Below are 72,089 nucleotides of genomic sequence, written 5' to 3'. Positions count from 1 at the left end.
TACCGGAACTTGCAGGTCAGCATTGTAGCTTTCTCCCCCGCCATTTCCATTTAAACGGGGGAAGAGCGCAGACGCGCGCAGCGGTGCCTGAGTTAAATCTGTGCCCCCGCTGCTTTTACGACCGCATTGGTAATAGCATTGCCTCTTTATTGTGTTTCTATTCTGATATGTGACAAACTGTTTTTTAAATTTTTTTAATCATTCATAGTGCCGCACTCACCCTTGATTTCACCAGACTTCACAGCCAGCTGCCTAGACCCCGTTCCGTCATGGCTTGTGCCGATTGAACGGAGGGTCAGTCAGCAGTTCATACTTCCGGTCTACCGGAACTTGCAGGTCAGCATTGTAGCTTTCTCCCCGCCATTTCCATTTAAACGGGGGAAGGGCGCGGACGCGCTCAGCAGCGCGCTGCCGGGGCGCCAAAGGCAAGCCCATCTGCGCCCGTCCGCGCCTGACCGCCACTAGACGCCAGGACCCCTGACCTACCGGTAATCTTTTTTTCCACTCTAAAGACTGAAGAAAATCCTAGAACTGTTGAACTGTTGAGGCAATATGTCGATCCTAAAATATTCCAGAAGTGAACTCATAGAACTAAACACCCCTAACTCTGTCACGATTGATGCTCATGCAGTAGACTCTATTAAAGTTCTAGGAATCCCGTACATAGTCAGACCCACAGAAGCTGAACCTCACAGCACTAAAAATGAAAGGATGTCTCGGCAACTCAGTGCCATCTACCTCAATGCCCGCTCCATTCCTAAACATTCTGTCGAGATATGGAGTTTGTTAGCCCAAGAAGCCCCTCGAGTAGCTAGGATACAGACTAAAGGAGGCGGTTTGTTAATAGCCACCGCAAATGATCTTGATATCACCCTTTTAGAAACCCATGTTCAAAGCCACCAAGAACTTTGTTTTTTTAAGATAAATGGCCGCCAAAATGGATCCTGGAGGGGGGCTCTGATGTATCACCCCCCTGGACCCAAAGGCGACTTTTCAGACAAACTACTGGAGCTCTTAGCTCCCCATGTACTGGCATCTGACAACTTTCTCTTAATCTGAGATTTTAACAATCATGTAGATGTATTATCTGACTCCGATACAGAGAAGTTGATCTCCAATATTGTTAGAAATGGGATTTCTGGTTGGCTAGGGCTTGCGCCAAAGCCAGACAGAAACCACCACTCTAGTCAGGGCTGGGGAGTTACACGCCAAAGATAACCCCTGCTCACCCCCTTGGTAGCTTGGCACGAGCAGTCAGGCTTATCTCTGAGGCGATGTGTAAAGCGTTTGCGCGCGCACCCAGCAACAACACCCAAGGCCCACCACAAAGGAAACTCCACACAAGGTATTCTATAAAAATAGCCTTTGTATTATACACAACACATTAGATAAAAACACACACTTTACAATGTGCCAACAGGCACGGGCAGAATTTACAAGGGATTATATATACAGGGGACAGGGCCACCTGGACCACTGTCCGGAATTAGCACTCTTAGAACATAGGAAATAAAATTACTGTTGCACAAAATTACACCTAGCACACAACCAGTCACTACTGGTATCAGGTAAGTACCACCTACGCAACCCTAACCACCTTAGGAAAATATTGCGCAGGGAATCAGGACCTCACTGGCACCACCTGTACTAGGGAGAAAACAACCACCTAAGTATCACAATACCTGTAGGGGTCTAAGCACATAAACACATGATGCATAACATTCAGAGGTGTAAAGCAAAGCACATGACGCATAACCACATTCAGAGGTGCAGGAAAGGTACAATGGCGCAAAAACTCACATTAGCCACTATCTGTGGCAGTCCCTGGGCGCTCTGGCCTAGTAGGGGCAAGGACGCCCTGCGTCCAGAAAAGTCAGGGCGCGCCGGCGCAGGCTGCGCAAGCCAGAACACCGAGGCCACAACCTAAACGTTGCAGTTGCCCACTAAGTGCTGGGCAACTGGAGAGATGCTGTGGCACCACTGTGCCTGGTTAAACACAAATCTGCAACCCTTACGTGGAGCCTCTCCTGGGCTCTAAAATGAATAATGTGCCTTTCGTGGGAGCCTTCTAGGCTCTAGAACAAATGTGGCCCCGTGGGAGTCCCTCTGGACTCTCTACAAATTATGCCCTCGTTGGAGCGCACGAGCGCTCTAAAACAAATCTGCCCCCAACGATGGAGCGGCCCTCTGGCAGGCGGGGCAGGGGTAGGCAGGGGCCCCCTCTAGGTGGAGCCTCGATGGGCTCTCGCAAACCTTGCCCCGTCGTTGGAGCGCCACGCGCTCAGAAACTACACCAATGCCCCCGAGTACGTGGGAGCCTTCTAGGCTCGAGGACAACGTGCCCAGTCGTTGGAGCCTTCACGGGCTCTAAAACGAATATGCCCCCTTTGTTGGTGCGAGGCCCACTCGGGGGACGCTCTACAATATTGATGGCCCCCTTCCTCGGCGGGAGCACACCGGCAGTTTCCTCGGGATCCCCGTGGGGGGGGGGGGGGGCAGGCACTGGAAACGTGCCCCGGCTCTCTCTCACCCCCCGGGCCCCTCCTCACCTGGTCGGCGGTTGCAGGTCCGCGGGGTGGGCTCCCGTCTGCCTCCTGCTCGTGTCGTCGGGCAGCGCGGGACTCTCCTTTCCCCAGGGGAGCTCCGCTGTCCTCCGCTGGCTTCTTCCGCTCCCGGGCAGATAACCGGAACTCCCGTCACGCTGGGCCAAGCCCCGCCCACGTCAGCACCAGGACTGCCTGACTTCCTCTCTAAGCCCGGACCGGGCTGCAGCGGTGACTTTTAGGTCGCGGAAACAGTTTCACGTCGCGGGGTGGGCACCCGCGATGTAGGGGAAATAAACGGGGTGGGCACCCGCAGCGTAAATGATCAAATAAGCGGGGTGGGCACCCGCCAACGAGTGGCAATGTCCCTGGCAGGGTGGGCACCTGCCAGGAGGCTTTAAAATCCGCGAAGACGGGTCAAACGCCGGGTGGGCACCGGCTTCCCCAAATAAAGCGCTCCTAGCGCTACGGCCAAAGGAAAAGCGCTCTGGCAGCGCTGGGGGTACCATAAAAAGCGCTCCTAGCGCTATTTGCAAGATAAAAGCGCTCCCAGGCGCTTAGGGGTGCCAGTAGCCACCAAAGTCCAGCAAAGTCCTTCCCTGCATGCAGCAGGGCAGGGGTGGGGGGCAAGGCTAGGCCCAGAGCCAGCTCACTGGGCCTCCAGGCAGGGAGGTAGTCCAAGTGGCGGTCCTCTGGTCCAGCAGCAGCAGCAGCCCCCCTCAGGTAAGATCCTGGCAGAGAACAGTTTCTGTGGGGACACAGCCCCATTTTTATACAGGCAAACCCTTTGTTCTGGGTTCAGGGTGAGGGGGAAAACCAGTCGCAGCTGGTTGGGGAGCACCCTTGATGTGCTCAGCCCCTCACTCTATTCATTGGCAGGGCTAGGGTCGTCAGTCGCACCGCAGGGGGCGGGGCCAGCATTGTGTGTGGAAAACCCTGTCCTATTCAGGACCCAGGTGTACTCCTCCCACCCATCTAGCTGCTGATCTCCCCATTCACCACTGGGTGACTCATCCTGACACTGGGGAATCCCTAGCCCGTCACATGACATGACCAGCCAATCACGCGACAGACACACTGCACACCGAAGTGCCCACTTCTAGAAGTGGCACTTCCACACTAGGTACATGCACGCCGCACACATCATCGCGCAGCATTAACTCCCACGAGTCCGCACATACCAAACTCGGGCCTGCACACCCCACGCATCAGGAACTACTAGGGACACATACATTCCCCATGCATTCCTATGGGAGGGCAGGCCTATCTCACCACATGCACTCAGAGCACGCACGCACTTTACCCTGGGACACAGGGAAAGTGTGCAGAAACCAACCAATCACCACACCAAGTCACCAGTAAAAATCAAAAAAGTTCAGGGGTGAACCTGCCAGAAGGGCCAAGTCCAACACAACCCCCTTCCAGCCAAAACGCAGGGCAGCCCAATCACCACCGTGATGGACTTCCCTGCTTGGGGCGATAGAACACGGACGCGGGCCCGCAACTGCAGGGACACCCTCCGGTTCTACGCCACGGCGAACCCATGGAATTCTTCCTAACACCACTGTCTGGACCAACTGGGCTACCCCACTGGTACTCCCAAGTTGTCCGTGGCCAAGACCAGGCCCTAGGCCACCCAGGTGCCACTGGTCTTTGCCTAACCACAGAGTGGGGGGTAGTAACCCCTGGCACATAGCGGCCATTCTCCACTCTTCCTCTCTGAAAGACAGGACTAGACTGCCACTGGTTCTCCAGCCTAGGGTCTACACCCTCAGGCGGACCAGGAGTCTCAGGGAAGGCTCTCCTCCCCCTACCTCTTCTCCTAGGGTTCCTCCTCCTCTGGCGAGGGGTACACCTAGAACGCCATCCCAACCCAGGGTTTAACCCCTCAGGTTGTACCGGGGGCAGAGGTGGGCTCTCCCACCCTCTGCACCCCCTTCCAGAGCCCTGCTCCCTACCAACTGGGGCGGTACCTCTGGAAGAAGAACTGGTCGGGACGCTGGTTACAGACGTCCCACCCTTCAGGTCAGGCTGATCCCGAACCTGGCCTTCCAACCTCCGGCCTAGAACCTTTGGTGGAATAATTGCCTGGCACTCCAGGACTTCTGGGGATTTCCACTCCATCCCCCTGAGGCTATCAAAGGACACATACGTCAAGCGACTGTCTGTCTGGCGCTGATCTCCCGTCCCCTGTCCACCTGACAGTGCGCGGAGATCCCCCAGAACAGAAGTGGTGCCACCCTGGTCCCTACACGGGATCCTAGCCCAACTGGGTAGTCCCTGACCCACAGGCTCTTCCACTGGGAAACTCATCCCCCAATCACTCCTCACACTGGACTCCTGTACCCTCCCTACCGGAGCGGTACTGCCAGACTCCAGAACCACAGGAGCCCTGGTTACAGGTGCTCTAGGTCCTCTACTCACCAGGAGATCTTCCTCAAATGGGCTAACAGGACAGCCTAGGTCCCCAACTTGGTGTTCCCTCATGGAACCATCCAAGTCCTGAGGCAGGGTTTCGTACGTTAGGGGACCCTCGGTCACCCTCTCACTCCTGCTCCACTGAGCCAGGCAGTGAGCCCCTACACCCTCCTCGCTATCCTGGGACCTAGCTGGGCTACACTGAGCCTCTTCCACCACGCTGGGCTGGAAGATACCTGACCCACTACTTTTGGAGTCACTCCCTAATGACTCTAGAGAACCTCTAGCCCTTTCCCAGCGCTCTGCTTCTTCCGCAAGCTCAAGGGGCTCAGACAATCCACACCCCAACAGGTGTTGGCGCAACCCTGGCACACAACAACTGAGCAGGTGTTCTTTGAGAACCAGATTACACAGTATATCAAAATCACTTGCTGTGGAAATCCAATCAAACATTGCATCCTCACATCCATCCACAAACTCCTCCCAAGTCTGGTGAGACAGTTTCCTACTGCCCCTGAATTTCAACCTTAACTCCTCCTCCTGGGGAACAGGTACCAGACTGGGGGAACTGGGACTGGGATTTCCTACACTGGAATCTACATCGCTACTACCACTGGACTCAACCCTCCCTGGGGAGCCCAGAAAATTAAAACTGCGCGCAGGGGATAGTCTACCCTCCAGAGCTACTTTGCCTCTGGTGGAGGCCCTCTCAGCCTCCTCTACCCTCTCCCGCGCCAAGACCCACTCAGTCTCTCTCTGTTGCTTCCTGGCCTCCAGCTGCGCCATCGCCTGAGCATGCTCTAACCTGAGCTTCTCTAACGCCAGCTGGTGCTCCCTTTCTTTCCTCCTATCTTCCCACTCCTCTGGGGACAGGGAAAGGGATGAGGCGCTGCCTCCTACGCTGGACCCAGCACGGGACGCCCTACCTATGGGGTCCTCACTCTCTACTGGCGTCCAGGTATTGTCATCCTCTACCTCCTCTTCTGACTCTTCCTCTGTACAGTACCTTTCTAACTCCTGCCTCTGGCGCCAAGCTAGCTCATAGGGATCACAAGCAGGCTCCATTCTGGCGGACGTTATGGTAACAATTATACAGGGAACCTAGGGGTCTGAGTTTCACACAGGAGCACACAATTCACAAAAAGATTCAGCAAGCTCTCTGACCCAGAGAACTCACACTCACTTGCCTAGTGCCACACACCATTCATCCACACACACAACCCTCCCCTCGGACTGGTAAGGCAGTTTCTACCACCCCTGATTCCTCAACCTGACCACCACGTGACACAGGTACCAACTCTGGGCGCAGGGCGGGGGACAAATGTACAGGACACTATTACGCTGCCACCACTGGATCCCACCCTCTGGTGAATCCAGAAACACAAAATGCACTAAGGGGGATGATCTACCCTCCCGAGCTAGGGACACCTAACTCACAGTGCACAAAAACACATTTCCAAAGAAATGACAATTAAAAACAATTTTAAAACAATAATCCCTATACCATGTGATTTATCTAAATGCAGAGTTTTGTAGTGCGGCCAGTTGCCGCTGCGGTACAGCGCAAACGCAAGTCCAAATCCCACCGCTGATCACCAATGTTAGAAATGGGATTTCTGGTTGGCTAGGGCTTGCGCCAAAGCCAGACAGAAACCACCACTCTAGTCAGGGCTGGGGAGTTACACGCCAAAGATAACCCCTGCTCACCCCCTTGGTAGCTTGGCACGAGCAGTCAGGCTTATCTCTGAGGCGATGTGTAAAGCGTTTGCGCGCGCACCCAGCAACAACACCCAAGGCCCACCACAAAGGAAACTCCACACAAGGTATTCTATAAAAATAGCCTTTGTATTATACACAACACATTAGATAAAAACACACACTTTACAATGTGCCAACAGGCACGGGCAGAATTTACAAGGGATTATATATACAGGGGACAGGGCCACCTGGACCACTGTCCGGAATTAGCACTCTTAGAACATAGGAAATAAAATTACTGTTGCACAAAATTACACCTAGCACACAACCAGTCACTACTGGTATCAGGTAAGTACCACCTACGCAACCCTAACCACCTTAGGAAAATATTGCGCAGGGAATCAGGACCTCACTGGCACCACCTGTACTAGGGAGAAAACAACCACCTAAGTATCACAATACCTGTAGGGGTCTAAGCACATAAACACATGATGCATAACATTCAGAGGTGTAAAGCAAAGCACATGACGCATAACCACATTCAGAGGTGCAGGAAAGGTACAATGGCGCAAAAACTCACATTAGCCACTATCTGTGGCAGTCCCTGGGCGCTCTGGCCTAGTAGGGGCAAGGACGCCCTGCGTCCAGAAAAGTCAGGGCGCGCCGGCGCAGGCTGCGCAAGCCAGAACACCGAGGCCACAACCTAAACGTTGCAGTTGCCCACTAAGTGCTGGGCAACTGGAGAGATGCTGTGGCACCACTGTGCCTGGTTAAACACAAATCTGCAACCCTTACGTGGAGCCTCTCCTGGGCTCTAAAATGAATAATGTGCCTTTCGTGGGAGCCTTCTAGGCTCTAGAACAAATGTGGCCCCGTGGGAGTCCCTCTGGACTCTCTACAAATTATGCCCTCGTTGGAGCGCACGAGCGCTCTAAAACAAATCTGCCCCCAACGATGGAGCGGCCCTCTGGCAGGCGGGGCAGGGGTAGGCAGGGGCCCCCTCTAGGTGGAGCCTCGATGGGCTCTCGCAAACCTTGCCCCGTCGTTGGAGCGCCACGCGCTCAGAAACTACACCAATGCCCCCGAGTACGTGGGAGCCTTCTAGGCTCGAGGACAACGTGCCCAGTCGTTGGAGCCTTCACGGGCTCTAAAACGAATATGCCCCCTTTGTTGGTGCGAGGCCCACTCGGGGGACGCTCTACAATATTGATGGCCCCCTTCCTCGGCGGGAGCACACCGGCAGTTTCCTCGGGATCCCCGTGGGGGGGGGGGGGGCAGGCACTGGAAACGTGCCCCGGCTCTCTCTCACCCCCCGGGCCCCTCCTCACCTGGTCGGCGGTTGCAGGTCCGCGGGGTGGGCTCCCGTCTGCCTCCTGCTCGTGTCGTCGGGCAGCGCGGGACTCTCCTTTCCCCAGGGGAGCTCCGCTGTCCTCCGCTGGCTTCTTCCGCTCCCGGGCAGATAACCGGAACTCCCGTCACGCTGGGCCAAGCCCCGCCCACGTCAGCACCAGGACTGCCTGACTTCCTCTCTAAGCCCGGACCGGGCTGCAGCGGTGACTTTTAGGTCGCGGAAACAGTTTCACGTCGCGGGGTGGGCACCCGCGATGTAGGGGAAATAAACGGGGTGGGCACCCGCAACGTAAATGATCAAATAAGCGGGGTGGGCACCCGCCAACGAGTGGCAATGTCCCTGGCAGGGTGGGCACCTGCCAGGAGGCTTTAAAATCCGCGAAGACGGGTCAAACGCCGGGTGGGCACCGGCTTCCCCAAATAAAGCGCTCCTAGCGCTACGGCCAAAGGAAAAGCGCTCTGGCAGCGCTGGGGGTACCATAAAAAGCGCTCCTAGCGCTATTTGCAAGATAAAAGCGCTCCCAGGCGCTTAGGGGTGCCAGTAGCCACCAAAGTCCAGCAAAGTCCTTCCCTGCATGCAGCAGGGCAGGGGTGGGGGGCAAGGCTAGGCCCAGAGCCAGCTCACTGGGCCTCCAGGCAGGGAGGTAGTCCAAGTGGCGGTCCTCTGGTCCAGCAGCAGCAGCAGCCCCCCTCAGGTAAGATCCTGGCAGAGAACAGTTTCTGTGGGGACACAGCCCCATTTTTATACAGGCAAACCCTTTGTTCTGGGTTCAGGGTGAGGGGGAAAACCAGTCGCAGCTGGTTGGGGAGCACCCTTGATGTGCTCAGCCCCTCACTCTATTCATTGGCAGGGCTAGGGTCGTCAGTCGCACCGCAGGGGGCGGGGCCAGCATTGTGTGTGGAAAACCCTGTCCTATTCAGGACCCAGGTGTACTCCTCCCACCCATCTAGCTGCTGATCTCCCCATTCACCACTGGGTGACTCATCCTGACACTGGGGAATCCCTAGCCCGTCACATGACATGACCAGCCAATCACGCGACAGACACACTGCACACCGAAGTGCCCACTTCTAGAAGTGGCACTTCCACACTAGGTACATGCACGCCGCACACATCATCGCGCAGCATTCACTCCCACGAGTCCGCACATACCAAACTCGGGCCTGCACACCCCACGCATCAGGAACTACTAGGGACACATACATTCCCCATGCATTCCTATGGGAGGGCAGGCCTATCTCACCACATGCACTCAGAGCACGCACGCACTTTACCCTGGGACACAGGGAAAGTGCGCAGAAACCAACCAATCACCACACCAAGTCACCAGTAAAAATCAAAAAAGTTCAGGGGTGAACCTGCCAGAAGGGCCAAGTCCAACAAATATGAATATTTTAGGCCTCGCCCAATTGGTGCATGAACCCACACACATTGCTGGCCACACCCTTGACCTTCTTTTTACCAACCAGTCCGAGATTACTGTAACATCTCCGGTTCCATTATTGTGGTCTGATCACTATCTCTTGAAATTCTCGAATCCAATCACGTTAAAAAAAAACCCTCTGAAAATAGATTCTTCTTTGCGCAGACTGTGGCGTAAAGTCACCTTGCCCCTTCTCTTAGAGCATTTCTCCCTTGATCCAATCAGTCCTGGCACGGGTGTAAATCAGACACTATACATCCTAGAGGAGGCAATTTTAACCACGTTGGATGGAATAGCTCCCTCTGCACAGGTAAGGACCAAGGTTAGAACAGTTCCATGGTTCACAGACCAACTAAGGACCATAAAGTCCACATGTCGTATAGCAGAACGTAAATGGCGCAAGAGTAAAAACTCGGTTGACCGGGCAGTTGATAAAAAAATACACCATAGCTATATGACTGAAATTAAAGTAGTTAAAAAATTGTTTCTAACTGGCAGGATAAATAAGGCTGAAAATTCCACCAAGGAACTATACCAAATTCTGAAGGAATTCAGAACCCCAAGTAATCAGCTGTCAACACCCGATTCTCAACACTGGGCAGACACGCTTTCCAATTTTTACGAAGAAAAGATTTTAGCTATTCACCTATCTTTGTCTCTTCATAGTAACAGTTCCCATCCAGCTGATGAGCCTGGTGTCCTCATTGCTCCTCTCCACTTTCTGGACGAATTTACCAAATGCGACACTAAACAAGTCTTTAGTGCCATGCAAAAGATAAAATCTGGCTCTCCCACTGACCTGGTTTCCCTTAAGATATTTTTAATTATTGCTCCCGCGTTGCTAGATAACATTATGGATCTATTTAATAAATCACTTTTGGAGGCAGTCTTTCCCTCGACTTGGAAGATCGCCCGTGTGAAACCAATCTTGAAAAAGCCCACGGCCGACCCTAAACTCCTTTTAAGCTACCTTCCAATTTCTCTACTTCCCTATTTAGGGAAAATACTGGAATCCCTTATCAATCAACAGCTTGTTGCCCATCTGGAGAGCCACAATCTTCTGGACCCCTCACAGTCTGGGTTCAGGGCTGCGCATAGCACTGAGACAGCACTGGTCGAGGTTACAGATAACATCAGAAGGGCTCTGGACAAACATCAATCAGTTATTCTCGTCCTCCTCGACCTGTCGGCTGCATTTGACACCATCTCCCATAGTATTTTAGAACAAAGACTCTGGGAGATTGGTGTCAGAGGAAATGCCCTGAATTGGTTCAAAAGCTATCTATCGGACCGCAAAACTAATGTTCAGACTGGAGTCAGCGTGTCCTCCACAAGATCTGTTATGATGGGAGTGCCACAAGGTTCCATCCTGAGTCCTACACTCTTTAATCTGTACATGACTCCATTGGCCCCAGTGATTAGAAATTATGGATTTGATGTCATATCATATGCTGACGACACTCAAATCCTAATTACACTGGGTCCTGAACTTATTGAAACCAAGGCACGCTTTAAAAACTGCATGTCCCACATTGATAGGTGGATGAAAAGTAACCATCTCCAATTGAACGGCACCAAATCAGAAATAATGCTCTTTGGGAAAGCATCTGAACACTGGTCACCTGATTGGTGGCCATCCAATCTTGGCACCTGTCCTGCCCCCAAAGAGTTGGTCCGCAACCTGGGTTTTTACATGGACAACCAATTGTCCATGAAATCCCAAATAAACCATATTGTTAGCACATGCTTTGGAATAATGCGTACTATGCGGAGGGTTTTCAAATGGATTCCCATGGAGGCTAGAAAACCATTGATCCAGGGACTCATTACAAATCGAATGGACTATGGCAAGGCACTTTTGTTGTCCATAAATGAAAATTTATTGAATAAGCTACAAATTCTACAGAACACTGCGGCCAGAATGACCCGGAACCTTCGCATAGAACATCTTCCGCTCCATGTCTGAAAGCTTTACACTGGCTGCCGGTGAGAAAGCGTATTCTCTTTAAAGTCCTCTGTCTCACGCATAAACATATGTATGGGAAAGGCCCGCAATATTGGTCTACAAATCTTTACTGGTATAAGCCTCAGAGGACACTTAGGTCCAGCACTGTGTCACTACTCACCCCGTTCAGAGTATACACGACGAGACAAGGTGGCAGATCTTTTTCGTATCGTGCGCCGTCCTCCTGGAATAAAATGCCCATACACTTACGCTCCATCCCGGTCCACAGTTGTTTTCGGAAGAGCCTGAAGTCGTGGTTGTTTGACCAGTAACTCTTCTTCCGTCTGACCAGAGCCGCTGCAAGCGCCATGAGACTCTTCGGCGTGATATGTTTTTGCGCTATAATAGTGCCTCTGACTTGACTTGACGTGACAGGGTGGGGGTAGTAAACTCCGGCTTACAGCCGAACTGAGGTAAGTAAATAGAGAAATAAATAAAATGAATTACATTGCGATGGTTGCAACGTCAATCGGCGATGCAGCGCGCACAATGTAATTTGCTTTTATTTATTTATTTATTTACTTACCTCCGTTTGTCCATAAGCCGGAGTTTACTAGCCCCAATCACCTCACCGCCCTCAGCACTACCACGAGGAGCCGCCGCTGGTGGGTAGTTCACAGTGTTTATTACTGAATGCAAGATCTCTAGTCAATCATAGTGTTGAATGTGCATCTCTCATTGAGGAAAAAGAGATTAAGATCGCCTTCATTACTGAGTCATGGACGGAAGAAGCCTCCGGCCCAGACGTGGTGAAAGCAACACCCCCGGGCTATCTCTGCCATACGTTAAACAGACCAGCTAAGAAAGGCGGCGGCCTAGCAATAATATACCATGACTCTTTAACCGTGACTTTTAACTGTTCATCAAATTTGGAGTGCGAAGCGCTAGACTTCTGCTTTTATCTTTCCCACCATTATACTTTTAAAGGTACTCTTATTTATAGGCCTCCTGGTCCCACAAAACGGTTTATAATACAAGCCAGCAGTTGGTTGGAAAATGAGTTAAGTGCAAGTTCCTACACGACATTAGGGGATTTCAACTTCCACGTAGAAGCTGAAAATGATCCAGATACATCAAAGCTACTAGACCTAATGAGCACCATTGACATAAAGCAACTGGTCATCGGTGCCACACATAAGGCAGGGCACACACTTGATGGCATATTTTCAAATAATGAGCAGCTATCTTTTACTGACACTCTTCCGGTGGTCTGGTCGGATCACAAGGCAGTGATATTTATGTTGACACCTCCCGACCAGGGTACCAAAAAACCCGTGAAGAAACAGGTGGTTAGTCGAGCATGGAATAGGGTGAAGGCCGACGAACTATATGATTTGTTAATGTCCACCTCTCCTACCCTCCCACTCGATCTAGATGAGGCCACACTGACCTATTCTAACTGGTTAGAAGCAGTGAGTAACAAGTTGGCTCCAAAAAAAATCCTCCGTCACACCAGAGATCGACCGACGTCACCCTGGTATTCTCAAGAACTTAGAGAGAAAAAACTGTCCTGTAAGCATCTTGAAAGAATCTGGCGGAGGAAGTATGACGAAATTGCAAAAAAACAATACAAACACAGCCTGACTCAATATAAACAATTACTTTATAAAACAAAATAAGACTTCTTCACACACAAAATTAATTACGCAAAAAACTCCACCAAAGAACTATTAAAAACAGTGACAGCTCTAGCACACCCAGCCCCCTCACCCATTAAAGCGAGTCAAGAACTCTGTGATAAGATAGCTAAATCCCTCTTTGACAAGGGTAAAGCTATCTTCTCTACATTCTTAAACACCACAAATTCGACATCTTCGGCTGATACGGTGGACCCGAAGAATGTAAAAAGCACAGTGGTCCAGTTTCATAACTTCACACCTGTCACAATTTCAGACGTTAAAAAACTTCTGGAGAAAGCCAGATCATGCTCACCAATGGATCCATGCCCTCCCTCTGTACTGAAACTAGCACCAGAACCAGTCACATTTACTTTAACAACCATTATAAATGCTATGTTTGGAGAAGGCTACTTACCCAAACCATGGAAATCAGCATCTGTTCTTCCCCTGTTGAAAAAAAAAGAACTTGGATCCCAATGACTCAAATAACTTTAGACCCATATCTAGGCTTCTACTCCCCATCAAAAGTGCTGAAAAAATAATGAACATCCAACTTAATCGGTTCTTGGAAGAAGGACAGGTGCTGGACCCTACCCAGTATGGCTTCAGGGGGGGACATAGCACTGAGTTCGCTCTCCTCAAATCTTTTGAAGAAATCATGACTATACTGGATCAAGGAGGAAAAGCGGCCATGATCATGCTTGACCTCTCTGCGGCCTTCGACATGGTCCATCATGTGTTATTGATGGACCGGCTGCAAGAGATCGGAGTAAAAAGGACAGCCTGGAAACTTATCAAATCATTCCTAGCCAAAAGAGTACAGACTGTCACCCTGGGAGACTTTACTGCCAAATCCTTCTCTCTTCCTTGTGTAGTCCCCAGGGGTCATCCATAAGCCTGACTCTTTTTAATATATACGTGAAACAACTGGCCCCCTTGATTGAGTCCTTTGGGTTCTATCTTACCTCTTATGCTGACGACACCCAGCTCGTAGTGTCTCTGCTTCCAGGTGGATTACAGAAGACAGCTTCCGGGTTTCTCGACTGCATGACCGGGGTGGGCAGTTGGATGGCCCAAAACTGCCTCAAACTAAACTCCAACAAAACGGAGCTGGTTCTCTTTAGAAATGACCCAAACTTCTGGACCCCGGCATGGTGGCCAGATTCACTTGGTCCCCTTCCGACTCCTAGTAGGAAGTTAAAAAATCTAGGAGTCACAATTGGCAATACGCTTTCTTTTAAAGACCAAGTGAACGCCGTAGCCTCTGCCACATCATACACACTGAAATCATGTAAAAAGATTTTGCTTTTACTACCTAAAGACAGCCAAAAAATAGTTATTACAGCACTGGCCATGTCCAGATTGGACTACTGTAATAGCTTATACCTAAACATTCAGGAGGGGCTTATGAAAAAACTCCAACTCCTGCAGAATGCAGCCACCAGATTGATCTCTGGCGTTCCAAAATATGCCTCAATCTCGGCTGAGATTAAAAGGCTCCATTGGCTGCCTGTCAAAAAGCGAATCCTGTTTAAGGCCATGTGCGTGGTCCATAAGTCCCTTCATGGAAATGGACCTTCTCATCTGATTCAGCGCCTTCGCTGGTATATACCGAGAAGAACATTGCGGTCATCAGAAGCAAAACTAGATTTAGTTCCTATTGCGACAATGGCCAATTGGGGTGGCCGAAGTTTTCTAGTGGGAGCAGGCAAAGCTTGGAATGACCTCCCTTTACATCTCAGATGCACAACAAAACTTCTGGATTTTAGGAAGGCCTTGAAAACATGGTTATTCACGGATTAAAGATCAGTTTAACCCATCCATGCCCAGGCCACTGCAGGACATCACATACAGTGCCAGAACACCTTCTGGTAGCAGTTGCGCTCTATAAGTGCCAATAAAATTAACATTATCATTAACACCACTTTCAGCTGGGGGGGCACACGCATGTCAGACCTTGGGTGTGGTTTTACCCCAACCTTTTTGCCTTTTCCCCTCCTATTTGCTGAAAGTCTTTTTTGTAGGCCTTAGGACTTTGTGCTCTTTATCCCTGCTAACCAGTGCTACAGCGATTGTGTTCTCTCCTTTAAACATGGTAAAATTGGCTTGCATTCAATTGGCACATTTAATGTATGTATAAGATCCTGGTAAAGTGGCACTACATGTACCCAGGACATGTAAATTAAATGTTGCTAGTGGGCCTGCAGCACTTATTGTGCCACCCATTTAAGGAGCCATTTAAAGCATGTCTCAGGCCTGCAGCTACAGCATGTGTGCAGTTTTAATCTGCCAATTTCGCCTGACAAGATAAACCTCTTGCCGCCAGAATTAAACTTCAATTTTTAATACCTATGTCACCCCTAAGGTAGGCCCAAAACAGCCCGTAGGCAGGGTGCAGTGTATTCAAAAAGTTGGATATGTACTTTTAAGCTTTACATGCCCTGGTTGTGAAAAACCCATAAATTTGTTTTTCGCTACTTTGAGGCCTACCTCTTCCTTAGGAAAATGTTGGGTTTAATTGCTACATTTAATAAGTGCTAATGTTTGATTGAGAACAGGTAGAAATGTCATGTTTGTATCAAAGAATTGTAAATTAGAATGTGTTTTAATGACAAAGGTGGATTTTATGTCACAATTCTGAAAAGGCTACTTTAAGAAAGTTGGCATTTTCTTGCCCCAACCATTTGGTGCCCGCACTCTGTGCCCTGGGTCACATGACTTTGAATAGTTGAGAGTTGGCCTTTGTGGGTTCCTCCTAGACAGTGAGACAAAAAGGGGAACGGGTTTGGCAAAATGGGCATCTTACCAGGATTGGTGGGGTGGAACCACTCCCTGCCCCACTAACATTTCAAAGGGCTGCCTCCAGGATACTCTCAAGGGAACTTGGCACTAGTCTATTGCCACCCACACTATTTGAAGCCTGGGCAGGAGAAGGAAGGAACATTTCTGAACCAGATGAGGGGATAGCCCAGAAGTTCCTCCCACTTTAAAGGCTGGCACCAGGTAAAAATATTGCACCCTCAGACCAACCTTTCAGTTCACTCCTGGGCCTGCCGAGCCCACTCAGAAGGACTTCCCTATTGCTTGAAGCCTTCCTTGTACCCTCAGATGATAGCTCTGCTGCTAGAGGCTCGCCTTGCTGCTTGAACCCAGGACTACAAGAGTGACTCTAAGTTCTAGTTGGCTGGCAGATTGTTCTGACCTGCAGGGAAACAACAAGCTCCAACAACCTTGAACCCTGAACCTGGACCCTGCCTGAAGTGATCCCTACCCTCCATGTAGTGCCCTACCAGTCCTGGGTGTTTGGAAGTGGTGGCTAAGGTAAATAGAAAGCCAAAACCTGAAACTTGGGACTTGAAGAATTTCCCACTAAAAAGTGGCCTGAGAACCAAAAGGTGCATCGCCAGTCATCCTGACTTTTTTAGTAACTACCGCTTCTCCAGGGCAGCAAATCCTGTTCAGCGGCACCTCTAAGGAAGGGTATATGGCCTTGGGGGCCCGCCTTGGCTACAGTCTACAGCTTCATCCTGCTGGAGAATTTCGACTTCCAAAAAAGTGCCAAACTTCAAACATATAAATCTTCACTGCAACTTATCCAGCGGTCCCTGAGATAATATTGGGGATGGTATGATGAATTCCTGAAAACGTTATCCCAAGTCATCACATAAAAAAGCAGCATCTAGACTGACCTCACTGCCGAACCAAAACCCAATGCATTAGGAATCACTGTTGTTTCCAACCAGTGGGAGATGAATGATTCTTGCCACAACCAATAACTGAGCTCAGTGTAGTTAGTCCTTGTATTGATTACATGAACTCTGGCAAAGACCTCAAGCTGTCTGAGGTTAACATAATGTTACATTTCAAGAGGACGTCTGACCACACTACACGATTTACACAAAGTTTTTTAAGCTATGCACATGGTCGTATGCCATCTATGGCAAAGCACCATTCTCATACACACCTGTTTCACATTCATTGCATTCAGTACATTCTCCCCCCCCCCCCATCCCTCATGTAGAATGGATGGGGAAGTCCCGGTACACGTGTTATTTGAGCTACAAATCCACTGGATGGGGGGGTCAAATAGTCCATCTACGAAATACACTGATGCATGCTTATTTTCTAGACCTCTTTTCATACTTTAATAGGATCAAACTTAATTATTTTTTTAGAATTACTACAGAAGGTAGTGTCTAGCCACAGACTGGTTAGCACTGAGACGGCGTTCTTGTTGTTTCAGTAGTCCTAACTAGGATCTGGAAAGAGTATGCCTTAGTGGTGTTCAATGACGGAACTTTCCTTGGGCAATTAACATCCCCACTGCAACAAAACTTAAAACCCTGCCGATTTGGACCTCTTTGAGAATTTACAAGCTGTGTAACTTAACATTTGATTTTTTCACTTACACAGTGATCTCTGGGAAAACGAAAGTTGAACCTTCAGGTGGCTGCACATACATTCTATATTGTTCATTATATTGGCAATAAACTTGGCAATAAAATACTGCTTAATACTGCTGCAGTTCGCCATTGAATGTTACGCTAACGACTATCATATCCAATTTATGTTCCTGTTTTCTGGGCATACGAAGGACAGATGACAAGAGTATTTTCAGGCATAAGTTATTATGCTTTTTCTCGGAATAACTTGTAGTTACCGCATGTGTCACTCCAGCGTGACACACAAAGCACAGTAATATGCTTGCAGGGGAAACAACCTTTACAACGCAACTTTTACAACGTAATGCTATTACAACGCATTTTTTACAACGCAAACACTTTTACAACGCATGCATTTACAACGCATGCTGTTATATGGTAAGTACTTTTACAACGCATATACCATTACAACGCATTTTTTATAAATTTTTTAATTTAGGATGTTTGCAAAATAATTAATTAATATTTTATTATTTATATTAAATACTATAATAGATACATATGAAAGAGTAATTATTGAGTATATATTAAAAAAAAAAATTAATACTATATTATTTATATTAAATACTATAATAGAAAAATATGAAAGAGTAATTATTGAGTATTAATTATTTAATATTCAAGAAACATTTAAAAATATGAGTAGTACTTTAAAAGATTAATACTGGAGTACTTTTAAAATATGAAAGAGTATTTTAAAAAAGAAATTAAAAATGAGTAGTATTATGAGAGTTTAATACTTGAGTATTTTTTTAATAAAAATGGAAATTATATAATAAAATATAAAAAGAAAAAAAAATTACCTTTGGAGTATGTTAAAAATAATTAATTAATATTTTATAAATAATATTAAATACTATATTCTAAAAATAATTATTGTGTATAATTTTTTTAATTTCTTTTGAAATAATAAAATATATGATTAGTATTAAAAATGATTAATACTTGAGTAATTTGAGTATTATGAATAATTAATACTTGAGTATTTTTAAATAACAAAATTTAAATTAAATAAATGATAAAAAGTAATTAAAAAAAAATACTTTTGGAGTATTAAAATATGAAATATAAAAAAATGAAGAAGAAAATTATATTATATCTAAAATAATCATAGTTATTAAAAATTAATTTAAGATAATATTAATACGAAAAAAATAAGAAATAATAATATAGAACTTACTTTAAAAAAATTCCCACGCTTTTGCATTGAAGTCTATGTGCTAAATTGTCCTTCATTTATTTTGGCAGCTTAAGAATATACAACCCGCGGAACAAGAAAAGAAGGAGCGAAAAGAGAAGAAAAAGCAACTTTGAAAGGAAAAAGAAAATAGAGTCGAGGTAAGGAACACATTTAGTAAATTTACAAATTATAATTAACATTTTACATGTTTAAATAACAATTTGATAAATAAATAACAGTAAACAAATAAGGTTTATTAAATATTTCTTTATTATAAAAAACATAGAAAAAACTTTTATGTTTTATACTTTTTTATAACATAATGTACATTTATTACAAAACATATACATAATTTATTTATATTTATAAACATTTATTTACAGAAAAAGTAAAATAAATAGTCCATTATTAACATTGTTGCACGCGATGACGTCATGACGTGAACGTAGACGTAAGGCGCCATTTTGAAGAGCATCGGAGGAGGAAGCAGCAGGAAGCTGATCTGCGTCCAGGTAGGAAACTTTTTCACTTTTATTTATAGATAAAACCTTTAAAAAAGAAACATATATAGTAAAAAAAGAATAAGGAGAGGTTGCGGAATAACTTATTGATGTTTAAAATGTTTTAAAACATGTCCACATTTATGTCATTAATGTATGCCTATGTCGGGTCGCGAAAATGTATTGGTTCATTAAAAAATGTAAGTAACTGTAAAAGTAATTTAAGTTACTGTTAACAATGTTTATTTCATAACTTCGGAACCAATAATAATGATTTATATCTTCATTTAAAAAAAAAAAAATTGCGTATTCTTAATTTTTGATAAAAAAGATTGTTAGTAATTTGGTGTTTATGCAGCAATGTGCATTTTTGAAAATGGATTGACTTAGGAATTTTTGAATAGTTGTTTTTTTTGTGGATTTTAAGGGTCGTAGTTACTTATGAAGTTTTCAAATAATTTTTTACTGGCCTTTGGTTTTGGAAAAGTTGGTCGAATATCATGGAAAAGTTGATTTGGTAACATTGGTTGTTTAGAAAAAAATGAAGATTGAAAAAAAAATACAATTATTAGGAGACCCGACTTTTAAATTTGAAAACATGTTTGAAAAATAATTGTATGCCAATAGTAATTAAAGGATATTTAAATTTGAAGCAAAGCAGGAAAGTAAGAACAAAACTAATTTTAGAAAGAAAGAATGTTAGAAAGATTTTCCAGGTAGTCTAGAGCCACACACAACGTAAATTGTTGTAATATAGCCAATAGTCTCTCTGACATTTCCTTAGTTTTGACAGTTACTCGTGGGTTTAGACTACCTGCAAGTGTTTGGGCTAGTCTCAGTTTTGAAAACTTTGCTCCTTCTTCAAAGTTTCCAAAAAAGAGTAGAAATTTGGATGAGGTTTGCCAATTGTATGGTTGAAGGAGTTATGCCATCCCTCAATGGCATTGTTTGTTTTTGCTTCTCCCTCTAAACAGCTCGTGTAGCAGTTCCACCACTCCACATGGAATCGTGGCTTCCTCCTGCGACCCGATCTGCTTAGGTGCCCAATCCATGTGTCCTCGAAATAATTTAGGATGGGTGCCAATTTCTCTTCATTACTTGTATAATAAACAGATTCTATAATAGCAGTGTAGTACTCGTCCACACTATCGGGAGGAACAAAACAAAGTGCTGTTAATTTTTTTAGTTCAAACTGTAGTTTGCTATCACGAGAATATTCTGCAACTAGGGATATTTTTTGTAATTTACGCCAAAAAGCCTGGGAAAAATGGAAAAACATCCCTGAATTTGGGTATCCGTGTACGTTTTATTGATCACATTGATCATGCTCAATTCAAAATCAATTATTATTTTCCTAGGACTTTGAGATGTTTTACTTTTAATAACTGATAAAAGTTCAGAGTATGTTGCAGAAGTCTTATCAGGTAGCAAACTATATACTAAGGGAATTACATTATTGTTAATTTTGGCATGTATAGTGTAAATTTGAGTGAAAGGATGGGGTGTACTTTTAAACGTCCCATCCATCATCCAAATTTCACTATTTTCTAACTTTGCAAGGTTACGTGGGGTACTAAAAATAAGAATTCGTTTCTGAGGGTTTTCGTTGTCATGCAAAAGGAAAGGTTCATCAGAAAAAGAAATAGAAAGATCATGTGGAATTCTAATATCTGAAAAAGTATGTGGTGTAGATAATTGGATGTTACTTGCCTGCTTTTGTCTTTGAATAATTCGTCTCAAATTAGGAATTATAGGCATGTTACTAGCAACATGACTGGGGACATGCTGTGCAACCTCTCTTAAAATGGATCCTGTAGAATCATTGGAGGTGCTTGCAATAGCTTTCATTTCATTAACAGTTTCTCTTATTTCTACCTCCATTGCAGAGGCAGAGTGGTTATGTTCTGTTGTTTTCACAACTAAATTATCAAGAGTAACCGCTCTGCCACTGCAATGGGTAGTGTAGTATTGCACACACCTCCAATGATTTCTAGGAAAACTTAGGTGCCGATCACGATCCGGTAAAAAATTCCCCCGTGCGACTCGTATCGGGTCTTTTTACCGTACGAATCCTACAAATGCCGTACGAACTGGCAATCACGATTCGCATGGTAAAAAGTCCATACGACCCGCACCGGGAATCATTCCCCACACGTCCTCGGGTCGGAAAATGTGCCCGACACGTCCTCGGACGATTTACCTTACAAACGTAAAAATCCAAGTCCGACCGAGGAATCACGATCCATCCCGTGCGTCCGAGCCTACAACCGTATGGAAAAAACACCGTCCGCACCGAACACCAATAGCAACCATGGAGACATGTGCCCGCATACGCGCCCAACACTCCCCCCAGCCCCCGTACGTCCGACACGTACCCCCCGTATATGTATACCCCCACCCGTCTATGTACACCCCAGTACGTTCCAGTCGCACCCCCACCCCAGTATGTGTCGTACCCCCCGTGTACCTACACCCCAGTACGTTCGAGCCACACCCCCACCCCAGTACGTGTCACAGCCCCGTCTACCTACACCCCAGTACGTTCCAGTCGTACCCCCACCCCAGTACGTGTCGTACCACCGTCAATGTACACCCCCCCACCCCTGTACGTGTCGTACCACCGTCAATGTACACCCCCCCACCCCTGTACGTGTCGTACCACCGTCCATGTACACCCCAGTACGTTCCAGTCGTACCCCCACCCCAGTACGTGTCGTACCACCGTCAATGTACACCCCCCCACCCCTGTACGTGTCGTACCACCGTCCATGTACACCCCAGTACGTTCCAGTCGTACCCCCACCCCAGTACGTGTCGTACCACCGTCAATGTACACCCCCCCACCCCTGTACGTGTCGTACCACCGTCCATGTACACCCCAGTACGTTCCAGTCGTACCCCCACCCCAGTACGTGTCGTACCACCGTCAATGTACACCCCCCCACCCCTGTACGTGTCGTACCACCGTCCATGTACACCCCAGTACGTTCCAGTCGTACCCCCACCCCAGTACGTGTCGTACCACCGTCAATGTACACCCCCCCACCCCTGTACGTGTCGTACCACCGTCCATGTACACCCCAGTACGTTCCAGTCGTACCCCCACCCCTGTACGTGTCGTACCACCGTCAATGTACACCCCCCCACCCCTGTACGTGTCGTACCACCGTCCATGTACACCCCAGTACGTTCCAGTCGTACCCCCACCCCAGTACGTGTCGTACCACCGTCAATGTACACCCCCCCACCCCTGTACGTGTCGTACCACCGTCCATGTACACCCCAGTACGTTCCAGTCGTACCCCCACCCCAGTACGTGTCGTACCACCGTCAATGTACACCCCCCCACCCCTGTACGTGTCGTACCACCGTCCATGTACACCCCAGTACGTTCCAGTCGTACCCCCACCCCAGTACGTGTCGTACCACCGTCAATGTACACCCCCCCACCCCTGTACGTGTCGTACCACCGTCAATGTACACCCCCCCACCCCTGTACGTGTCGTACCACCGTCCATGTACACCCCAGTACGTTCCAGTCGTACCCCCACCCCAGTACGTGTCGTACCACCGTCAATGTACACCCCCCCACCCCTGTACGTGTCGTACCACCGTCCATGTACACCCCAGTACGTTCCAGTCGTACCCCCACCCCAGTACGTGTCGTACCACCGTCAATGTACACCCCCCCACCCCTGTACGTGTCGTACCACCGTCCATGTACACCCCAGTACGTTCCAGTCGTACCCCCACCCCAGTACGTGTCGTACCACCGTCAATGTACACCCCCCCACCCCTGTACGTGTCGTACCACCGTCCATGTACACCCCAGTACGTTCCAGTCGTACCCCCACCCCAGTACGTGTCGTACCACCGTCAATGTACACCCCCCCACCCCTGTACGTGTCGTACCACCGTCAATGTACACCCCCCCACCCCTGTACGTGTCGTACCACCGTCCATGTACACCCCAGTACGTTCCAGTCGTACCCCCACCCCAGTACGTGTCGTACCACCGTCAATGTACACCCCCCCACCCCTGTACGTGTCGTACCACCGTCCATGTACACCCCAGTACGTTCCAGTCGTACCCCCACCCCAGTACGTGTCGTACCACCGTCAATGTACACCCCCCCACCCCTGTACGTGTCGTACCACCGTCCATGTACACCCCAGTACGTTCCAGTCGTACCCCCACCCCAGTACGTGTCGTACCACCGTCAATGTACACCCCCCCACCCCTGTACGTGTCGTACCACCGTCCATGTACACCCCAGTACGTTCCAGTCGTACCCCCACCCCAGTACGTGTCGTACCACCGTCAATGTACACCCCCCCACCCCTGTACGTGTCGTACCACCGTCCATGTACACCCCAGTACGTTCCAGTCGTACCCCCACCCCAGTACGTGTCGTACCACCGTCAATGTACACCCCCCCACCCCTGTACGTGTCGTACCACCGTCAATGTACACCCCCCCACCCCTGTACGTGTCGTACCACCGTCCATGTACACCCCAGTACGTTCCAGTCGTACCCCCACCCCAGTACGTGTCGTACCACCGTCAATGTACACCCCCCCACCCCTGTACGTGTCGTACCACCGTCCATGTACACCCCAGTACGTTCCAGTCGTACCCCCACCCCAGTACGTGTCGTACCACCGTCAATGTACACCCCCCCACCCCTGTACGTGTCGTACCACCGTCCATGTACACCCCAGTACGTTCCAGTCGTACCCCCACCCCAGTACGTGTCGTACCACCGTCAATGTACACCCCCCCACCCCTGTACGTGTCGTACCACCGTCAATGTACACCCCCCCACCCCTGTACGTGTCGTACCACCGTCCATGTACACCCCAGTACGTTCCAGTCGTACCCCCACCCCAGTACGTGTCGTACCACCGTCTATGTACACCCCCCCACCCCTGTACGTGTCGTACCACCGTCTATGTACACCCCAGTACGTTCCAGTCGTACCCCCACCCCAGTACGTTCCTGGCGCACCCCCAACACAACCTCCTAAGTACGGAGCGCACCCCATGCCCCAACATCACAACCGCATGTACGAGTCGTACAAAGCCACACACAAGGACCAAATCGTACAACCAAATGGCCCATGTACACACCGTACACACGCTCAAAACGCACGTACACAACAAGGACAAAACAAAACAACTCAACAATACACCATTCGAAAGGCACACAGCCACTAAACATGGCCAACAACCACTAAAATAACACAATCACTGACCTGCAACTGTCAAAAACAAACAGAGGCCCAATACACCACCACTCCTTATAACACACCCACCCAAAATTCAAACACTGCCACACCCACCCATGGACCAATAAAAAGGGCCCACACACACAAACCATGAGCCTTTGCAACAGACCCACTGCTGCCAGACACCACAGAACCAGACTACAAGCGACACCACATCTTACACTTGCACACCTTCACACGACCACCCTCACAAACACCCTCTCATCACATTCACACACACACACAACCATCCACACCCCCCCCCAACATCCACACACCCCCCACACCCACACCATCCCCACCCACACCCCTCACCATGCCCACTACCAAGAATCCAAAGTTCAGTCACCGAGAGTTGGAGGTCCTTGTTGATCAAATCCTCAGAGTCGAGCCACAGATCTTTGGAACATTGGTCAGAAGCACCAGCCAGGCAGCCAAAACAGCCATGTGGCAGACCATCGTCGATGCTGTGAATGCTGTTGCGGACACCAGGAGGACCAAGCAGGATTGCCAGAACAGGTGGTACGATCTGCAGAGGAGGGTCAGAGCCAAGAGACAGGAGGAACACGACCAGGCCAACGCCACCGGAGGAGGGCCCTCCCGCAGACCCGTACAGTACCATCCCTGGGAGGAGAGGGTGATGGCCATACTGCCGGTGGAGGCAGTTGAAGGAGTAGAAGGACTCCGAGACCCGGGTGAGTACACAAACAACGCACCTCACATGGGGGGAACTGCAACCACAAACAAAATTACTAACAGGCACGCAACCACCACAAGCCATCGCATTACTCAACCACACTCCATGAGCAGGCACATGCCACTGCTGCCACCATGCCCCATGCACCCAGCTGGACAATGTCAAGTCACACGCCACAGAAGACAACAACACATGACACGGTAACCCGGATGGCGGGAGTGTGGGCACCAAGAATCACATAGTGCGACTCCAAAGCAGACAACAATGCCCTCTGCCCATATGGCCTAGGTCACAGCCAGACAAACACTGTGTCCCAACACAGGAATGACTTGCCAGCAAATGGCGGATGCCTTGCATCAACACATGGGGGTGAAGGCACCGTTTTGCACATGCCAGCAGCTAATGAACAGCCAACAGTGTGAAAGAGTGGCAGCACACACCACCACAGCAGCAGCGCACAGACACACAGCAGACAAAATGGGTGCCTGGAGATCAGAAACAAACTCACATCAACAGGCCAAGGGCCACTCAAAGATCTGCTAACAGTGTGTGCCCAGGAAGCTGGGCCAAGGTGACAGAGGGTGACACACGGAGGGAGGGAGAGGGGGACACAGAGGGAGGGAGAGGGGGACTGAGAGGGAGGGAGACACAGGAAGATGGACAGAGGGAGGAGGCTGACACACAGAGGGAGGGAGAGGGGGACACAGAGGGAGGGAGAGGGGGACTGAGAGGGAGGGAGACACAGGAAGATGGACAGAGGGAGGAGGCTGACACACAGAGGGAGGGAGAGGGGGACACAGAGGGAGGGAGACACAGGAAGATGGACAGAGGGAGGAGGCTGACACACAGAGGGAGGGAGAGGGGGACACAGAGGGAGGGAGAGGGGGACACAGAGGGAGGGAGAGGGGGACACAGAGGGAGGGAGAGGGGGACTGAGAGGGAGGGAGACACAGGAAGATGGACAGAGGGAGGAGGCTGACACACAGAGGGAGGGAGAGGGGGACAGAGAGGGAGGGAGAGGGGGACAGAGAGGGAGGGGGACACAGGAAGATGGACAGAGGGAGGAGGCTGACACACAGAGGGAGGGAGAGGGGGACAGAGAGGGAGGGAGAGGGGGACAGAGAGGGAGGGAGAGGGGGACAGAGAGGGAGGGAGACACAGGAAGATGGACAGAGGGAGGAGGCTGACACACAGAGGGAGGGAGAGGGGGACACAGAGGGAGGGAGACACAGGAAGATGGACAGAGGGAGGAGGCTGACACACAGAGGGAGGGAGAGGGGGACACAGAGGGAGGGAGAGGGGGACACAGAGGGAGGGAGAGGGGGACACAGAGGGAGGGAGAGGGGGACAGAGAGGGAGGGAGAGGGGGACAGAGAAGGAGGGAGACACAGGGAGAGCAAATCAGTCCTTTGGTGTGTGGGAATGTCTGCTCGTCAGCAGGTGGACTGCGTGCATGTAGACAAGGGTGCCCAGTGCCAGAACCCCCCCTCTTCATCATGGCAAAACGCAGGGCCATGTTACAACCTGTACACGAGCACAAGGACAGCCACCTGCATCATATGAGTGTGTGGATCCACTCCATGTGCACATGTACAGTGCTACAAGGAAGGCGCAAACGCATAGCTCGGCACACATGCACACTCCACTGCTGACTGCAGTCACACTTGACGCAGCAAGTAAGACTGTGCCACACATAGTTAAAGGGGCCAAATTGGTGCCCAAGGGACACACACATGCACAAGTGCACTGTGAGTGGAATGCAAGACAGATCCTAATTCCAAGAGGAAATGTGCCAACTTTGTAACGGATGCAACATGGATGTTGCATGGATCAAAAGTAACATTGTCTCTCTCACACACAGGTCAACGCCGTGCTGCACCCCCCAACACTGGGGGGGAACACTCACAGGACCCGGATCTGCAGGAGACCGATCCCACCGGCAGCGACCACTCTCACCACTCTGCGGACGACCCCGACCGACCTGGCCCCTCTGGTGTCCAACCACCTGCAGCACCTGCGTCAGGTACAACCGTGCCAACCACCACCCCCACTCCTGCCACATCCCAGGAGACACCCAGGATCCCTGCCCCAACACCACAATGCAGCCAGGCTCGCCAGGAGGGACACGGTGTCCCGGGCACCCAGGAGGAGGCAGGCGACAACGCCAATGCCACCCCTCAGGGGTCCCGGAGACCCGATGTGCCCACAAGGGCAGGCCAGACGCAAGTGGGCAGGGGTGGTGGGAGTGGAGAGCGGCGGAGGCGCGAGCCTGACCAGTTGGCTGGGGATCCGGTATTTTCCCATGTCCGTAACATCCTGGACTCATACCGGCAGGACACCACGGGCATGGCCCAGGTTGTGTCCGTCCTCGAGGGGATCAAGGTCCAGCAGGCCCAGCAACATGCGGAGCTAATAGCCTGTCTACAGCTACACCAACGGAGGATGGAGGACAGACAGGCTGAGCAAGTGACGGCGTCCCAGGGGATTCACGCTGAACTCCGTCGGATGGCCGACACCATGGCCGACCCTCCCTGTGCCAGAAGGCGGAGAACATCACCACCCACAGGGAGGGATCATGAGGAGGAGGAGGAAACATCCGACGGAGCATCCCAGACGTCGTCACGGCCTGCTGCTGAGGTTCCCCGCAGGAAGCCGGGTCGTCCACGGAAAGGACCGTGAGGGTGGCTGCTACATCACCATCTCCCAGGACACCTGGCCTGGCACCTGGCCCACTGGAGCAACAGCATCACAGCATCAAGAGACATTCTCTGCCACATGGCCCTGCTGGTCACTGGCTGACCAATGTTGACAAAGACTGTGGCATGGACTCTGAGGATTTCCAATGGCAAGGACACCAACTCCCCTACTGAACTTTGGATTCCCTAATCCCGGAAAGGCCCTCACTTGGCCCCCCCCCCCAATAATAAATCACACTATTAAGAGTAGATGCCTGCTGGTAGCATTATTACCTAACATGTGTCTTGTACAGTCTAAACATGCCTGAGTCATCTGTTCACTTCAACCATCCACACCCTGGGGCCTGAGTCTGGCACAGGACACATGGGTCACAGTTTTCTAGGCAAGACAGACATGGAGCACCATACACACCCGTGATGGTCAGAACCAGCTGAGGGGGTGGCCGAACAACCGTGCTGACAGACACATTGAGTACAGCAACAGTCATGCGCAGAGGTCAGGGATCCTGGCCCGTGTCCTGGGGGGCACCCAGGTACGTGTAGACAGGTGGCAGAACCATGTCCTGCAAGCTTGAGTCCGGTGGATGCAGAGAATGGGGTCATGGACAACGTTGGATGCATGGGGATGGCACATGTCACAATACCCACACAGTCATGGACATCATGCCCATTACACAGTCTCAGCACACACACACAGCTTGCATCTTGCCACTCGACACATTGACACATAGCCACAATCAGGGAATACCATGCCAGACATGCAGGATGCACCGTGCCAACACACCAGCATTGACTGAGAAGAGGCACCTTGGAGGCATAGGGACACCTTTAATAGTCATGTGTTTGGGATTGCAGAGGCAACTTGAAGTACACATGAACACATCATGTGGAGTAACATGTGGCTCCAACACTGGCACCCCCCTTCTGCAGCACAAATGCGTGATAGCCATGGAACTGGCACACAAGTGTCGGATAATAGCTAAATACCCACAGCTGCTCACGGAGAGCCTGCCATACACCATACATCCGCTGATGTGGAAGTCCCACGCCATGTCAAGACAATGTTAACCGTATGTGTCCGAGGGCAGTGTCACACACATTGATGCCTTCATCACAATCCACCATCCCATCACTGATGACTGACAACCAGGCAGCCCATCTATTCAGGTGTACCCAGCTGCATGTCGTGTCCCATGGGGATGCCACATGTCTGCAGAGGACCCAAACCCCGACCGGGGCAGTGTGCACACATCGTGAACAACTGCCACACCCAATACACCCCAGATGCATCCCTTACCCCATGGAGACTTCCAAACGTGTCCGTGCCTGTAACGCTGAGTCAGCCCACGATGCCATGTCCATGAGGAATAGCAGTGCCACAACAATGCAACCAGCAAACGGCATGCGCAGGTACCTGGGGAAGAGAGACACACAAGAAGTCAGCCACAAGAAGCACAGCCACTTGCATGTGCATGTACTCGACACATGTATGTATGACAACATGCTAGGTCACAATTATGTCTGGGGAAATACTACCATCACTGCCACCATCACTCCAGTGACACACCCACACACACCTCTGACCCACGTGCCATACATGCAGGTGGAGACACACATCACAACGCATGCCACACGGGGACCAATGCGTGCACACTCAGACCCTGGTACTCACCACTAAGCAAAGAAGTCGCGTATGAGCCGAGTCCGGATGTCCTCTTGCGGCTCCACATCCTCCACATCACTAGCCCCATTGCCAAGCCCTTCGTCCTCCACGGGTGGATGGTCCTCGTCATCTTGATCCAGGATGAGGGGCACAGCTCTTTCAACTGCCATGTTGTGCAGCATGCAGCAGACCATGAAGATCTTGCAGACCTTCGCCGGGGCATATGGGAGTGCGCCGCCGGTCTTGTGGAGGCACCGGAATCGGCTCTTCAGCATGCCAAACGTCCTCTCTATCACTCGCCTTGTCCGGCCATGGGCGGTGTTGTAGCGGAGCTGGGCCGGCGTGATGGGGTTGCGGAGAGGTGTCAGCAGCCAAGGCATGTTGGGATAGCCAGCGTCCCCTAAATGGAAAGCACATGGATATCGTTAGAACAGGCGAAGCGGTAGTGCTGCTCGGCCAAACAGAATACAGGACAGACAGACTGTACCCACCAACAACACATGCACGTTCGTTGCGCAGCTGCATCATCATATCAGGCATCCCGCTACGCCTCATGATGTAGGCATCGTGTGCTGATCCTGGAAAACGAGCACAGACATGTGAAATCACCATGTTGGACAGACACACCACAAGGGCATTGATGGAGTGGTAGTGCTTCCGATTGCGGTACGCCACCTCCCGTGCGTGTGGTGGTACCAAACCTACATGTGTCCCATCTATGGACCCAATGACATGGGGCATCCCTCCCAGGGCATAGAAACCACGTTTGACCTCAGTCATCTGTTCAGGGGTTGGGAACTTGATGAAGTCATCCAGGTGAATCAACATGGCCTCCAAGAAATCATGCAGCACACCGCTGAACATGCTCTGGGACATGCCACCAACATGAGCTATGGTATATTGGAAGGTACCCGTGGCAAGGAAATGTAGGGCAGCCATTACCTTCAGCTGGGGTGTCAGTGCCGTAGGATACCTGTGCTGCGGTTGCAGGTGTGGTGCCAGTCTCGCCGTCAGCTCCAGAATCAACGGTTGGGTGAAGCGGTAGAGCCGGATCCTGTCATTCTCCTGCATGGTGGCCAAGTCTGGAATTCTTCGGGCAACAGGAGGCGCTCTGCAGTAATTTGGAAGTGACAAGGAAGAGTGAGTGCACTACGAGAACAACGCATGTCTACTGAGCACATGTAAATCTGCCAATACACACATGCCACATAGGGAGTCAGGCATGTGCTACATGCCCAGGACACGTATGGATGCAAGGTGACACTCCTTCCAAGACCCAGCCACACACGGTGATTGAGAACCTCCCCATGCCACGCCATGGGAATAGCTGTGTCCCAGTGCAAGTGAACAGCCCGACGCAAGACAGAAGTGACATACACCCACACATCAGCAGAAGTAGGATGCCGATTGTAGAGACTGGTAGCGGAACACCGGAGCCACAGGTCACATGACATTACACTAGGCCTGCCCACACACCTTGCCATGAAGGTGCACATGTCATGACTCACCACACATTCCTTGTGAGGATGCTGACATGGCCTTGTCACGCTACTCCGTGTCCCATGCATACATGTGCACCTCACATCAGATACCACATGTGGCATGGTGTGCGGAACAGTGTGCAATGATAATCTACACACAGACACCTGTTGGTTGCTGCAACGGCTGCAGCTTTTGAGGGTGCTACAACATCAACCTGATGTAAATCCCGGACACATAAATGACATAGTCACATTGTGCACTGTGGGTAGTGACAAGTCAGGTTTCATGACCCCTGTACCGTCCATCATGGGACACTTCCGTGTGTTGGTGTCCGTGCCATGCCAGTGACGCTCACCCCAAGTGCGCAGTACGACATGCACACATGTCAAAGGAGTCAAGGGCATGCCTGGCACACATTGCACCCTCACACAGTACACCTGTACACATCTCATCATACATCTGGTGCCTCCTCCACTCAGGAGGCATGTTCCACATCACAGCCTGTCACACCTGTGCCCCACACATGTAGTAATGCACAGACGATGCCTTGATGTCCATTCCTGGACAAGTATGTCCATCCATGGACAAGTATGTCCGCCCTATTCCTACCTGTGTGTCGACTATCACCACAGTGATGTGTACAAACCGGCGTACTGCTGCTAAGAGGGCCTGTGTATGTTCCCCAATCACTGTGGGAGTGCTGCCGTATGTGTACCCATCGTGATGGCGAGCGTACAGGCATTTGTACGGTCCGTACCACAACGAGTACGCATACGCGTGCAGACCCATAGTGATAGTGAGCGTACATGCGAGTGTACGGCCCTCTCACTATGGGTCTGCACGCGTATGCGTACTCGTTGTGGTACGGACCGTACACTCGCATCTACGCTCACTATCACTATGGTTCTGCACGCGTATGCGTACACGTAGTGGTACGGACCGTACACTCGCATCTACGCTCACTATCACTATGGGTCTGCACGCGTATGCGTACACGTAGTGGTACGGACCGTACACTCGCATGTACGCTCACTATCACTACGGGTACACAGACCCATAGTGATAGTGAGCGTACAGGCATTTGTACGGTCCGTACCACAACGAGTATGCATACGCGTGCAGACCCATAGTGATAGTGAGCGTACAGGCATTTGTACGGTCCGTACCACAACGAGTACGCATACGCGTGCAGACCCATAGTGATAGTGAGCGTACATGCGAGTGTACGGCCCTCTCACTATGGGTCTGCACGCGTATGCGTACTCGTTGTGGTACGGACCGTACACTCGCATCTACGCTCACTATCACTATGGTTCTGCACGCGTATGCGTACACGTAGTGGTACGGACCGTACACTCGCATCTACGCTCACTATCACTATGGGTCTGCACGCGTATGCGTACACGTAGTGGTACGGACCGTACACTCGCATGTACGCTCACTATCACTACGGGTACACAGACCCATAGTGATAGTGAGCGTACAGGCATTTGTACGGTCCGTACCACAACGAGTACGCATACGCGTGCAGACCCATAGTGATAGTGAGCGTACAGGCATTTGTACGGTCCGTACCACAACGTGTACGCATACGCGTGCAGACCCATAGTGATAGTGAGCGTACATGCGAGTGTACGGCCCTCTCACTATGGGTCTGCACGCGTATGCGTACTCGTTGTGGTACGGACCGTACACTCGCATCTACGCTCACTATCACTATGGTTCTGCACGCGTATGCGTACACGTAGTGGTACGGACCGTACACTCGCATCTACGCTCACTATCACTATGGGTCTGCACGCGTATGCGTACACGTAGTGGTACGGACCGTACACTCGCATGTACGCTCACTATCACTACGGGTACACAGACCCATAGTGATAGTGAGCGTACAGGCATTTGTACGGTCCGTACCACTACGTGTACGCATACGCGTGCAGACCCATAGTGATTTTGAACGTAGGCATGCATGTACGGGCCGTTGCCATGCATTTGGGGTGCCCTAGGGCCCGGAAACGCACCGTACCTGTGTGTGATTCTCCTAATTACATAGGGGACAAGTATTAAGGCCTACATGCATGCTGGTTGTCATGGCGACCAGGTTCAAATTTCGATTTTGTTCTGGAAGGTGCACAGCAGAAGTCAGTTGGAATTCTTCTACTTTGTTGCAATGTGTTTGTGGGGCTGACATCATGCAGGAGAATGAAACCGATAGAGAACCCACAGACTGCTAGGTTTGAAGGGATTGGTGGAAACATAGGATGCAAATGTGAGTGACCAATCACTCTGTACTCCTGTGCATGAGACTGGGCAGAAGGCCACATATAAGGCAGCCAGGTCCCATGAGGGATTACTTGCCTGCACATCTTTGCATTTGTCGACCAAGCTGCTGCTACTGATTCCCTGGAACCATGTCAAGGGCTGTGGAGAGGACACAGCCATTCACCCTGGAGGAGAACATGGCTCTGCTGGATGTGATCCTCCCACAGTACCCCATGCTGTATGGGCGACCAGGGTATCAGGTGAGTGCATAGGCCACTGCCACAGACTGTCCCTATGTTGTGACTGTGTCTTCAGGCATTGTGACCCGGTGTGACACACATGCCATGTACTGTCGGGGGGGTACCAGGGGGGGGTGCCTGATGTCTCCCAGCAGTGCCCTGAGACAGGAGGGGTGTGTGCAGAGTCCTCCCAGCAGTGCCCTGAGACAGGAGGTGTGTGTGCAGAGTCCACCCAGCAGTGCCCTGAGACAGGAGGGGTGGGGGCCTATAACTCACAGCAGTGCCCTGAGACAGGAGGGGTGGGTGTGGAGTCCTCCCAGCAGTGCCCTGAGACAGGAGGGGTGGGGACCTATAACTCACAGCAGTGCCCTGAGACAGGAGGGGTGGGTGTGGAGTCCTTCCAGCAGTGCCCTGAGACAGGAGGGGTGGGTGTGGAGTCCTCCCAGCAGTGCCCTGAGACAGGAGGGGTGGGGACCTATAACTCACAGCAGTGCCCTGAGACAGGAGGGGTGGGTGTGGAGTCCTTCCAGCAGTGCCCTGAGACAGGAGGGGTGGGTGTGGAGTCCTCCCAGCAGTGCCCTGAGACAGGAGGGGTGGGGACCTATCACTAACAGCAGTGCCCTGAGACAGGAGGGGTGGGTGTGGAGTCCTCCCAGCAGTGCCCTGAGACAGGAGGGGTGGGTGTGATGCACAGTGTGAGCCTTGATCATTGATTGTGACATTGCCATCATTCCACCTGAGTACCCACTATGGCACGTACTGCCTTTTCCCTCACCAGAGGATGATGTCCCTATGACAGAGGTGCAATGCGTCGGCTGCATTACATGCCATGTAGTAACCAGCTATTATGTTCACATATGTCTCTCTGTGACATGTGGCTGGTGTATTGATGTGGTGTCACTTGTACTTCCTCACAGGTAGGCGCCTCTGCCAAGGAGCAGATCTGGCTGACCGCCGTCAGTGCCGTGAGGCGTGTGGATGGTCGGAGGCGGAGCCTGTCCCAGGTGAGGAAACGCTGGCAGGATATCCGGTGCTGGACGCGGAGGATTGCACGGCTCCTGCTGGGGGACTCACCTGAGAGCCACAAGAACCGCGGCCGCCGCCGTCTGACCCACCTCCACAGGCGTGTGCTGCCGGTGGTCTTTCCAGACCTGGAGAGGCGCTTACAGGCGATGCAGCAGGCGGAAGGGGGTAGGTACATGTGCGTTTGTTGTGTGTCACCGGCATTTGTAAGGGCACAGTGGCATTAATTCACTGGCAGGGTTTAAAGGTGCTGTGCCCATCCAGTTTGCCCCAGTGTAGCGCTGCGCCCCTGCCACCCTTCCCCTCCTTGCAATGTGTTCCCTGGTCTGTGTGTAGTCACTCCTTCACAAGGTAATGTAGGCTGGCGCTTTGTCCACGAGAACAATGACTGTAGCATCATGGGTGGTGGTGGTGGGTAACAGGTTGTGGGACCTTGCCTGTGAACTGTCAAGTTCACTGCATGTGGGTTCCATGTCAGTTGGCACTGATGCTGGCTCCAGACATGGGAGTTGGTCTCTCATGTGTCATGCCTTACAGCGCGCATGTCCTATGTAGTGGCCTGTGACATGATGTGCATGAGTGTGCGCTACGCATAGTGCAGGGATGGTGACGTGTGTAGCAGTCATTCCCATTCAGCCATTCAGTAGCATGTAGTTGCATGCCCAATACTGTCCCCTGGGGCACCTTATCCTCAGTGTTGTTTGTGTCATCATCAACGTGGACACTCTCACTGTCTACAGCGTAGGTTGTGCTCTGTGCCATTGTCCCCTGTCACCATGTATATAGACGTGCTATTATGTACAGGTGTCCACTGTGCAGCCTGACCTGATTGTCCCTCTTCATACTCACAGTTGCCAGTGCCTGTGTGTCTTGTTATACTCATCTGAGGATGGGCACTGGTACCTCATTATTTGTACAGGCGCACCTTTGCTGTTTTGCGTCCAATCTTGCCTTTTGCCTGCCACTGTGTTTATCACCCAGACTATGAGATGTTGGTGCCACCTGTGTCTCAGCAATTAGCATCGTGTGGGGGTTGCTTGGGGCGGGCAATGCCTATGTGTCAAATCCTGATTCCTAATTGCTGGGTCTGGACAGTGTGTGATGTTACTGGACACACACGCAAGGTGCAGTGACCGAGTTATGTTGGGCATGTTTGCAGCATTACCTATGCAGCATGTGTCTCAAGTTCATGGATATTGTCCCTGGTCATAGGTATTTTCACAAACGCTGTGTGGTGCAGAGGCAGTGCAGGATTGTCCCCAGGGCCTGGGTGCTATGTCAGACTCCGTTTCCTGTCATCAGCTATTGTCTCATGCTCTCCATGGTATTTCAGTGGCATGGTGGCTCAACCAACTGTGTTTCATGCCCTACATCGGTACCTTGTTTTGCAGATGTTAGGGATCTGCCTCTTCAGGCTATGCAATGTTGACTATGTAGATTGGACTCATGTGACAGATGTGTACAGGTGTCTGATTAATTTCTGTCTCTCCACCCTGCCCACAGCATCGTCGGGGGACACAGAGGGAGACATGGACACGGACCAGGCGGAGGGACCGAGCACCAGTGGCAGCCGTGACATCGGGGCTGGCACATCGAGTGGGACAGAGGCGGAGGATAGTGTGGCCGAGGACCTGTCGACTGGCACATCAGACTACGAAGCTGACAGGTCCGAGGAGGATGTCTCAGGGTTGGCGGAGGCTGCACCAGCAGCTGACAGTGGAACAACACCTGCCACCGCCCCCTCAGTTCCCACCAACCGCCTCCCACTTGCTCGTGTCCCTTCCCAGCGTGCCCGGTCACCGCATGTCTCCTTCCTGCCAGGCACCGCACCCCCTGCCCCTGTCTCCACTGCTGCCGCCAATGCTGAGTCTATGGACATCCAGCGGCAAATGCAGGTTGGTCAGGCTGCGATCCTGAATGTCCTCCATTCCCACGGGAAAACCCTCACCAACATCGAGGCATTCTTGGAGGGCATTCATTCTTTGCAGGCTGACCAACGCAACTTGCTGAGGTCCCTAGACTCCACACTGACTGCAGCAGTGGGTCTCCTGCAGCGCGACCTCCCCCCACCTACCCCTGCCCCATCCACACTTCCCACTTCCATGCCTGTCCCACGTACACCCAGACGTCGGCATGCACCCACCACAACAGACACAGGCACCACACCAGCAGGGAAGGTCCACCGCACTCCTCCTGACACGCACACACAGGGTGAGATAGGCACACCCACTGGGTCGGGGGGCAAACGTGTGACACGCAGCCAGAGTGGGAGTCCGCATTCCACACAATCCACTCCCTCCAAATCCCCTCCCCTCAGCTCTCCTGGCCACATCTCCCCCAAGGACTCCTTCATGGCCGCTCTGTCCCTGAGCCCCACAGTTACGCCACCACGCAAGCGGTCAAGGAAGTCCTCGGTCAGGGTGGTTGAGTCTCCCCCCCTGTCTCCACCCTCCCCCGGTGGCGCTGCAACCCATCCCTCTGAACCCCCCCCCTCCTTGGGGCCTGAGGTCACTTCGGGTGCAGGGGACTCCCTGGAGGACCTTGCTAAGGTGTGTAGTGCCATCCTGGCCTCCGCCTTTGGCCATGACACACCCCCTGTGGTTGAGTCCTCCATCCCTGCACCCACAACGCCGCCCCTTTGCCCTGATGTCCCTGCGGTGCCTGTTGCTTCCCCCCCCCCTGATGCCCTCACCAGTATGGAAGACGATGGCATTTGACTGTGCAGGCAAGGTAGGGGACACACATCCCACTGTGTCCCCCATGCAGCTGGGAATAATTGACTGCCCTATGGCCTTTGTTGACTTTGAACTGCCGTTGATCCACGGACATTGTGCTCATGCTGATTAAAGCTTTATTTTTTTTTTCATTATCACACTCCTGCTATGGTGGTATTGGTGTTGGTGGGGCTGCTACATTGTTTTGGGTGGTGTTTAAGGCTTTGGGTGTGTGGGATTTGTAGTAGTGTTCTGCTCTTTGGGGCCACCCTAGGATCTGTGTGCCATCACAAGGTGTTGGCTAACTTCCTTAGGTCATGTCAGCAGTTACTGCATGGTTCAATTGTCCCAGGGTGTATTCCTTCCTCTGTGTACCCAGTTTCTTCCCTGCAGGGTGTTCCCAATGTTTAGCGCAGAGCTGTGTCTACATGAGCTGTGTGTGTGACGGAGCCCTTCTACTTTGGCCATGCATGCATGGCCATGTCTCCACCTGCAACAATCGTGGCATCCTTGGTGATCACTGTACTTGTGTGTGGAGTCAGTTGACATGAGTTCATGGGGACATGTTCCCTTGTAGGCAGTATGGATGTGGGTAATTGTGGCATCACACACATGTGTTACACCCCTCCTGGGTGTGGACACTGCTGGGAGGACTCTGCACACACCCCTCCTGGGTCTGGACACTGCTGGGAGGACTCTGCACCCACCCCTCCTGGGTCTGGACACTGCTGGGAGGACTCTGCACACACCCCTCCTGGGTCTGGACACTGCTGGGAGGACTCTGCACACACCCCTCCTGTCTCTGGGCACTGCTGGGAGGACTCTGCACCCACCCCTCCTGGGTCTGGACACTGCTGGGAGGACTCTGCACACACCCCTCCTGTCTCTGGGCACTGCTGGGAGGACTCTGCACCCACCCCTCCTGGGTCTGGACACTGCTGGGAGGACTCTGCACCCACCCCTCCTGTCTCTGGGCACTGCTGGGAGGACTCACCACCCACCCCTCCTGTCTCAGGGCACTGCTGGGAGGACTCTGCACACACCCCTCCTGTCTCTGGGCACTGCTGGGAGGACTCACCACCCACCCCTCCTGTCTCAGGGCACTGCTGGGAGGTCTCTGCACCCACCCCTCCTGTCTCAGGGCACTGCTGGGAGGACTCCACACCCACCCCTCCTGTCTCAGGGCACTGCTGGGAGGACTCACCACCCACCCCTCCTGTCTCAGGGCACTGCTGGGAGGTCTCTGCACACACCCCTCCTGTCTCAGGGCACTGCTGGGAGGACTCCACACCCACCCCTCCTGTCTCAGGGCACTGCTGGGAGGACTCACCACCCACCCCTCCTGTCTCAGGGCACTGCTGGGAGGTCTCTGCACCCACCCCTCCTGTCTCAGGGCACTGCTGGGAGGACTCCACACCCACCCCTCCTGTCTCAGGGCACTGCTGGGAGGACTCTGCACACACCCCTCCTGTCTCTGGGCACTGCTGGGAGTGATGGGCACCCACCCCTCCTGTCTCAGGGCACTGCTGGGTGGACTCTGCACACACACCTCCGATTTCTGGATATGTGCGCTTGGCACATACACGGTGGGGTTACGCACACTGCATTAGAGGTGAGGGTACGAGTCTACTGACACTGGTGTGGTGGGGGTACGCTCCGTACGTCCGCGGGTGGGGGTACGGGTCGTACTTACACTGTTGGGCTGGGGGTACGCTCCGTGCGTCCGCGGGTGGGGGTACGGGTCGTACTTACACTGTTGGGCTGGGGGTACGCTCCGTACGTCCGCGGGTGGGGGTACGGGTCGTACTTACACTGTTGGGCTGGGGGTACGCTCCGTGCGTCCGCGGGTGGGGGTACGGGTCGTACTTACACTGTTGGGCTGGGGGTACGCTCCGTGCGTCCGCGGGTGGGGGTACGGGTCGTACTAACACTGTTGGGCTGGGGGTACGCTCCGTGCGTCCGCGGGTGGGGGTACGGGTCGTACTTACACTGTTGGGCTGGGGGTACGCTCCGTGCGTCCGCGGGTGGGGGTACGGGTCGTACTTACACTGTTGGGCTGGGGGTACGCTCCGTGCGTCCGCGGGTGGGGGTACGGGTCGTACTTACACTGTTGGGCTGGGGGTACGCTCCGTGCGTCCACGGGTGGGGGTACGGGTCGTACTTACACTGTTGGGCTGGGGGTACGCTCCGTGCGTCCGCGGGTGGGGGTACGGGTCGTACTTACACTGTTGGGCTGTGGGTACGCTCCGTGCGTCCGCGGGTGGGGGTACGGGTCGTACTTACACTGTTGGGCTGGGGGTACGCTCCGTGCGTCCGCGGGTGGGGGTACGGGTCGTACTTACACTGTTGGGCTGGGGGTACGCTCCGTACGTCCGCGGGTGGGGGTACGGGTCGTACTTACACTGTTGGGCTGGGGGTACGCTCCGTGCGTCCGCGGGTGGGGGTACGGGTCGTACTTACACTGTTGGGCTGGGGGTACGCTCCGTACGTCCGTGGGTGGGGGTACGGGTCGTACTTACACTGTTGGGCTGGGGGTACGCTCCGTGCGTCCGCGGGTGGGGGTACGGGTCGTACTTACACTGTTGGGCTGGGGGTACGCTCCGTGCGTCCGCGGGTGGGGGTACGGGTCGTACTTACACTGTTGGGCTGGGGGTACGCTCCGTGCGTCCGCGGGTGGGGGTACGGGTCGTACTTACACTGTTGGGCTGGGGGTACGCTCCGTGCGTCCGCGGGTGGGGGTACGGGTCGTACTTACACTGTTGGGCTGGGGGTACGCTCCGTGCGTCCGCGGGTGGGGGTACGGGTCGTACTTACACTGTTGGGCTGGGGGTACGCTCCGTGCGTCCGCGGGTGGGGGTACGGGTCGTACTTACACTGTTGGGCTGGGGGTACGCTCCGTGCGTCCGCGGGTGGGGGTACGGGTCGTACTTACACTGTTGGGCTGGGGGTACGCTCCGTACGTCCGCGGGTGGGGGTACGGGTCGTACTTACACTGTTGGGCTGGGGGTACGCTCCGTGCGTCCGCGGGTGGGGGTACGGGTCGTACTTACACTGTTGGGCTGGGGGTACGCTCCGTACGTCCGCGGGTGGGGGTACGGGTCGTACTTACACTGTTGGGCTGGGGGTACGCTCCGTGCGTCCGCGGGTGGGGGTACGGGTCGTACTTACACTGTTGGGCTGGGGGTACGCTCCGTGCGTCCGCGGGTGGGGGTACGGGTCGTACTTACACTGTTGGGCTGGGGGTACGCTCCGTACGTCCGCGGGTGGGGGTACGGGTCGTACTTACACTGTTGGGCTGGGGGTACGCTCCGTGCGTCTGCGGGTGGGGGTACGGGTCGTACTTACACTGTTGGGCTGGGGGTACGCTCCGTACGTCCGCGGGTGTGGGTACGGGTCGTACTTACACTGTTGGGCAGGGGGGTACGCTCCTTGCATTCGTGGGTGGGGGTTCGAGTCGTACTTACACTGTTGGCATGGGGGGTACGCTCCTTGCATACGGGGTGGGGGTAGGGTCCGTACATATCCGTCCCCACGCTATGTGATGTTTGTGCGGCCCGTACCCAGGCCTTTGCCACGTGGGTGCGATCCGTCCCGCCATTGTTGGGGTGACGTGTGTGGGCGTGGTCCGACTCGTACCCACGCTCTTCAGGCGTGGGTACGGGACGTACCTGTCTGGTTGTGTTGCCGGTTCGCGTGGTGACGGACTTCCGTTGTGGCGGTCGCTGGCTTATCAGGACACGCCCCCACCCCCTCGTGGTGACCAGGGCATGGGAGTCAGGTATGTCCAGGCCATGTGTAGTGTGTCACTCATGTGGTTGTTTTGTGGCCTGCCCTGGTCGTGCCACCCCCACCCCACCCCACTTTCCCCCCTCCCTTAGTTATTCTGACCTTCTGCGGCGTCTGCGTCGTAACCTGTAGAGGAGGTGTACTGCTATGAGGGCAGGGATGACTCGTAGGTTCGGGTCCATGTCTGTCCGTCGCGTACTGGTACTCCTTGCTCGCGTCGTCCTGTCGCGTACGGGTCCTCCTTGATCGCGTCGTCCTGTCGCGTACGGGTCCTCCTTGGTGGCGTCGTCCTGTGTGTCCGTCACGTACTGGTCCTCCTTGTTCGCGTCGCCGTCTGTCCGTCGCGTACTGGTGGTCCTTGTTCGCGTCGTCCTGATTTCCCGGCAGTTTTTGGCTGCCGCAAAATATTCACCGTGCGGGGTGACGTCGGTGCGAATCGTGATTCCTGGGTCGTGAATGGCTGGCTGCGTGCGTCCCGACGTCAGGTCGGCGCTTTCCCGGATCGCATTGGTAGGTGTTTTTTGTTCGGTCGGTCTTTTTTACGATTCGTACGGTAATGGTGTACCCGTGCGAATCGTAATTCCATGTTTGTATATTTTGACGACCGGGTACGCGTCGGACGGAGAATATGCTCCGTCCGACGGTTCGTACCCGGTTTTTGCCGGATCGTGATCGGCACCCTATTCTTTCCTTACTATATATGTATCCTCCATGGTTTAATACATTTTTTCCTTTCCTCGATTTAATGTATTTAGCTGCTTCAAAACTTGACATTATCTGAAAAGAGAAGAAAAGAAAAAGAAATTAGGATGTAAAAGTAAATACAATACCTCTAATGTTACCCCTACACCATCTAACACTTTCCCTACTGCTGCACCTTCCTGGAGTTAGAATAGTAAATTGTTAACCCTACACCATCCAACACTTTCCCTACTGCTGCACCTTCCTGGAGTTAGAATAGTAAATTGTACCCCTACACCATCCAACATTTTCCCTACTGCTGCACCTTCCTGGAGTTAGAATAGTAAATGTTACCCCTACACCATCCAACACTTTCCCTACTGCTGCACCTTCCTGGAGTTACAATAGTAATTGTTACCCCTACACCTTCCAACACTTTCCCTAGTGCTGCACCTTCCTGGAGTTAGAATAGTAAATTATACCCCTACACCATCCAACACTTTCCCTTCTGCTGCACCTTCCTGGAGTTAGAATAGTAATTGTTACCCCTACACCATCCAACACTTTCCCTAGTGCTGCACCTTCCTGGAGTTAGAATAGTAATTGTTACCCCTACACCATCCAACACTTTCCCTACTGCTGCACCTTCCTGGAGTTAGAATAGTAAATTGTACCCCTACACCATCCAACACTTTCCCTACTGCTGCACCTTCCTGGAGTTAGAATAGTAATTGTTACCCCTACACCATCCAACACTCCCTACTGCTGCACCTTCCTGGAGTTAGAATAGTAAATTGTACCCCTACACCATCCAACACTTTCCCTACTGCTGCACCTTCCTGGAGTTAGAATAGTAAATTTTACCCCTACACCATCCAACACTTTCCCTACTGCTGCACCTTCCTGGAGTTAGAATAGTAAATTATACCCCTACACCATCCAACACTTTCCCTACTGCTGCACCTTCCTGGAGTTAGAAAAATAAGTTATTTCAACTACAACCCTTTTTTTATGCATTTTGGGATCTTATTAAAAATAATAAGTAAATGGTTTGACTAACATATTGATGGTTTTATAACAGTGTTGTTTAAAATACCTTGTTTTTTTTGGATTTGTTTCCTTGGTGAGGCTTCTGCTGTGGTATTGGCCTGCTGGCTGGAGTTTTCAGTTATGTGTTGATCAGAATTTTACAACAAAGTTGCAAACAATTGTCTGGAAAAATGAAAAAAAAAATTGAAAAAACTAAACACTTTCACAACGTTGGTGACAAATGCAAATTTTGATTACATTTTTTAAATTATGACATTGTCTTTAACTATTATTACATAACAATTTTCATACTGTTGCACCATCCTGGAGTTAGAATAGTAAATTGTACCCCTACACCATCCAACACTTTCCCTACTGCTGCACCTTCCTGGAGTTAGAATAGTAAATTGTACCCCTACACCATCCAACTCTTTCCCTACTGCTGCACCTTCCAGGAGTTAGAATAGTAAATTGTTACCCCTACACCATCCAACACTTTCCCTACTGCTGCACCTTCCTGGAGTTAGAATAGTAAATTGTTACCCCTACACCATCCAACACTTTCCCTACTGCTGCACCTTCCTGGAGTTAGAATAGTCAATAGTACCCCTACACCATCCAACACTTTCCCTACTGCTGCACCTTCATGGAGTTAGAATAGTAATTGTTACCCCTACACCATCCAACACTTTCCCTACTGCTGCACCTTCCTGGAGTTAGAATAGTAAATTGTACCCCTACACCATCCAACACTTTCCCTCCTGCTGCACCTTCCTGGAGTTAGAATAGTAAATTTTACCCCTACACCATCCAACACTTTCCCTACTGCTGCACCTTCCTGGAGTTAGAATAGTAAATTATACCCCTACACCATCCAACACTTTCCCTACTGCTGCACCTTCCTGGAGTTAGAAAAATAAGTTATTTCAACTACAACCCTTTTTTTATGCATTTTGGGATCTTATTAAAAATAATAAGTAAATGGTTTGACTAACATATTGATGGTTTTATAACAGTGTTGTTTAAAAATACCTTGTTTTTTTTTTATTTGTTTCCTTGGTGAGGCTTCTGCTGTGGTATTGGCCTGCTGGCTGGAGTTTTCAGTTATGTGTTGATCAGAATTTTACAACAAAGTTGCAAACAATTGTCTGGAAAAATGAAAAAAAAAAATGAAAAAACTAAACACTTTCACAACGTTGGTGACAAATGCAAATTTTGATTACATTTTTTAAATTATGACATTGTATTTAACTATTACTACATAACAATTTTCATACTGTTGCACCATCCTGGAGTTAGAATAGTAAATTGTACCCCTACACCATCCAACACTTTCCCTACTGCTGCACCTTCCTGGAGTTAGAATAGTAAACTGTACCCCTACACCATCCAACACTTTCCCTACTGCTGCACCTTCCAGGAGTTAGAATAGTAAATTGTTACCCCTACACCATCCAACACTTTCCCTACTGCTGCACCTTCCTGGAGTTAGAATAGTAAATTGTTACCACTACACCATCCAACACTTTCCCTACTGCTGCACCTTCCTGGAGTTAGAATAGTCAATTGTACCCCTACACCATCCAACACTTTCCCTACTGCTGCACCTTCCTGGAGTTAGAATAGTAAATTGTACCCCTACACCATCCAACACTTTCCCTACTGCTGCACCTTCCTGGAGTTAGAATAGTAAATTGTACCCCTACACCATCCAACACTTTCCCTACTGCTGCACCTTCCTGGAGTTACAATAGTAATTGTTACCCCTACACCATCCAACACTTTCCCTAGTGCTGCACCTTCCTGGAGTTAGAATAGTAAATTATACCCCTACACCATCCAACACTTTCCCTACTGCTGCACCTTCCTGGAGTTAGAATAGTAATTGTTACCCCTACACCATCCAACACTTTCCCTAGTGCTGCACCTTCCTGGAGTTAGAATAGTAATTGTTACCCCTACACCATCCAACACTTTCCCTACTGCTGCACCTTCCTGGAGTTAGAATAGTAAATTGTACCCCTACACCATCCAACACTTTCCCTACTGCTGCACCTTCCTGGAGTTAGAATAGTAATTGTTACCCCTACACCATCCAACACTTTCCCTACTGCTGCACCTTCCTGGAGTTAGAATAGTAAATTGTACCCCTACACCATCCAACACTTTCCATACTGCTGCACCTTCCTGGAGTTAGAATAGTAAATTTTACCCCTACACCATCCAACACTTTCCCTACTGCTGCACCTTCCTGGAGTTAGAATAGTAAATTATACCCCTACACCATCCAACACTTTCCCTACTGCTGCACCTTCCTGGAGTTAGAAAAATAAGTTATTTCAACTACAACCCTTTTTTTATGCATTTTGGGATCTTATTAAAAATAATAAGTAAATGGTTTGACTAACACATTGATGGTTTTATAACTGTGTTGTTTAAAAATACCTTGTTTTTTTTTGGATTTGTTTCCTTGGTGAGGCTTCTGCTGTGGTATTGGCCTGCTGGCTGGAGTTTTCAGTTATGTGTTGATCAGAATTTTACAACAAAGTTGCAAAAAATTGTCTGGAAAAATGAAAATAAAATTGAAAAAACTAAACACTTTCACAACGTTGGTGACAAATGCAAATTTTGATTACATTTTTTAAATTATGACATTGTATTTAACTATTACTACATAACAATTTTCATACTGTTGCACCATCCTGGAGTTAGAATAGTAAATTGTACCCCTACACCATCCAACACTTTCCCTACTGCTGCACCTTCCTGGAGTTAGAATAGTAAATTGTACCCCTACACCATCCAACACTTTCCCTACTGCTGCACCTTCCAGGAGTTAGAATAGTAAATTGTTACCCCTACACCATCCAACACTTTCCCTACTGCTGCACCTTCCTGGAGTTAGAATAGTAAATTGTTACCCCTACACCATCCAACACTTTCCCTACTGCTGCACCTTCCTGGAGTTAGAATAGTCAATTGTACCCCTACACCATCCAACACTTTCCCTACTGCTGCACCTTCCTGGAGTTAGAATAGTAAATTGTACCCCTACACCATCCAACACTTTCCCTCCTGCTGCACCTTCCTGGAGTTAGAATAGTAATTGTTACCCCTACACCATCCAACACTTTCCCTACTGCTGCACCTTCCTGGAGTTAGAATAGTAAATTGTACCCCTACACCATCCAACACTTTCCCTCCTGCTGCACCTTCCTGGAGTTAGAATAGTAAATTTTACCCCTACACCATCCAACACTTTCCCTACTGCTGCACCTTCCTGGAGTTAGAATAGTAAATTATACCCCTACACCATCCAACACTTTCCCTACTGCTGCACCTTCCTGGAGTTAGAAAAATAAGTTATTTCAACTACAACCCTTTTTTTATGCATTTTGGGATCTTATTAAAAATAATAAGTAAATGGTTTGACTAACATATTGATGGTTTTATAACAGTGTTGTTTAAAAATACCTTGGTTTTTTTGGATTTGTTTCCTTGGTGAGGCTTCTGCTGTGGTATTGGCCTGCTGGCTGGAGTTTTCAGTTATGTGTTGATCAGAATTTTACAACAAAGTTGCAAACAATTCTCTGGAAAAATGAAAAAAAAATTGAAAAAACTAAACACTTTCACAACGTTGGTGACAAATGCAAATTTTGATTACATTTTTTAAATTATGACATTGTATTTAACTATTACTACATAACAATTTTCATACTGTTGCACCATCCTGGAGTTAGAATAGTAAATTGTACCCCTACACCATCCAACACTTTCCCTACTGCTGCACCTTCCTGGAGTTAGAATAGTAAATTGTACCCCTACACCATCCAACACTTTCCCTACTGCTGCACCTTCCAGGAGTTAGAATAGTAAATTGTTACCCTTACACCATCCAACACTTTCCCTACTGCTGCACCTTCCTGGAGTTAGAATAGTAAATTGTTACCACTACACCATCCAACACTTTCCCTACTGCTGCACCTTCCTGGAGTTAGAATAGTCAATTGTACCCCTACACCATCCAACACTTTCCCTACTGCTGCACCTTCCTGGAGTTAGAATAGTAAATTGTACCCCTACACCATCCAACACTTTCCCTACTGCTGCACCTTCCTGGAGTTAGAATAGTAAATTGTACCCCTACACCATCCAACACTTTCCCTACTGCTGCACCTTCCTGGAGTTAGAATATTAAATTGTACCCCTACACTATCCAACACTTACCCTACTTCTACACCTTCCTGTAGTTACAATAGTAATAGGTATGACTATTACATTGTTGGATTTATAACCGTGTAAATTTAAAATACCTATTTCTTTAGTTGATTCTTTTCTTGGTTTGGCTGCTGCTGTGGAATTGGACTGCTGGCTGGAAGTTTAAGTTATTTGTTTTACTGATTTTATACACAAAGTTGCAACCGATTGTCTGTGAAAATGAAAAAAAAATTTAAAAGTTAAAACAACTTTGACAACGTTGGTTTTAAAAAAAAGAAAAAGAGACAAATTGTTTGTAAATCTGATATTTTATTTCACTGTAACTACATCACATATCATATTTTCCATGGTGCTGCATCACACTTGAGATTGAATAATAATTGGTACACCAAAACATACTACACTTTCAATACATTATGAACTTAGAGTAGTAATGGATACCCCTACACCATCACTCAATTTCCCTACTGCTGCACCTTCCGGGACTTAGAATAGTAATAGTTACCCCTTTACCATCAAACGCTTTCTCTTCTGCTGTACCTAAGTGCAGTCATATTAGTTATTGTTACTCCTGCACCATCGCACAATTTCGTTTATGATGCAGCGTGATTGTTCAAAAATAATATTAACCTCTATACCATACAACACTTTTGCTAATGATAAAAATATATTTTTAAATTTAAAGAATTTAAAAAAAAAATTAAATCATTTACCTTCACAATAGCAAAGGTGAGTCGATTACGTTGAGGTGATGGAAAAATAGGGAAACGATATCTCGCTTTTGATAGAAAAACAACTTTCTGTTTTAGGAAAAAAAAGTAGATGTTTTAAGTTGGTATATCTTAAAGTTTCTTTGTTGAAAAAAAATGTAAAACTGTACATTTTATAAATTAATAAAAATATTTTTAAAGCATATTTTGTAAGGAAATAAAACATGATTTTAGAAAAAACAAGGTGTTAAAATATATTAGTGACTTACTAGTAGTTGCAAAGTAACAATGCTTCTCCAAAGGATTGCAGTGTTCTGTCAGTCGAGGTCACAGTCTAGGTGTCAGAGGGTCAGGTTTTTACGTCTGGTCCCTCTGGTAGTTGATAATCAACTGATTGCAAAATGGTGTCTTCCTGGTATTTATAAGTTTTAGTCAGTGTCACTATTAATTTTTTTTAAAACAGCGTTCGTTGTGTTTTTTAGTATATTTTATTTTGCTGTGGAAAATGATAATTTAAAAAATCATTAACAGATGTATAGTTTTCATTTGTTTGCTCCATTTTGGCATCCATTTTGGAACATGTCTTTTGCTATTGTTTTCATAGAAAGTGTTGTAGGACAAGTTTTCAAAGTGAGATGGATAAAATGGCGACTATGTGTATGTGTCTTCTGTTTTCATCAGTTTTTTTTCTGATATAATCATGATTTAAATGTATATGAACTGTTGTTAAATTTTTCGTTATTTGTGTAAAACTTTAAAATGTGTGAAAACGGATTTTTTGGGTAAATAGGAGTATTAATTTTAATACTCGAGTATTAATTTAAATACTCGCGCATACATTTTGTAATGCATTTCAGTAGATTTACGTTCAGTTTTGCTCCACATTTTAATACACTTCCCCACCCTAAAACCCCTAATTTCCCTGCATCCCGTGCCAGATTTTATTGAACTTTTTAATAAAAAATATATTTATTTTGCGTTGTAATGGTATGCGTTGTAATGGTTTTCGTTGTAAAAGCACTTTTAATTATTTTAATAAGTTTGGCGTTGTAAAAGTATTCGTTGTAAAGTATTGCGTTGTAGTAGTGTTTGCGTTGTAAAACATGCGTTGTAAAGGTAGGCGTTGTAATAGCATGCGTTGTAATGTCATACATCCTGCTTGCAGAGGCGCTATCGTCTCATGCATAAATTATGCAGACACCAATCAATTGCATACTTGTGTGTTTCCTGCTGATGTGCGTCGAAGTACGTTTCTGCATGCGTTGAGGAAGTGGGTAGGTAAATTCAGTGTTTCATATGTGAACTACCACACAATCACAACTTTTCACTTTTCACAAATAATTTGCAGTGCGTTTTCTAAACGTATATGATATCTATCTAACTGATCCTCTTTAAACAGAAGAGTGGAATGAGCATCAATACACTTCAATAAAAATAATTTCATAAAGCTCAAAAAGAAAAACAATAATATTTCTCTGATTTCCTAATGGTACATGTAGGACCTGGGGTCTCCAGGCCCTATGGGGCGGTAACGTGACACGAGCGGTCGGGCCACCAAAGGTCTGTGTGTAAAGCAACCATACAACACGCACCTCACATGTGACGAGGAACACACACAATAAGTGACACCACACTGTAGGAGTTAAGTTAATACTCAAGTTTATCCAAGCAGATCACGTTAGATGCAGTTCATGAGGTAGCAGTACATTTCATAAGCTGGTAATACCACAAATGACATTCATTATATTTCAATACTGCCTGAGGTACAATTACCCTTCACCTAGAGGTACACGCGCGCTTCACTTTCTTGTAGCGCCTTAGGGAGGTGATGATGGCGCTAGGCGTGCTAACTGGTGACGACCTCAGAACGGGGCATCTAGCATAGGGCTACTCGTAATAGATGTAATTTAGCATTTCATTATGGAACATGAATAACAGCGCGCTACTCGTAATCAATAGCACGTAGCACTTCAACATGGGCGTAAATAACAGCGCGCTACTCGTAATCAATAGCACGTGGTACTTCAATATGGAACATGAATAACAGAGCGCTACTCATAGTCACCAACACGTAGCACTTCAATATGGCACATGCATAACAGAGCGCTACTTGTAATCACCAACACGTAGCACGTCAATATGGCACATGAATAACAGAGCGCTACTCGTAATCACCAACACGTAGCACTTCAATATGGCACATGAATAACAGAGCGCTACTCATAATCACTAGCATGTAGCTCTTCGATATGGCACCTGAATAACAGAGCGCTACTCATAATCACTAGCATGTAGCTCTTGGATATGGCACCTGAATAACAGAGCGCTACTTGTAATTGTTGACATTGAGCACTTCAATCCGACACAGGAATATCAGAGCGCTACTTGTAATTGTGGGCGCTGAGTACTTAAATGTGGGGTACGACAGTCAATGCGCCTCACGGAGCTTTTAGCGGGAAGCGCCCGGGACGGGAGGAGCGAGTCTCTCGGCTCCGGTGCAGTTCGCAGGGCACCTCGCTCCAGAGCAGTCACGGGGGCACAAGGAGAGGATCCCTCGGCGGGGTCTCTCCGTCGCGCTGGCAGGGGGGAAACTCCCACGGAGAGGGGACCCGGGCTGGGGGTGCGGTGCGGTTCCCGACCAGTAGGGGGCGCACCAGGGGCAATCCCAGCCTCCGGGCTTACCTCGTTCTCGGCGTCAGCCGGCGTCCGCTCCAGCGACGATGGGGGAAACTCGGCCCCAGGCCTCGCGCACTTTCTCTCACAGCTGCGACGGCAGCGGCGGGGCCCCGGGCTTCTCACGGGCCTCGCCACTCTGCAGGGCACTTCTTCCGGCCTCCGGGCCACGGCGGTGAGCGCGCTGGCTTCCACGTCACAGGGGGGGCTCAAGTTAAGGCTGGGGACTTCGTGCTCAGCGGAGCACGCTGCCGGGGGTCCCAGGCCAGGTCAGGGAGCGCAGGGGTCACAGCGCTAATACCTGGTCGATCCCCGGTGGCTCTTCAATCTGCTTTGCATACGGCTTTAGGGGTCAGTCTGGGCACGCAGTCTCAGTGCTTGGCATATAAGTTTAAGAGTTCAATCTGGACACGCAGTCTCAGTGCTTGGCATATAAGTTTGAGAGTTCAATCTGGACACGCAGTCTCAGTGCTTGGCATATAAGTTTAAGAGTTCAATCTGGACACGCAGTCTCAGTGCTTGGCATATAAGTTCTGTTCTCAGATGTTAGATAAAGGCTTGTTGGCGCAGATGTATCTGGCGCCCTTAAGGGGTTCTGTTACGGGGGGGTAGGGATGGAGAGGGCGACTAGATCCTTCCTAGTCAGGCTGGGCAGAGAGTCTCTGGGTCCTCCTACTGCTGGGCAAGATCAGTGGGTTTCACAGGGTCCCTCACTCACTTAAGAAGCAGCACCTAAGCCCTGTCGCTCTCAGAGGCATAAGTCCCTGGCTAGGCCCTACCGCCTACACTCCTGGTGGATTCTTCCAGCTCTGCTTCACCCCAATAGCCAACTCCCCACAAAAAGTTCCCTCCCTCACTTAAGTAGCCCTAGGTCAGGTGACCTCTGGCCAAGGCGGCAAAAGAAAAACCACACCTCCCTTCTAGAAGGTTCCAGCACATTCCAGGAGCTTCCCCACTCTGCCTATGGGACAAAAAGGCGGGCTGGTGTCGCAACATTGTCGTGGGGTTCCAGCCAGCTCCTGGCAGCTAGGGTGCTACTAGAACAGGCCACTCTGCAGTAGCAGGGGCCTGTGGCAGCCATCTTGGGTGAAGGGAGCACCTGCACCTTAACACTACAAAAACGAAAAAAATTCAGGGAAAAAGGGCCAAGTCCAACATTACTCCCTTCCAGCCAAAAGCCAGGGTAGACCGATCAATGCCTTGATGGTCTTCCCTGCTTGGGACGAGAAAAGGTGGACGCAGGCCCGCAACTGCAGATTCTCTTCCACTCTGGAACCCGATGGTTCCCTCTCAATCCTCCCTGGACCAACGAAACCACCCCACTGGGGCTCCCTAGCTAGTTGTGGCCAGGACCGGCCCCCGGGCCGTCCAGATGTCACTGGCCCGTGTGGTCTCTCAGAGTGGGGGGCAGTAGCCACAGGCCTGTAGTGCCCGTTGACCACTCTCCTACTCTTCCTTGCAGTCCTAAACTGCCTCTGGTCCTTCCACCTGGGGTCCGCACCCTCAGGCTGACCAGCCTTCATGGGCGAGGCTCTCCTCCCCCTAACTCTCCTTCTGGGGTTCCTCACCCTACCCTGCGAGGCACCCTCAGACCACCACAGTCTCCTCAGTACAGGGCCTTGACCCTTCAACTGCTTTCTCAACCTAGGGTCTAAACCCTTAGGCTGAGCCGGGGCCCGAGGCAAGACCTTCCTCCCTCTGCACCCCCTCCCAGAGTTCCGCACCCTCCCACCTGGAAAGGTACTCCTGGAAGTCACTTCTGGGGGGCCACAGTTAACAGGTGCCCCACCCGCCAGGTCAGGCAACCCACGAGCCTGGCATCCCAGCCCAGGATCTGAACCCTGCAACTGGGCCAACCCCAGAACCTCAGGCGCGCTGGTTACAGTCGCCCTGGGTCCTCCTGACACTAGGGGCTCCCTTTCCTCGGGCGGCACATCGGGACAGCCTAGGCTCCCAACCTGGGGCTCCCTTGCGGAACTCTCCAGGCCCTGAGACTGCGGTTGGGGCACCTTGGGACACCTCCCCGTCTCACTCCTTCCTATGGATAGGTCGTGAGGCCCTACAACCCTCTCTCCCTGGGACCTAGCTGGGCTATCTGCCACCTCCCCCACCTCGCTGGGTTGTAAGAGCCCTGCACCACCCCCTTCAGGGTCACCCACCAATGCCTCCTCAGACACCCTGGTGATGTCATCCTGGGGTAAATAAAATTCCAGCTCCTGTGGAGCTTTCGGTATGCTGCTACCAGTGTCCTCACTGGACACATTCATCTGGAGGGCACGCAACTCCAGCTCTTTTAGCTGAAGCTCGTGCGCCATCTTCATTTCCTCCATTGCCCATTTCTTATTTTCTCTTTCCCTCTCTCTTTCATGTTCCAGTTTCGCCATTTCATTTTCTTGTTCCAATTTTGCTCATCCCTTTTCTTGTTCCAATCTGGCCAGCTCCCACTTTAACTGCCTCTCTTCCCTTCTGTCCTCATACTCCTTTGGAGACGCGCTCCTACTAGACCCTGTCCTACTACTGGCCCCAGAACGTTTCCCTGGGGGCACATTTTCAGACACATCTACGTTTAATATGTCGATCACTTCTTGGGCGCTCTCCTCCTGAGGTGCATCTGGCGCCTCCTGCCCCTCATCCCCTCTCCCTTCTGGGTGGGCCTCTACCCATGCCCTAATGGCGGTGCGGAGTTCCGGTCCTTTGGCCTTTCGCATCCCAGGCACCCCCATCCCCTGCCCGAACTCCCTTAGTTGCTTCACAGTGTACCCCTCGAGGTCAGCTAACCGGAATTCCATTCTGGCAGGTGGGGACCTAGACACTAAGGAGAAAAATTCCTAGGGGATAGGCAACAGTTCTCAGCTAACCAGGCTTCCTGTACTCTCAACCTGGACAGTGGAAATAAAAATGCAGCAATCAATGGTTTCAGAGCTCTGGAAAAATTAGGCGTTTTATTGTGGCGCCCTCCGCCTCACGGAAGGGTGCTGTATGGTCACAGGTCCTAAGGATCCCACCGCTCGCCAACAATGTAGGACCTGGGGTCTCCAGGCCCTATGGGGCGGTAACGTGACACGAGCGTTCGGGCCACCAAAGGTCTGTGTGTAAAGCAATCACACAACACGCACCTCACATGTGACGAGGAACACACACAATAAGTGACACCACACTGTAGGAGTTAAGTAAATACTCAAATTTATCCAAGCAGATCACGTTAGATGCAGTTCATGAGGTAGCAGTACATTTCATAAGCTGGTAATACCACAAATGACATTCATTATATTTCAGTACTGCCTGAGGTACAATTTCCCTTCACCTAGAGGTACACGCGCGCTTCACTTTCTTGTAGCGCCTTAGGGAGGTGACGATGGCGCTAGGCGTGCTAACTGGTGACGACCTCAGAACGGGGCATCTAGCATAGGGCTACTCGTAATAGATGTCATTTAGCATTTCATTATAGAACATGAATAACAGCGCGCTACTCGTAATCAATAGCACGTAGCACTTCAACATGGGCGTAAATAACAGCGCGCTACTCATAATCAATAGCACGTGGTACTTCAATATGGAACATGAATAACAGAGCGCTACTCGTAATCACCAACACGTAGCACGTCAATATGGCACATGAATAACAGAGCGCTACTCGTAATCACCAACACGTAGCACTTCAATATGGCACATGAATAACAGAGCGCTACTCATAATCACTAGCATGTAGCTCTTCGATATGGCACCTGAATAACAGAGCGCTACTCATAATCACTAGCATGTAGCTCTTCGATATGGCACCTGAATAACAGAGCGCTACTCATAATCACTAGCATGTAGCTCTTCGATATGGCACCTGAATAACAGAGCGCTACTTGTAATTGTTGACATTGAGCACTTCAATCCGACACAGGAATACCAGAGCGCTACTTGTAATTGTGGGCGCTGAGTACTTCAATGTGGGGTAGGACAGTCAATGCGCCTCACGGAGCTTTTAGCGGGAAGCGCCCGGGACGGGAGGAGAGAGTCTCTCGGCTCCGGTGCAGTTCGCAGGGCACCTTGCTCCAGAGCAGTCACGGGGGCACAAGGAGAGGATCCCTCGGCGGGGTCTCTCCGTCGCGCTGGCAGGGGGGAAACTCCCACGGAGAGGGGACCCGGGCTGGGGGTGCGGTGCGGTTCCCGACCAGTAGGGGGCGCACCAGGCGCAATCCCAGCCTCCGGGCTTACCTCGTTCTCGGCATCAGCCGGCGTCCGCTCCAGCGACGATGGGGAAAACTCGGCCCCAGGCCTCGCGCACTTTCTCTCACAGCTGCGACGGCAGCGGCGGGGCACCGGGCTTCTCACGGGCCTCGCCACTCTGCAGGGCACTTCTTCCGGCCTCCGGGCCGCGGCGGTTAGCGCGCTGGCTTCCACGTCACAGGGGGGGCTCAAGTTAAGGTTGGGGACTTCGCGCTCAGCGGAGCACGCTGCCGGGGGTCCCAGGCCAGGTCAGGGAGTGCAGGGGTCACAGCGCTAATACCTGGTCGATCCCCGGTGGCTCTTCAATCTGCTTTGCATACGGCTTCAGGGGTCAGTCTGGGCACGCAGTCTCAGTGCTTGGCATATAAGTTTAAGAGTTCAATCTGGACACGCAGTCTCAGTGCTTGGCATATAAGTTTGAGAGTTCAATCTGGACACGCAGTCTCAGTGCTTGGCATATAAGTTTAAGAGTTCAATCTGGACACGCAGTCTCAGTGCTTGGCATATAAGTTCTTTTCTCAGATGTTAGATAAAGGCTTGTTGGCGCAGATGTATCTGGCGCCCTTAAGGGGTTCTGTTACAGGGGGGTAGGGATGGAGAGGGTGACTAGATCCTTCCTAGTCAGGCTGGGCAGAGAGTCTCTGGGTCCTCCTACTGCTGGGCAAGATCAGTGGGTTTCACAGGGTCCCTCACTCACTTAAGAGGCAGCACCTAAGCCCTGTCACTCTCAGAGGCATAAGTCCCTGGCTAGGCCCTACCGCCTACAGTCCTGGTGGATTCTTCCAGCTCTGCTTCACCCCAATGGCCAACTCCCCACAAAAAGTTCCCTCCCTCACTTAAGTAGCCCTAGGTCAGGTGACCTCTGGCCAAGGCGGCAAAAGAAAAACCACACCTCCCTTCTAGAAGGTTCCAGCACATTCCAGGAGCTTCCCCACTCTACCTATGGGATAAAAAGGCGGGCTGGTGTCGCAACATTGTTGTGGGGTTCCAGCCAGCTCCTGGCAGCTAGGGTGCTACTAGAACAGGCCACTCTGCAGTAGCAGGGGCCTGTGGCAGCCATCTTGGGTGAAGGGAGCACCTGCACCTTAACACTACAAAAACGAAAAAATTCAGGGAAAAAGGGCCAAGTCCAACAGTACATGTTTGTTAGCTATGCACTGCAAAATTTCCACACTTAGCTGTAGAAGAAGCGCAGATCAGCAAAACGTATTAATACTATGCACTTATGCAATGTGTAAACATGTGCATGCTTAAGACCGATAGTTTTGTAAAGCAGCCAGACAGCTGTACATTATGACAATTATATGTTGTGCAGATACGAGGTCATGAGTATTTTCTGTGATTCAGGTCATTATATCAGTGGTTCTTAAACTTTCGACATATGTGGATGCTCACTTAATCATTACTGGAATCAGAGGTACCCCACTGACACTTTATTGCAATCTAGGGGCCTAGAGGGGGTTGAGTCAACAAAATAACTGGGACAGCCAAAGCAAGGGTCTGGTTTAGCTATTAGAGCCCATGCACAAGCCAAGCCCTGAAAATGTTTGCCATGTACATCACATGAATGTCAATTCACCAAAAGGCTAAGGTTAGCGGAAGAGACATCACATGCCCTTTGACGTATACGCTCACTCACACACACACACACGCACATGCTTATACGCACAAAATCATACATACACTCTCTTTCACATGAATACACTCTCCTTTGCATGCATCCACTCAACATACATTTATAAGCATTTTTTGCTTACCTCAGTTGCTAGAGAGGGTCATATCCCAGCTGATTGTACTCCATTTTTATTAAACCAATAGTGAATAATATATTATTATCCACTTGTAGTGATATAACATTTTTTTAAAAAGCAAGGTGGTTGAAGCCCCAATCGATCTCCATAAAGACGAGTTGCCCTTGTGTTCCTGGCACTGATTTTGCCACCTCTGAGGCGAGTGGTTGCAAATGAAGTGCCTGGGGTTGGGGTGGGCAAGCCTGGGTGCGCTGCTGCAATCCCTCGCGACCCCTAAATGATGTCCATGGTAAATCATATCACAAGCCTCACGTAAAGTATGATAATGTCACTTTAAAAATAAAAAAAAAAACATTTATTTACCACATGGAAGCTTTGACATTAGTGCTTCACATTACAGCACTGCACTGAGAAGTACTTTTAAAAAGTGATAGTTTTGAAAACATGAGCTTAGAACCATTCCTGCCCACACCCACCTTGCCATCGATGCCATTAGTGAACTAAGATGCAAGACAGTTGTCATGTAGACACTGTATGTGGCCCAACTTGTTATAAATGGAGCAACAATATAGTCTATTAAATTAAACACAATAGCTTTTTGTATAGCTGGAATTCTGAAGGTGCTTTTCAGGTATTTGAAGGTGCTTTCATATGACATAGTGTAGGAAAAGGAAGATTGGTGAAAAGAATATATCCCTAAGATCACACAATTAGCTTAAAGGGAAAGCCACAATCAATCCAGGTTTTCTGGCTTCACTTTGTATAAAGCAGCCACTAAATGGGTATCTATTTATCTCTCCTTTTTACCTCAAAAGTTAATACTTCATTTGTATCTCTTTGTGCCTTGGGGTAGAGCGAGGGTGGCATGCAAAATCCATACATCAACTCATTATGGGCTCGAGGCTCCAATGGGGCCTCGAGCTGAGAGCCAGACTTCAGGCTCGAACCTGGCATAAGCCTTCAACAATTTGCCCACCACTAGGGAGATTCCCCCTGAGTCATTATTGAAATCTGGAGACCTAGTCATAAACAATTACGATGATTTGACCAGTGAAACAATACACAAAAATATGTATATACAAGCATTCAGCAACTAAATTATGATTTTATTTTTTTAATTACAAAATATAAAACTTTCAAAATGTAAATTTTAGCGGGAAGGTTAGAGGCTTTCTGAATTCAATTAAGACCACCCATCATCTTTATTATATTCTGCTTGATACACTTTCACTCCCATGAGTCAATCTGAGGATACCAACTTCATTTTTAGTCTCCAATTTCAACTTCCTTTACATTTGCTGTACTTTTTAAACTTTTCAATATTACATTTTGCTTTTTATTTATATACACTTTATTAATCTGATAATTTTTAATTTTCAAAGCAGTCCTGGACCCCCTGAGTAGGTGTCGGAGAATGCCAAACGTCCCTGGACCACAGGTTAAGTACCACTGCTGCAGATCATAGTCTGATGTTGCTGACACACAAGTTCATTTATTATATTCTCTCAGTTTATCACACTCCTCCAAAGTTGGTGATGAAAGCATGTTAATGTTTTGCATATATTGTAGTAAACTATGATCAGCGAATTAGGGGCAGAATTACAGTTTTGCTAGTGGAACATCTATCCACCAGTGTGCTGAAGATAGGGATCCCACCACACTGGAAGTGGAAAACATGATACATTTCGAGTCCCCTGCAAAAGAGGTAGAGGTTTGTCTAACAAAGTGCCTGTCTTTGGAGGAGGAGTCACTTTGAAGGGGGGTACCATCTTTTAATGAACATTTCTAAAGGGACATATAGGATGGTTGAATTTCCACCACCTAGTACGGGAACTTCAAACATAAGGGGTCATTATCAGTGGCAACACATCTTGTCTACCTAATATAGTGGGGTGTTTCCCAGCACATGGAGCGCTGTACTCACCTTTTTGTGAACGTACACCTCACTATCCATGGTGACCTCTCATAGTGCTAACTCTGCCAAACTTGGTGGTTGATTTGCCATTTTACTTGGGCTGGGCGAATCGACATTCCCTTCCTCAGATTTAATGACGCACCTTGACGAACCCAGTATTGAGTAAATGTGTCCCCACATTTGATGTCATCTCATTTAAAAGACCTCCTAACTGGGCAGGTAATCCAGCAGAGTGGGTGGGGGGCCCACCATGTTTTAGTGGATTTTCAGTTACTGACCCCTTCTCAATCAAGCCATAAGCTTTTTTTCATTAAATTGTGACTGAGTCTACTTTCTCGCGGTTCAATTACAGTGTCTTTCTATTTTAATATAGAAGTTTCTAATATTCGTTTAGCCTCATTATAATTTTAAAAAAGGGACCAGGATTTATACGCTTTTGGTAAATTCGATGGAATGATAGAATTTATATTTACTATGCTGATATCACCACCCTTTCGTTCACACTACTTTATGATGTTTACTTCATGCCATGATTTTACATCTCATGGGTCTCGGCCCTTGTCTGACCTGCTGATGAACCCGAGCTCAAGGTAGAGCTGAGTCAAGTGCAGTTTTAATCAGGAGAAGGGCAAAAAGCAGATCATTGGTCCATTGCTTGATACCTCACCCTCGAAATGCCAGCTATTAGCAAAGTTACTGCATGATGCGTTTAAGACGATAATATATCCTGACAGAAGTGATGACACGTTCGAAGGTGATGGTTTCTGTTATATGTTTCCCTAGATTGCATTTTAGGGATGATATTGTTTCTTTCATGACAAAAGTATAATAATTTAATTTTTAGGCGGTATACCATTAAATCACTTTGACACTTTCCACCGACTTTCGCTATGTCTGGTGACCCCTTGCTATGGGGTTATCTAAATACATCAATCTTAGATTCTCCAATGTTTGAGCAGCATATTTGCAAACAACTGACTCTTTCATCAATTCTGAAGTTTTTTTAAGCATTGGCTCTGTCATATGGGGAATAAATAATCACGCATTACTATTATACAGCGATAGACCTTCTTTTGTACTGTTTACAGCTACTTTTTTCATGCTGCACTTTTTCGTTAGCCTCATTACATTGTAACCTATAATTTTGACCTTCATCGTCCTTCCTTGACGTCATATTCCATATATAGAGAGACTCTGGGCAATAGCCTCTGATTTATCTGGAGAACACTCCAAGTGAAACATATGACCCAATGAACAACTTTGTTTTCCCTGCTCCATTGCCGTTGCTCTTGTAAAGTGTTAAAGCTAATGGTGTTCAAACTTTTTAATGTCGTTGCCCACCTTGTAGAAAAAATCTAATTGTGCACTTTACAATGACTAGCACATTTTCTCACAATGTTTAGTTATACCTTTTAAAAATGCAATTAAATACACGATTGCCCACGTGCTATTCGCAACCCAGTCTCCCCAAAAGTGTAACAATATCCAGAGTGTGGTGCTGCAGCCGAAATGACGGGATGGACCTGGAGGGTAATTTGGACAAGAGTGACAAAACATGGGTGATGGCCCTTTACAGAGTGTCTCAGTGCAACACTGTTTTCTTTCCCTGACACACAGTACTGTTTTCAGTAGGTGTTTGTCTTGACTCCCCCAGGGTATAGTAAATGCTCTTCATGGTCAGAGCCCCTCCCCTGTGACCAATTCACCCCTTCCCACCCTTCCCACCAAGAGAGGACTGACTAACAGTTTGAAAGCCTCTGGTTTAAGGGCACTGAATTAGTGAAAGTCGACCAGAACAGAACCTGAAAGCCACGTGTTTACTTACTTTGGGGAAAAGTATTATAGTTTTTGTATTTTTAAAGCACTATCCAATCCCATCTAGGCCAGAGTTTAAAAAAACCCACTCCTGACATGTTTTACTCTCATTAGACTTCAGCACAGGATAATAGCTTAATCCAAACACAAGGAAGCACATTTAATGGCATTTGGTTTCAAACAGCATTTCCAAAAATAGGAACTATTGACCACACTACTATATATGATATCCAGATGCCAATAAAATGTGCATATCTATGATATGTTATAATATACATAGCAGCTACCAGATACATTCAGCTAATTTATTTACCTCTAGATTGACAATTAATCAAAATCTGACAATGTCGCCTTCTTGGCATCTGGAAAACATGCTGGTGTATGTGCACTCAATAAGTAGAACATAACATAATATAGCAACATTTAAGATAACATAACACACCCTTACATAACATAGCATATATTAAGGCTGATCAAATACAAATGTAAGAAAACATTGAAGGGGTAACAGTGACAGTGTTATAGTACAGGCATTATTATAGGCTCATCCAACTAACCTGCTGAAAAACAATACCGATAACAAACCAGAAGAATGATGTAAAAAGGTACGTTTATTTACATTTTTATAAAACTAAAACTTACCCAAAAGCGATCAAAAAGGAAGCCTAACAGTTTGACCTCTACAAACTGCTAAAAAATAAACATTTAAAATGAAACAGACAGTTTTTGTTTTGTCCAACAGAAAAAAGCACCTGCTGCACATTACAACACAACTAATGGAAACGCCACAAAAAGTGTGAAACATCTCAGAACATACATGTCAGTATAAATAATACAAGTAATTACATAATTTGATATGTGAATAACAAACTTATGCACATTTTAAAACTTTCAATATATATGCTATTACACGCTTTCCAACACAATGACAGAAAGAGCAATATACATAACATCCCAGAAAGGAGAGCAATTACTAAGTCACATGGGCTACACCTACAAACAAAAAAATGCACTGATGGAAGATGATTTTTTAATTAATGAAAGGGGACATAACCACCCACCAAATGTGAAATAAATAGATGTAAGGGAGTTATTGTAGGATATTAGAGAGGCAAGCACTAGCTGCCAGGAGCCCACAAAAAAAATCATAAAAGATATACTTCTTAAAATGCCTAAACACATCACAGGCCATGTGTCACCTATGTCCATTTTAACGTGTTAAATTGCACAAACTGAAAAAGCCACCAGTGATACTACTTATGCCCCTAGAAGATACCAAGATACAGAAATACCTGTAAACCTAAAAATTACACATAATGAGGAACCCTTCCTGCTATATGGCAACCTAAACAATGATAGACAATTCTAATATTTTCTACAGCAGATAACCTACTAAAACTAAGGGCCACATTATGATGATGGTTGGACCGACCATCCGTCCATCTAAATACCATGGCCGTGATCCACTTACTAACCGAGAGACAGCAAAGTTACTCCCGCTATCTTACGATACATGCAAGCCGAATCTCCGACTGCAGTGGTCAGAGTGTTCTTTGTATGTGCTACGGTGATTGGAGTAGCCTTCGCATGGGCTCCGATGGTCATAAAGGGACCCTCAGGATTCAAGGGGACTTAATCCACCAACTTAAAATGTGCCATGGGCGCGATTGCACAGTTGTCACATCAGGCCTCACCCCTCTCTTCCCCACTGTGCACAGAGCTGTGTTGCAGAGAGGTGTAAAAAGGGGTGTGGCCTTGGACCACCTCTCTGCAAAGCAGCACTGCGCCGCTTACTGGAGGTACCTGGTGGGCTAGTTGGCCCCCAGGGACCCTCAGGATTCAAGTGGAAATAATCCCCCAAATTACAACGTGCTAGGGGGCACGTTTGCACAGTGGTGCGGGGGGGGGGCGGGGCCTAATATAAGAAGTTAGCAATCCTGCTGTGTGGGACTTACTGGTGGTAATAAATAAAAGGGATAGTTGGTCCCCAAGGTTGATGTTGGTGGCTAACTATTCCTCCTGTTACCTCCAGTATATCCCACACAGTGGGATTGCTAAAATGTGTTTCAGAGACCACGCTCACCTTTCTCCACCACTTTGGAAATACGACTGGTATGTTATAGTTAGAAATTAGCATTTAAAAAACCTGTGAAATTCACTGAAGAAAACCATAGGTTTCAGGGACGTTAGAGTTAGAAACTAGCATTTAAAAAACTATTGAAATTCACTGAAAAAACCATAGGTTTCAGGCATGTTATAGTTAGAAATTAGCATTTAAAAAACCTTAGACAATCAATGAAAAACCATAGGTTTCAGGGACGTTATAGTTAGTTGGACATTTCACTCATACAAAACCAGAGAAATTCCACTGTTATAGTTAGTTCAGCTAACTATAACTCGCGCCCCCACAATGCACTGCTGATGACGTCACATATTACATCATTCATGACATGGTCAGTGACATCACTGATGACATCACTGATGACATCTCAAATGACATCACTGATGACATCATCCAAGTGATAATCTGATGCATCTCCTCACACTGTAATATAACCTTTGATACACCCACTGTAAAATACAGACTAACAATTTCAAAGCCATCGGCACACCAATACCAGTTACTATATACGCACTCACCAATTCCTAAGTCTACACACACATCCACTCATTCACCCATACAATCACTCATACATGCAGTCATTCATCAATACAACACTATCATATGCACTCATACACCTATACAGACACTCACACACCGCCACTCATCCATGGAGTTACTCATACAACTAGTCAGTCATGCAAATAATCAATCACACTCCCATTTACTCACCTATACATTTATACACACACCAACTCACTTATTCATACAGATACTAATGCATATTTACTCTCGTATGTAATCACTGATACAAGTACACACTCATCCATACAGCCACTCTCACAATCACTCACTCTCTTGTATAGTCATTTATATACTCCAACTCTCACATACTCTGCCTTTTACATAAGTAGTTACTTGGAGATGTACCACTGAGACATCCATTCACTTACCAACACACCCAAACACACTCAATTACCCATAAAGCTGTTTCCACATGTACTCTTGAACCCATACACCCAGTGAATCAACCACTCACATATCTATGCACACACACCTCCCACCCACCCATACACTCAGTCTCCCATACAAATACTCTAACAATCAATAACCCATATAGACACTCATGTAGCTACTGACCAACCCATGCAGCAGCTTACACAACAACAGACAGACTGATACAGACATTCACACAGTTTAGTCACTAACCCATGCATTCAGTAAGACACATTTTATCACTCACTTATACAGTCAGTCACGCACCTATTAAATCCTCCATCCAAACACTTATACACCCACTTATTCTTCAATACACCTTGGCATATATATATAAAACATATTTAAACTTTACAGAAAAACAGTGTCACTGGATAATGTCATCAGTGATGTCATCAGTGATGTCATTTGAGATGTCATCAGTGATGTCATCAGTGATGTCACTTACCATGTCATGAATGATGTAATATGTGACATCATCAGCAGTGCATTGCGATGGTGCGAGTTATAGTTAGCTGAGCTAACTATAATGGCGGATTTTCTCTGGTTTTGTATGAGTGAAATGTCCAACTAACTATAACGTCAATGAAACCTATGGTTTTTCAGTGAATTTCTAAGTTTTTGTAATGCTAATTACTAACTATAGCGTGCCTGAAACCTATGTTTTTTTCAGTGAATTTCAAAGGTTTTTTAAATGGCAATTTCTGACTAAAGCGTCCCTGAAACCTATGTTTTTTTCAGTGAATTTCAAAGGTTTTTTAAATGCTAATTTCTAACTATAACGTCCCTGAAACCTATGGTTTTTTCAGCGAATATCTATGGTTTTTTAAATGCTAATTTCTAATTATAATGTTCATTAAACCTATGGTTTTTTCAGTGATTTTAAATTATTGTCCCATTCTCAACCTGGTGAAAACAGCCGATATCGCCAGATTTACAGCGATAGCTTCCACAAAAAAAATCGCCACAAATGAGGGCGACAACTAACGCTAATGATATGCAGAGTAGCATTCCTGTGCAAAAATAACATGAAAACACCACTTCCCGATATTGTCAATGACCAGCGAAATCTGTGATGCGATCCAAAAACAGGCGATAAGCCGCGTTAGCAGTAGGAATTTAACATCTGCCTTTTACTGATGTAAAGCAGGACGACTACCTACAGTGTACCCCATCTGAAGACCAAAACATGTCATAGAGCTACTGATCATGCAGCTCCGACACCCAAGAAGGCCACAACACCCACCGCCACCACCCCTAGGACCTCCCCCTTGGACCACCCCCCCTATTACCACCGAGGCAGCGCAGAACAGAACAGCGAACCTTCCCAAAACGGCATGGCCCCTCAGCCACACAATAGCTGAATGTTGGTAGATGTGGGAACGAAGTATGTGCGAATGATGCAAGTCACCCATCAATAACAATGCACACAATGCCAAGTGTAGCAGTAATGTGCTGGACAGACCTCACTATGCAGAGCACAGACCTCTCCATGTGTACATATACTGCTGGTGCTCTTAGTGTTGTGGACAGTGCACACAACCATGTTATCTCAGGCAGGGGGAAAGCTCTTGGTCATGTAGCTGTCATCCCCCCTGTAAGCGGAACCAGAAGCAGAGTGGGCTGGTCCAACGTATGCCACTCCAGCGTAGAAGTGTGAATAAATAGGCCGGTGCTCTGAGTGTGGTTCACTTCTGTGAAGGCCAATGCATCTGCCAGAGAGGCGGCCCTCACCCTGCCACGAGGCTACCACCATGACCGCCAGCCTTCTCTACACAGGCCCCCTGTGAACCCAGTGGCACAGCACCACAGAGTTATGTCTGTACAGACTACTGCCTTCTATGTACACTGCGGACAGCAGGGCTCACAATTCAGATCGATTCGTGATTGCAGATGACGCAGTCCAGTAGGCAAGAGACATTGCTTCCAGTGCAGCCTTCCCAGACCATGCATCATCGCAGGCTGCACACACGCTGAGTGCTTCAGGTACCACTAACTCTGTGTACCATAAGTCATCACCATGTAGCCTTATTAAGGCAGAATTCTTTAGACAAAAGACATTGCTACCAGTGCAGCCTGCCCGGACCACACATCATTGCAGGCTGTGCACACGCTGAATTCTTCCTGTGCCACTAACTGTGCAGCTCAACTCTATGCCAGGTGCCTGTGGGCCCTTGCTCACTGCTACCTCCAGCCTACACTGCAGTGAGCAGTGCTCACAACTCAAATTCAGTCTTGATTCATTAATTTCAGAGTCCAGTAGGCAATTAACTATAACATCCCTGAAACCCACGCATTTCGACAATGTATTCCATACATATTTCATCTTTTGTTACCTACACTGCGGTCAGCAGAGCTCATAATTTACATTGAGACATGATTTATTAATTGCAGATAGAATTGTACTCTATGTCCTCAGATTTTGTCAAGAGGAAGTGACAAAAAGCATTCCTCGATGTCTCCGCTGACTACTGCCTTCTATCTACACTGCGGACAGCAGGGCTCACAATTCAGATCGACTTGCGATTGCAGATGACGCAGTCCAGTAGGCAAGAGACATTGCTACCAGTGCGGCCCGCCTGGACCACGCATCATTGCAGGCTGCGCACACGCTGAATGCTTCTGGTGCCACTAACTGTGCAGTTCAACTCAATGCCACGTGGCTGTGGGCCCTTGCTGACCATTGCCTCTGGCCTACACTGCGGTCATCAGGGCTCACAATTAAAATTGAGTCTTGATTCATTATTTGCAGAGTCTAGTATACAACTAACTATAACGTCCCTAAAACGTACATAATATCCTTTTAGTATCCTTGCTTCAAGAACTTGTTATATATCAGTTATAGCTTTAGTACAATAACCAAATTCATCTTGCAAATCCAAAGGAACACTGAATGGCAGTCTACACTGTGGACAGCAGAGCTCACAGTTCGAATTTAGTTTTGATTTATTATTTGCAGCGTGAACTGTACTCTATGTCCCCACTTTTTGTCAAGAGGAAGTGACAAAAAGCATTCCTCAATATCTGTGCTGACTGCTGCCATCGATCTACACTGCGGACAGCAGAGCTCACAATTCAGATCGAGTTGCGATTGCAGATGACGCAGTACAGTAGGCAAAAGACATTGTTCCCAGTACGGCCCGCCTGGACCACGCATCTTCGCTGGTTGCGCACAAGCTGCGTGCTTCAGGTGCCATTAACTATGCAGCTCAAGTGAATGCCATGTAACTATTGGCCCTTGCACACCACTGCCTCCAGCCTACACTGCGGTCAGCAGGGCAGGCAGATCAGATAGAGTGGCGATTGCAGATGATGCAGTCCAGTAGGCAACAGATATTGCTACCAGTGCAGCCCGCCCGGACCACGCATCATCACTGGCTGTGCACGCGCTGAGTGCTTCAGGTACCACTAACTCTGTGCAGCTCAAATCAACGCCAAGTGGCTGTGGGCCCATCCTAACCGCTGCCTCTGACCTACACTGCTGTCAGCAGAGCTCAAAATTCAAGATTAGTACTGATGCAAATTGTGTAAGAGACTATAATCGGTTATGAGGACCAAATGCTCCCAATCTGTGCAGCTCAAGTCAAAGCCACATGGCTGGGGGCCTTTGCTGAACGCTGCCTCCAGCCTACACTGTGGTCAGCAGGGCTCACAATTCAAATTCAGTCTTGATTCATTAATTTCAGAATCCAGTAGGTAAATAACTATAACGTCCCTGAAACCTACATATTTCAACAATGTAGTGCATACATATTTCATTTTTTGTTCCGTAAGCCTACACTGTGGTCAGCAGAGCTCACAATTTGAATTCAGTCTTGATTTATTAATTACAGACAGAATTGTACTTTATGTCCTCGGATTTTGTCAAGAGGAAGTGACAAAAAGCATTCCTCAATGTCTGTGCTGACTACTGCCTTCGATCTACACTGCAGACAGCAGGGCTCACAATTCAGATCAAGTTGTGATTGCAGATGACGCAGTCCAGTAGGCAACAGACATTGCTACCAGTGCAGCCCTCCCGGACCACGCATCATCGCTGGCTGTGCACACGCTGAATGCTTCTGATGCCCCTACCTCAGTGCACCACAACTCTTGGACCCTTTATGATAGAATCTTTTGTGTATAATTTCAGATCTGCAGCCCCTACCTCAGTGCACCACAAGCCATGGACCCTTTACGATAGAATCTTTTGGGTATTATTTCACATCTGGTGCCCCTATCTTAGTGTAGCACAAGTCATTGACCCTTTATGATTAAATCTCTGTGTGTGATCTGGTAATTACTGTTGTACTTGTTGCCAGCACTAATCATTCCCCGAGGGCTGGCTTACACTCACCCCACACACATCCAGCACAGACGTCACTGGACATGTGACCCTGGTAATAAAAAGGAGCCGAGCGCACGTGCCCGTACCCAGTTCCCTTATCTATCTAACTGTGTTAAGTGTGTCCATTTTGTATGCATGATGCTGCCCCTGGGCCCTACCACATTACATTGTGCTGTGGACAGCGCATGCAACCATGATACCTCTGGCAGTGGGGAAAACTTTGGTTATGTAACTTTGTCTCGGACATTGTACAAGTACATAGGTAGAGACTGGATCATTAGAGTACCGCAAGGAGAGTGTATAATGAATTTGTAAGTGCTTGGGGATTGGCAGAGTGATTGGATAAGTACATATGTTGGCGGAGCCTAACCCCTGAGCACGAGCTTGGCTCTAATTGGCTGCCCTCCATGTGCCAAAAACTGAAATTTGGGCTATGCACGGCCCTGTATTGCTACAGTTGCAATACTCCACTGAATGTGCAATAAACATTCATATCCACACAGATTTGTCATGTGCACAATCTTTCATGAGTGGAAGTATGGCTGAATGTAGGGTCAGTGATTCCCCCTACCTTCCATGTTGGCCATGTTGTGGGACTTGGGTCACAAGGTGACCCATTGGCGCTTGCGACCCGGGTGGCAACAGCACTACAACAGGAACACCCACATCAGTTGATTCCTCGTACAGCCCAGGACAGAACCACACCCATAGCTCCGGAGTCATTATTCACAGCCTCACGCAGGACTGGCATACGCCAGCCCACTCTGCTTGCGCTTACAAGGAGGGACGACAATGCTACATGGCCCAGGTTTTTATTGTAGTGATCTGCTGGTCACAGGTCTAGTTCGCAGTATGCTACAGCCAGTCCCTCATGGCTGCTTTACACCCACACCACACCCATCAAGCACAGGCGTCACTGGACACGAGACCCTGCCAATAAAAAGGGTCAGACGCATGTGCTGGAGGCCATTTCCATTCTTTGCCATGACTTGAAGTACACAGAGGTGCCGATTACGATCCTGCAAAAACATTCCCCGTACGACTCGTATCCGGTCTTTTTACCGTACGAATCGTACAAGTGCCGTACAAACTGCCAATTACGATTCGCATGGTAAAAAGTCCATACGAATCGCATTGGGAATTATTCCCCACACGTCCTCGGGTCGGAAAATGTGTCTGACACGTCCTCGGACGATTTACCGTACAAATGTGAAAAGTGAAGTCCGACCGCGGAATCACGATCCATCCCGTGCGTCCGATGTTACAACCGTATGGAAAAAACACCGTCCGCACCGAACTCCCATAGCAACCATGGAGACATGTGCCTGCATACGCGCCGACCCCCCCAGCCCCCGTATGTACATGCCGTACCCCCCCCAGCCCCCGTACGTACGCGCCGACCCCCCCCAGCCCCCGTACGTACGTGGCGACCCAGCCCCCGTATATACGCGCCGTACCCCCCCAGCCCCTGTACAAACGCGTCGACCCCCCCAGCCCCCGTATGTACACGCCGTACCCCCCCATCCCCCGTACGTATGCGCCGACCCCCCCCAGCCCCCGTACGTACGCGCCGACCCCCCCCAGCCCGCGTACGTATGCGCCGACCCCCCCAGCCCCCGTACATGCGCGCCGCCCCCCCAGCCCGCGTACGTACGCGCTGACCCCCCCCAGCCCCCGTATGTACGCACCGACCCCTCCCCAGCCCACGTACGTTCGAGTCGTACCCCCACCCGTGTATGTACACCCTTGTACGTGTCGAACCCCCCGTGTATGTACACCCTGGGGGTACGCAGCATACATACACGGGTGGGGGTACGACTCAAACGTACACGGGTGTACATACACAGGGGGTTCGACACGTACAAGGGTGTACATACACGGGGGGTTCGACACGTACATACGCGGGATGGGGGGTCGGTGCGTACATACGGGGGCTGGGGGGGGGGTCGGCACGTACGTACGGGGGCTGGGGGGGGTCGGCGCGTACGTACGGGGGCTGGGGGGGTACGGTGCGTACCGGGCCACCTACTCTGGTCGTTTCGCGCCGTACTTCGCTTTTCCGGCACTTTTTGGGTGCCGTAAAAATATTGCCGTAATTCCTGGGTCGTGAAACGCTGCCTGAAAGCGTCCCGACGTCACGTCGCAGCATTCCCGGATCACATTCGTATGTATATTTTCGTCGGTCGGTGTTTTTTACGATTCGTACGGAAATGGTGTTTCCGTGCGAATCGTAATTCCATGTTTGTAAAGTTTTACGACCGGGTACGAGTCGGACGGAGAAAACGCTCTGACCGACGGTTCGTACCTGGTTTTTACCGGATCGTAATCGGCACCAGAGTTGGTGGCAGCCGAGGTACTTTGCACTACACGGGCCTCCCGCCACGTGGCGATAACTTTAGTTCCACTGAGTTAGTGCCACCAGAGCTGAGTGGGTGTGCAGCCTGCGATGATGCGTGGCCTGGAAACACCATCCTGGCAATCAAGACCTGATTTGAATTGTGAGCTCGGCTGGACCGCGTGTACGCCAAAGGCAGCTGGCTGTACAGACATGACTCCTCGGCACAGTATAGCAGGATGGGATCTCTTACATATTATCGAAAGACACATTATCGAACTACACAAATATCGCATCAAATATATCGACATCAAAATTATCGACATTGCATACTTAATTAAAAAACTGCACTAATATCGACACTACAATATCGTAATACAATTATATTGATCACACAAATATCGCACACATCAATATCGCAATACTAAATATCGACATAAGTAAATAAATATAACAAATGTAACAAATATCGATAACCAAAATATAGACATCAATAATATCGTTTTTTTGAAATATATCGACAATTCTAATACTAATAAAACCAATACTTTAAACAACATAAATACAATATTTTGCGAAAACATACATTTTCCAATTATATTCTACTTAAACATAAACATTACATTTATAATGATCTAAATATTTAACAACATAATAAAAAAACACTTAAATAATTATCACATAGACATTTCGAACACATTTTACACAATTACAACACATTATAAACAATCGTTTTATATATAATTATTTAAAACTCTCCTCCTTTAAAACTAAATATACTCTTACTTAGCATTTTCCATAAAAGGAAACCAATTAACTTGAAAAAATTCAAACCATCCAATAGAAAGGCCACATACAGAAAACAACCAATAACATTCAAGAAACAATTTAAAACCACTATATCAACCAATTAAAACAAGTCTTCTACTGTGCCTTAAACCAAAGCATTGAACGAAGAAGAAACTCTGCTAAACTGAAGAAACCTACATCCTACTACTATTCTAAAAACGTATGTAAATAATCTTTTCTAACTAAACTACCAAATTAAACTAAAACACGAATGTATCTGTACTCAAATAAATAACTAACTTATATATTCCATCTCTTTATGTTTCCACTACAGATATTACTCAAAACAGCTAAAGAAAATATTGAAGATTGCCAGAAAGGACTCACTAAAAAGTAAGTATACTATCAAAATACTTAATAAAATATTAATTAAATCCTACTCAAACCCCAAAACATCCTAAACCCCTAAACAAATCCATGTTCTCTTTTTTAAGTTTTTAAAAACCTGTATAAATAAACACCTATAATCTATACCACTCGGCATTAGGGAAGGCTCCGTTTGCTTAGGGAGAGGTTGGGCTCCTGCATCTTATTTATTAGGGAGGAGGGGCACATAGGAAGAGGGGTAGAGGACAGGGATACATTGACATGGGGTGGGGGAGGGGGGGGGGGTAGAGAACTGGGTGGGAAGTTGTTCCTTCTCCTGAATAATTGGTCTTGATGATAAATATGTGGTACTTCCGGGACGGGTGAAGGCAGGGGAATGTTTGTTGAGTTGTTGATTTGTAAAACAATAAAAAAAGTTTCTACAAAAAAAATAGTCTATACCAAACAGCAATACCACCCCACTTAAAAAACTAAACCAACCAAAACAATATATCTTCTTTAACTTTCAGAGACTACATCAACTAAACAGCATTTTGTCTACAAAGAACATCTTCATTCAAATACAACCAAAAACACTTGGTAAGTATATATAAAATAGTTTTTTGTTTCCTATTTTTATAGAAATATATAAAGTACAATTGCATATATTTTCATATACATTTTTTCCAGATTTCTAACACATCAAGATGACAGAAGAAGCCCAATTTATAACTTCGCAGAAAGGAAAATTCCTATTGTGTTACATGGGTTACACATACACCCAAGAAAAGCAGACGGACCGAAAAGTGAACTGGAAGTGTTCTAAATATTATTCTAACAAATGCTACGGACGAGCAACAACAAGAGAAACAACTGTACTATATACAAGAGAGCATAACCATCCACCCAATCTCTCTGAAATAGAAGTCAGATCAACCCTTGAAAATATAAAAGAATTAAGCACTGGTTCACAAACTGCTACAAGTGTAATCCTAAAATAACTATTACCTAGAGTGCCCAAAGAAGCAAGAGGCCAATTACCATCAATTGCTTCTATAAAAAGAACAATTGCTAGGACCAAAAAATCAACCACGACAACTATACCATCCCCTAAAACTTTTCAAGATATCATCATTCCACCAGAATTAACTATCACC

This window comes from Triturus cristatus, chromosome 10, assembly GCF_964204655.1.
Source record: "Triturus cristatus chromosome 10, aTriCri1.1, whole genome shotgun sequence".
Lineage (NCBI taxonomy): Eukaryota > Metazoa > Chordata > Amphibia > Caudata > Salamandridae > Triturus > Triturus cristatus.
Note: the sequence above shows the minus strand (reverse complement) of the source record.